This window comes from Odontesthes bonariensis, chromosome 6, assembly GCF_027942865.1.
Source record: "Odontesthes bonariensis isolate fOdoBon6 chromosome 6, fOdoBon6.hap1, whole genome shotgun sequence".
Classification (NCBI taxonomy): domain Eukaryota; kingdom Metazoa; phylum Chordata; class Actinopteri; order Atheriniformes; family Atherinopsidae; genus Odontesthes; species Odontesthes bonariensis.
Genome location: NC_134511.1, coordinates 17,316,178 through 17,386,253, shown reverse-complemented (window position 1 = coordinate 17,386,253; position 70,076 = coordinate 17,316,178). Strand labels below are relative to the sequence as shown.

General features: G+C 39.6%; 7 protein-coding genes across 12 annotated transcripts in view; 4 read left to right on the top strand and 3 right to left on the bottom strand.

Annotated features, from left to right (window-relative positions):
• lzts3b (leucine zipper, putative tumor suppressor family member 3b) overlaps positions 1–1,023 on the bottom strand; it is a 17,787-nt gene extending 16,764 nt beyond the window's left edge. For 3 of the 5 annotated variants that reach the window (XM_075467695.1, XM_075467700.1, XM_075467698.1), the window contains exon 1: positions 819–1,023. The gene's annotated coding sequence lies outside the window, so the exon portion shown is untranslated. The remainder of the gene's footprint in view (positions 1–818) is intronic. The other 2 variants (XM_075467697.1, XM_075467699.1) reach the window with 1 other exon arrangement.
• Positions 1,024–5,749: 4,726 nt separating this feature from the next.
• Positions 5,750–13,392, top strand: smyd1b (SET and MYND domain containing 1b). Of its 2 annotated transcripts, XM_075467693.1 has the most exons (10): positions 5,751–6,005; positions 6,742–6,918; positions 7,224–7,437; positions 7,803–7,933; positions 8,127–8,165; positions 10,349–10,544; positions 11,449–11,541; positions 11,643–11,806; positions 12,248–12,416; positions 13,098–13,392. In XM_075467693.1, the coding sequence occupies exons 1-10, from the start codon at positions 5,884–5,886 to the stop codon at positions 13,260–13,262; spliced, it is 1,470 nt and encodes a 489-aa protein (XP_075323808.1). In that variant the 5' UTR covers positions 5,751–5,883; the 3' UTR covers positions 13,263–13,392. The 2 variants fall into 2 exon arrangements, with proteins under 2 accessions (XP_075323809.1, XP_075323808.1); XM_075467694.1 differs by lacking the exon at positions 8,127–8,165 and having other exon boundaries at positions 5,750–6,005.
• A 760-nt stretch (positions 13,393–14,152) lies between these two features.
• LOC142382739 (fatty acid-binding protein, liver-type-like) lies at positions 14,153–14,789 on the bottom strand. Its single transcript, XM_075468859.1, has 3 exons — positions 14,723–14,789; positions 14,439–14,611; positions 14,153–14,293 (listed from the first exon to the last, which is right to left on the bottom strand). The coding sequence occupies exons 1-3, from the start codon at positions 14,787–14,789 to the stop codon at positions 14,153–14,155; spliced, it is 381 nt and encodes a 126-aa protein (XP_075324974.1).
• Positions 14,790–16,359: 1,570 nt separating this feature from the next.
• Positions 16,360–17,652, bottom strand: LOC142382875 (isotocin-neurophysin IT 1-like). Its single transcript, XM_075469003.1, has 3 exons — positions 17,533–17,652; positions 17,098–17,302; positions 16,360–16,502 (listed from the first exon to the last, which is right to left on the bottom strand). Exons 1-3 carry the CDS (start codon positions 17,650–17,652, stop codon positions 16,360–16,362), a joined length of 468 nt encoding a protein of 155 aa, XP_075325118.1.
• A 1,693-nt stretch (positions 17,653–19,345) lies between these two features.
• Positions 19,346–28,105, top strand: znf366 (zinc finger protein 366). The gene is made up of 7 exons (XM_075469002.1): positions 19,346–19,482; positions 21,632–22,660; positions 22,739–22,906; positions 23,307–23,457; positions 24,007–24,198; positions 26,414–26,588; positions 26,673–28,105. Exons 2-7 carry the CDS (start codon positions 21,639–21,641, stop codon positions 27,269–27,271), a joined length of 2,307 nt encoding a protein of 768 aa, XP_075325117.1. The 5' UTR covers positions 19,346–19,482; positions 21,632–21,638; the 3' UTR covers positions 27,272–28,105.
• Positions 28,106–31,786: 3,681 nt separating this feature from the next.
• On the top strand, positions 31,787–41,806 carry mrps27 (mitochondrial ribosomal protein S27). The gene is made up of 11 exons (XM_075467692.1): positions 31,787–31,866; positions 32,135–32,212; positions 33,886–33,956; positions 34,058–34,116; positions 34,702–34,816; positions 35,365–35,443; positions 36,694–36,809; positions 36,941–37,043; positions 37,164–37,306; positions 39,700–39,861; positions 41,392–41,806. Exons 1-11 carry the CDS (start codon positions 31,794–31,796, stop codon positions 41,638–41,640), a joined length of 1,248 nt encoding a protein of 415 aa, XP_075323807.1. The 5' UTR covers positions 31,787–31,793; the 3' UTR covers positions 41,641–41,806.
• Positions 41,807–54,433: 12,627 nt separating this feature from the next.
• ptger4a (prostaglandin E receptor 4 (subtype EP4) a) lies at positions 54,434–59,513 on the top strand. Its single transcript, XM_075467691.1, has 2 exons — positions 54,434–55,492; positions 55,919–59,513. Exons 1-2 carry the CDS (start codon positions 54,710–54,712, stop codon positions 56,486–56,488), a joined length of 1,353 nt encoding a protein of 450 aa, XP_075323806.1. The 5' UTR covers positions 54,434–54,709; the 3' UTR covers positions 56,489–59,513.
• Positions 59,514–70,076: the final 10,563 nt, after the last annotated feature.

Sequence of the window (70,076 nt, the reverse complement as noted above, 5' to 3'; positions counted from 1 at the left end):
GAAGCATCTCACGATGAGCACCCTGATGGTCTTAGCGGATGTGGACCATATTTCTTCCCCACCTGGGTACACCTTGGGACTTTTGCTGGATGTCATGTGCAGCTATTTTCCTTTATGTGTTGTGAGCCATTCAGTGTCTCCATTTAGCATTACCACAATCAGAAGGTGAGCACAAAAATGAATCCAGATCCAATACACAGCAGGGTTATACAACAATAAAAGTATAGGATTTATTGCCAGGCTGTTATTAGCCTTCATTTCAGCTTGTTGTGCATACACTTATGTGAGTGGATAAGAGGACTGAGATGTTAATGCAGTCACAAGGTAGGCTACACTGAAAGTATTTAGCCACATTCACATCTCGAAAAACACACAGACAGATAGATAGATAGATAGATAGATAGATAGATAGATAGATAGATAGATAGATAGATAGATAGATAGATAGAGAAGCACTCATGCCAGTGCACCAGTGCACCTCCCCTTCTTAGCCCATTTACTAGAGGTTTACTTCCACTTGGGTGAATAGTAGTAGTAGTAAAATACACTGGCTATCTATGCGCTGCTCTGCCTCAATCCCCTCCCCTCACGACTCCCTCACTCTCCCTTTTCTCTGCATCCCTGGGCGGCAAGGGCGGCTTTAGCAGCATCCGCATCAAGCCCTGAATCCACTGCGCTCCCAAACAATTACTTGCTAGGCCTGAGACAAAGAAGACAAACCTCGCAATCCTCATAAAATGACAAAAATAAAGGAATCTGGATCAAAATGCACAGCGTCATTGACATTGACGACGTATCATGCAGTAGCTTTGATTTACCGATTGTAGCATCCCGGCGGTCCATCATCAAAGGCTACTCACTATTTTGCAGCTTGGCGGTTTTTAAGATGGCAGCCCCAATAAACAGTATTGTCATCAGACGGCAGCGTCTTTCCTGGTCAGTGCTGTGGCTCGGTTATATTAAAGATGCTGTCTTCGACCGCTCTCAGCGTCGGATGCTGATGATGGAGTCGGTCGGTTGATACGCGCATCAGCTGAGAGACACACACCCACCTCTGGCCCCGCCCCCCTAACTGCATGATACAAACGCCCCCTTTTGGCATTCATCCAGGGTCCTCCCTTGGGAATAGCCTATAGAGTCATATATTGTACAATCCCCTGGATGAATGGATGGATGTGACAAATGATGTAAGACTATCACAGAAATGCTTGTTCTTAATGTCAAATAGAACATAAATTACCGAAACAGAAATATTCAGCTCTCACATTAACTCATTTTTGGTAACTCTTAGGCCAGAACAAACTATAGCCCAAACACAACCCTGACTTAGGCTGACATATCACCAAATAAAGCTGTTGTAGAGTTCATGTAATTAGTCTGTATGTCTTCTGTAAACAATGAGCACACAAAAAGCAACATTATTTAATCGTTGAGCAACTGGGAGCGTGGAATTTTCTGATATCCAACAAGTAAAAATCAAAGAAAACATCACACGAATAATGCTTTGTCTTTGGCAAGATATCTTAACTTTAAACTTCCACATTTCATGTCATATCCCCAAAAAGACTCACACACAAAATCATATTATTTTACATCATCACAGAACATGTATCTCCTTTTTGGTTATTCCTGTTCTTCAATTACTGTTGACAAGCATTAAAACCGAATTTGTTTGTATCTTTAAATGGTCTACTTCATGAATCCAACATACACACAATGCACATCAAACACAGTATTTCAGATTCCCTTTATTTGTTCTGTTTTGGTGTACATCAACTCGTGATATAATGTCTGGTTCTCTTGCTGCTACTTTGTCTCTAGATTTATGACGTAAGCCGCTGGGCAGGTATTGTACACATTTATTTTTTGTGGCAAGAATACTCAGCGAGCATTATGCTAAATGTCCTCAATCTGCTCAACTAAAAATAGTAGAGCTGAAGACTTTCAGACAAAACATCAAGTTTATAGACAATTAAGTAGCCTCTCAAGACCCGAACTTTAATTCTGAATGCTTGTTTAATTTTTCCCAGCTATTTGAGATAAGTAGAATCTATAAGTCTGAAACTGGAGGATTGCCTTTCAAGAAAAAAATGTCTCCATAGGGGGACCGTGATATATTTTTAATGAAGGCCCAGCAGCGGATGTACTTTCTTCGGCTCTTGAGGAAACATGGTCTGCCCCAGAAGCTGCTGCTGGAGTTCTACACTGCCCCCTGTGCACCTCCATCACTGTTTGGTTCGGAGCTGCAACCAAGGACAGAACCGGACTGCAGCGTACTGTAAGGACTGCAGAGTACATAATCAGAGCCCCTCTGCCTTCTGTCCAGGATCTGTACTGCTCCAGAACTCGAAAGAGGGCAGGGAACATCATGGAAGCCTCCTCTCACCCCGCACACAGTCTCTTTGAACTGTTTCTGTCTGGCAGGCGCCTCAGGATCCTCCAGACCAGGACTAACAGGTACTGGTGCAGCTTCTTCCCCACAGCACTCACCTTATTGAACAGTTAAAAAAACACTGGAACTGTTGATTTTACAACTGTCACTTAGACAGTTTTTTATGCATATAAAAAAAGGTTATTTCTTTTTTAATATTATTTATGACACGTGCATGTGAGAGACAACAACTGCCGGCAAGAATTCCTTGTATGTGTCTACGTACTTGGGGAAATAAAGCTGATTCTGATTCTGATGAAACTCTTCATCCTCATGTCAAGATGCAGGGACTTAGAGGGTTAAAGCTAAAGGTAATTGCATCTTTGAAATGGAAAAAAAAGTTTAAGAAAATTATTTTTGACTCATCAGTTTGAAAAACTGAAATCAAATGTCCAATAAAGAGCAATCCAACAAATTTGGGGAAATAGCAGATGCATTGAAATACAACAAAGTGTTACAATTCCAAGCTTGAAAACTATGTTTTTCTCCTAGAGAAACTACGTAAAAAAAAACTACTGAATTAACTCATCTAAGATATCTGCATATCATCACAGTCTCTGGCTGCATTAGCAATAGATGAACTTTGTATATGTTCCGAACACAAAAGAATTATGTAAATAAAATCAAACAATGACAAACATCAGTAATATTCCATACTCATGTGTAAAGGATGTACAGACAACACAACTCAAAGTCAGGTCAGACGGTGTGTTGGAAGAAGCAGCATGACACCAGAAAGGACTGCATCCAAAACAAAAGCTTGGGGTTTAGGGACACCGTGCTCATCTAATTTCAGAAATGTTAATGCTTCACTAACTGAGGGGTTAATAAATTCATAAATTCCATCATCAAACTTTCCTCTTGGTCGGGACAGACTTAAAGCATTCTGTAGCAGTTGTATCATCCCTCAGTTAGGTTGTGTTGTGCATCATGGCTGTTTTTTTTATCTTTGCTTTCCTCACTGCCTCTCGTTTGTTTTTTTATACCTGTGTGACCTCCATTCAGTGTCTTTTCCAATGGTTCTTTTTATATTTACATCTAGTTTTTTTTAACCACATTAGTGTTCTTATTATGTGTGTTTAGATCTCAGGTTTGGATATTAACAATAACATACAGTTTTGAGTGTGCAGGCTGGAGCTCATACTTTTATTTGAATCACATAACTTCAGCATTACAGAAAAGGTTCTTACTCCTATCTCTTGACCCACTCTTCCTTGCCAGAGATGTTGGGAAAATGTGCTCCAGTGGGCCCCCTGTAGGACAGGAGAGGAACGTTCTGAGTATATTTGCATACAGTGAAAAATATCTTTAAAGTATGAAAAAACAACATTCCTTTCTAATAACTAGCTGCATTGCAGGATTATGTTTCACTTTGGTTTTCACAGCATCCATGTAAAGATGGTAAAACATAGCATTAACTGCTGTGTTGAACCGAGAGCTGGGGCAATTTCAAAATGAATGTATGGCAGAATGTGACTATCATTCAACATGATCAGTGACACCATTCTTTTCCTTTAATATGCATAGACATTTCGCTGAGCAGGCCAACAAGGCAAAGGGGGGCGAGATATTCAAAAAGTCAGAGGGGCCTTGGTCTTAAATAGGAGACGGAGACATAAAACAACCAACACAATATTTATTCATTAAACATAAATAGTAAGAAATAAATTTAAAATGACACAAATAAAACAACATGCCCCGTGATGAACTTGCAACCTATCACGGGTAACTCTCACCCAGTGACAGCTGAGAGAGGCAAAACACCCTGCTGGAGACACAACACAGATCCATTTATCTCTATGTTGATTTTGGGCAAAACAAATTAGTTCAGTCTTGTCCCATAAAAATTCCAAATGTCTCGTTTCTTTTCTGTTAAAAGTAGCTTCACTGTTCATGAGTTGGTAGTGTCGTCTATAGTATGTGTTGGCTTTTGTTGAGTCTCACGTCTGCAATACTGATGCACGAGTGCTGGAGAAAGGCAGTGCCTTCATCTGTCAGGTCGTCTCAGTGAGTCAGTAGCTCCCTCTTGCCAGAAGGGGGCGCTATGTTTCCATGCATCACTGTCTGCCGATTCAAGGCAAGGCTCTACTTAGTCAGAAAATGTGAAAAGTGTACAACTTCTCTGTGATTTCAAAGTTTTCTGATATGTTTGTTTTATCAGTTAATTCGATCATTTTCCCCTGTGTGGGGTTGATGCCATAGAAACAAAATAGTGCGGCTCGATAATCTGTCATATGGATGTAAACCATGTGACTTACAAAAGATAAGTGCAAGGTTTTGGATGTTTCTTTTAAAACTTTTCTTAACTTTTCTTAAACTTCCACAAAACCCAGTTAGGTTTGTTCTAATAGCTGAACCAGCACAACTCTGGTATAATTTACTTTTGATGTTTTAAACAGCTGAATTTACCCAAATGCATATTTTTTAACTGCCTTCCTGCGTCCTTTGTGTACTTGTATTTGCTGTGATAATTAGAACAATTCCACTTAGAAAGAGAAAGACAAACATATGTATGGATATCATTTTGTGTCTATAAATTTTGTTTTGACAAAACTGAACATTCCACCTTTAACAGGGATTTTTCTGTGACCACAGATATGCCACCGTGAAAAATGCCATGGAATTATACATGTAATGCATCCATTGATGAACAGGGCTCTTCATTATAAAAAACATATCTGGAAACCATGTATGGCAGAATCTACAGCTGAAACCTGTCATTATTTGTAAAGACTGATTAATATTTGGTCTATGAAGCACTGCAACACAAAAGATGTAGTGGAACGATCTCCTTTTAGACCTTGACATTGTTTTTCGTCAAGTGTGTATGTAACAGTAAATTAGTGTTGATATTACATAACTCATGCAACAATTAGACAGAGAGAGCATGTTGGAGAAAGCACCAGAACAGAGGAGAGGCTGTGAGACAGAGCAGCTCTGTTTCTGTCAAACTTCCAGCAGCTGTTAAACGTCACCACCAACTCCTGATGGACAGGCCCAACTGAAGGATGAAAATAACCCTCGGGGAGGAGGGCACCTACCAAGTCATAGTCAGAGGGTGGGAGAATTTCTGCCAGCTGATGGGACAAAAGTCAAAAAGTGTGAAAAGACATCTGGAGAAAACTAACATACCTGAGGCAATGACAACAAGTTTAAGTGGTGCCGTTTCCACATAGGGTTGTTTATTTTATTGACAAGTCTATCCACTGAAGAAGTTTCATTTCTTAGTGGCTTAAGGAGACAAATCACCACCAACCCATTCTCTGTTTCACTTGGTACAGTTCAAGAGGTGTTTGGCTATTTTAGTACCTTGAGTCAGGAATGTGCAGTTGCTGTTGAAGAACGCAGAGAGAACAGATTAGACTCCGAGTCCCTCAACTATCCTGTCTTTCTACTGAAACCCCCTTCTTCATCATCCATCCACCAGAATCTCAGGAACCAGCGTATCGACAATGGAGAGCGTGGCAATATTTGACTCACCTGGGAAAGGGAGGGGTTTGAAGGCTGCCAAGGAGTTTTGGGCTGGAGATGTCATTTTTTCTGAGGGCAGTCTTGCAGCTGTTGTATTTGACAGGTACAGTGTGAATGCAAGTTGTGGATAGTGGTCAGTGGGCGTGTGTTCAAATGTGGTCATGAAAGGGATATTTGGGCTATTCAGTCATTTCCTCCCCTCTAGATTTACTGTCCAGTCACAATATCTTACACATTCTTGTTCTCAAAGAACAAGCTGACTTCCATCCATCCATTTTCTATACCTGCTTAATCCAACTGTGGGGTCGCGGGGGGGGCTGGAGCCTATCCCAGCGGTCCAAGCTGACTTATTTTACTGAATTAAGATAGTTTTAGTTATGTATTTTAATACAGTGCTCTTTATCAAATAATTTAGAAACAGAAGCTGTGGTAGACAGGTCAGAAAAAGTTAACTCAGTCGTATCTTTTAAGGTTTTAAGATATGTTTGACAGGCCAGACACCTCTGCCTGCTCTATCTCAGAACTCTTTTTTATGCTGTTCAAAAAAATTAATCACGGTAGCCAGGTTGACCTGTGGCACATGTTTCACACTAAATGTTTGCAGTCCCTATTTAATTAATCTCTAAATGTGTGCTTACGTCATGAGATCCACTCTCCAAAATTTGCTGCTGTGAATTTTTCCACAAACACTTATGGAGGAAGGAGGAGATGGTGGAATGTGCAAATCCACAAATGTTGGTTTGAAGGATGGCTAGATTGAGACTCATTTTCCTCACAGTTTACAATTTGCTTTTGAATGGTGTCATTTATTGATTATTTTCTTTTCTTTTTGTCTGCAGTCTCGCAGAACGTATTTGTCACAGCTGCTTCCGCAGACAAGAAAAGCTCCAGAGGTGCGGCCAATGCAAATTCGCTCACTACTGTGACCGAACTTGCCAGCGTGCCGGCTGGGCTGAACACAAGCAAGAATGCAGCGCCATCAAAGCTTATGGAAAAGCACCAAATGAGAACATCCGGTAAGATGAAATGAAAGAAAATAGGGTCTTATTGGCATTTTTCTCTTTTTTTCTTCCTTTTCATCCACTCCATCCTAATAAATCATGAAACAAAAGAGGCTTTGTTGCATTGTTGTGGCCATTTCAAGGTGATTCAGATGAAGTAATTGACAAAGAACAAAATATGCTACTTTTTCTTTCAACTTGTTTCAGATGTATTGTCATGCCTTTGCCCCAACCCCCGCGCTACAAACCAGTGATTATTGGTACCTGATTTTACTGTGACCACACATGTCCTCTTCTTGGCTGTTCTTTCATGTGGTCAGACTTTTGGCCCGCATTATGTGGCGCCTCGACAAGGAAGGGAGCGTGGTGTCTGACACACAGCTGGTCACTCTCGAGGAGTTGGAGGACCACATTAATGACATGCAAGAGGATGAGCTGAAGGAGTTGAAAGTGGACATCCACAACTTCCTGGACTACTGGCCCCGGACCAGCAAACAGCACACAATCGACGTCATCTCACACATATGTGGAGTGGTGCGTTTCAATATGTAAATCAATATATTGTCAACTCTTTATCGTGGGTGTTAAACTGCAATTGGTGTTCCTAAACAGGGGCTGCTTTCTGCAGGGACCAAACAAACCCCTGATCCTAACCCAAGTGGAGTGAGCCTCTTACCTAAATAAGACAATGTAGCTTAAAGAGTTTCTGTTTGATAGTACCGAGTTGACAGTCACTGAATTTGTACCCAGGTATACTAATTAAGTAACCTCTACATTATAGTTGGCCCTTTATGGCAGTAAGTTAAGCCTGAAACAAGAAATTAACAATGTATACAAAAATTCTATCCATGTCATCCATATAATGTCCTAAATTTTAAATGTTCCACTTCTTCTCCCAGATCAACTGTAATGGCTTCAGTGTGAGTGACCAGAGGGGTCTTCAGGCAGTAGGAGTTGGTCTTTTTCCAAATTTGTGCCTGGCGAATCATGATTGCTGGCCAAACTGCACTGTGGTCCTCAACCACGGCAAGTGAGTGAAAAAACAAGATTCTCCTCAGTGATATTTGGCGACTCAACTTTCAACAGTTTGCATTGAGCTTCAAATGATTCAGACTTTATGAAAAAAGCTACGGAATTAAGAGTTGTTGTGCGTGTGTGCTGTGTGTAGTTAATATATTTGTCAGGTGTCATTTGGTATAAAATGCTTCCTGTTTGTCTTTCAGTCAATCGGCTGTGAATACTATGTTTCATTCTCAACGGAGGTGCGTTACCTCAACCTAAACCTCTTTTAAGTGGTATTTATGAAGCACGAGTAGGACATTAAATTTCTAATAAACAGATTATATGCACATAACCTTCTTCATCCCTTGTAGAAAATGTAAGTCATTGTCACTCTTGTAGTGTGCACTCTTCTTTGGTCTTATTTAGTGTAACAGAAGGCTTCACTTTTTCAACTACACATATCTTTATCTAACTGCTTGTCATGTCCACGCGCAAAGTGTGCTGCTGGTTTTTCACTGTGTATGTCTATCCATCATGACAACACAGATGGTTGTAGGAGCTTTTATTTCAATTTGTTCATCTCTAATTCCACAAGATAACATCTCCGTGTAAATACAGTTTTGTTTGAAGGTGCTCTCAGAAAGGATATAATTTCGAAAATTCAGTTGTTGCTAACCAGAAAACTGGTGAATTTTTGGTTGTGCAGATGGCTTCCATCTTAACTGTTTTGCACAGCAGCTGACAGCAGTAGTCTTTGCTCTGCTCTCGTCTGTTGGAGGAGCAGCTGTTATGCTGCTCCAACCAGAACCTGCAGCATGTAGAGAACTGGCTCCACTGCTGTGGAGGTCAAGATAACTGCGAATGGCTGCGGAGCAGAGCAATCATCAGCAGCTGCAGTCCAAGACAGAGAAACTGGAGCCATGGCATGTGAAACTAAAAAGAGGCAGGTGAAAATCATAGCAAGGACCTGACCAGCAGTCAGAGTACCTGAATGGGCTACGTGCTCTAAAAAACGCTGTGTATGTGGTGGGGAGCTTTTAGATATTAATCAGCTCTTTTTGTCTACACAATTATATGATGTACCATTGGCCAGCCAAAGGCCAGAAGACACCAGCACCCAAAGTGTGCATTTAAACAGTTGCCCCTATTATTTTCCCACACACCAGCAGTGGCTGCTGCTCTATTAAATCCCTCCAACTACAATATTTTAAGATGGCCCTTCTGGCATTGCACACTTCTCTAAACTGTCCTAAACTGTCTCTAAACTGTCCTATTTTCACATGCTAAACAACCAACTATTTAGGTTGTTCTGCTTCTTTTAAGACATAATATATCTGATTAGAATATATATTTTATATGTTATTCATTAAAAATAGACAACTAGGATGGGAAATTATGGTTAAAGTAACCCAAACCCTGGATTTACACAGTCATTTGCATGCTGCAGTGCTTTCTGTTTGTGCTGGGGGCAAGATGTATGTTATAGCACATGCAGCACAAGAGTGGCTTGAGTGTGTTTTTTGGCTTAAGAATCTACATGACTACATGAAATATCTTTTAGACAGCAAAAGGCTAAATTTTAAAACTAGAAAAGAGAAGCACCCCAAGAACATTAAGTAGGTGCTGATCACTGGAAATGTATGAAAAATATAAAACTTCTAAAAGTGTTCTAAAATTACGAAAACACACCACCGGCCTCTGATCTTACACATTACAAACACTGACTAAAAGCAACACTTGCATTTTGAAATATGAAACAAACTAAACACAAAACATTGTAGGAAATGAGAACATTAATTTCCTCTTATGTTCATTTCACTACTATAATATTGGGACAAACAGTGCCCCATAACAGCTTCTGACAGATTGGGACACAGATGTTTCTCAATGCATGTGTTTAAGTTACAGTCATCAATGTTATATATACATGGAACTTTTTTTTTTTTCAAATTTGCTCTCGTGTGTGAAACACATTTCATTGATGACTGAATGTTTTTGTTTATACAGTCAGCTTATGCAAGGTCACTTGGAGAAGAAAAGTGACAGGTCTACATTCTGGTATATTATGGCATCAATTGAGTTGGCCTAACCAGACTGCAGAAAGGGAAACACACGGTAGATAGGGGCTAATGGGTAAGCAGGGACTGAACGTTCAAAATTAAATTCTTACAAAAAGCACCTTTAAATATTCTTATTTATCAATGTAGGAATTAAAAAAGAAAAAAAGTTAATTTACAATAAGTGTGTTCACTCACTTATTGTGAAATAAAGTGTGTCATCACATTTCAGACATTCACTAACATCTCTCCATCAATGCTTTAACTGGGCTGACTGAACTTAAAGGCACACCATGGTGCAGGGTTTCATCATCAGCGGAAAAGCTGTAAATGAAAGACCAAATGATATCACTCTGCAGATATTTGACTATGTTTCTGCTCCTCAGGATTGAGTTGCGTGCTCTGGGTAAGATCGCCGAAGGAGAGGAGCTTACAGTCGCTTATGTGGACTACCTGAATTTGTCAGAGGAGCGACAGCGGCTTCTGAAAACACAATACTTCTTCGACTGCACGTGTGAACACTGCAAGAACAAAATCAAAGATGATTTGAAGATGGGGGGAAGGGAAGTGGATGGAGTCAAGGTTTGTGTCTGTTGTTTTACTGCACAGAGCAAAAAGGACCAAACACTCCTGCGACATTTAGCACTGAGAGGGTTGATAAGGACAGGCGAGAAACATGAGAAGCAGCCAGCTACAGTGACTATTTAAAGCAAAGATAACGCACAAGTGGATTCAACCTTCTGGGCATTCATACATGCTTTCAAGAAACAGTTAGTAGGGGTCAGATTAGAGAAACTGTCTGTTTAACAAGACTTCTTTTCATTATCTTTGAGATTATACAAGTACTTTACTGCCTTACCATTAAAAATAAAGGGTCTTTTATGTTACTTAATTCCATTAACAAACATGTTTTAACATATGACACCACTGTAATGTAGTAATGGAGAAGCTGCTTGACATTATTTTAAGCCGTTCAACTAAACAGCTGTGCTTCTGTCTGATTACAAGTCTATTCTGTGAGTGAGTCTGTGTTCGAGTATATGTGTGTGTGTGTGTGTGTGTCATCTGTTATAAATAGAGAATGTCAGCAAAAAATGTTTGAGGACTTTGTCACAGGATCTTTAACAAAACAACAAAAATCTGCCAGACTGACAGAGGGACACAGTGATATGCCTGAATTGACTGTCTTATGATCACATAAATTACAAAGAGTTGTCTTGGAGTACATCTTGTTTGTTATCATCATTATCAAGGTCTTGGATGGGGTCCCTATGGCAGAGCAAAGGTCTTTTCTAGATAAAAAAAATAATCAGGCCTTTACTTTTATGGAACTATAAAAGGCCCACTTGTGTTGTCTTTAATAAGAAATAACACTTCCTCTTAAAGTAGATTTTTATTTTTTTTATTTAGTCACATATCAGTCATTCAGTTTTTTTTAATTCTAACATTACTATGGAGCTTTTGACCCGTCTTTCCAATCTTACAGCCTTCAGAGGAACAAGTGAAAGAGGCAACGGCTTACTGTTTTGAAATCCTGGAGAAGATGGACAAGGCCAGATTAAACGGTGACTACCACGAGGTATTGCATCAAATCACCCAAATGGCTTTATAAACATATATTTCTTTATAATTTTTTTTACGACCACAAGCTTTTCTTTGCATTGTTCTCCTTTTTGTAAGGTGGTGAAAATCTGTAAAGATTGCATCGAGAGGATGGAGCCAATTTTAGCTGACACTCACATCTACCTGCTGAGGATATGGAGCACAATGAGCGAAGTGAAAGCTTACCTGCAGTTCTTTGATGAGGCTGCAGAGTACGCCCGCAAAATGGTGGAGGGATACATGTGAGTGCAAAAACACTCATTATCTTCCTGTGGTGCTCATGAGCACTTATTCTACTGTGGTAAAGAGGTGCAAAATACAATGACGCAACAGTAAAACAGAAAACCGAACAGACTACACAACAAACAAAATCCTTCATTTCAAAGAGCACAATAACATTTTAGAACACAAGAGTCAAACAACATTTATCAAAATGCGATTTTCTGATTTGTGTTTCCTGTTCAGTTTTTGTCATCTGTTTTGTTGTGTTTACTGAAAGTTCATTTCTAAAATGTTGCTTTAAATTTTTTTTTGTTTTTTTGTTTATAGGAATGTTGTGTTCTTGGTATTATTTTTGTATTTTGAACCTCAGGGCCACAGTAATATTCTAATAATGATGACAAACACATCATATTTCCAGATAAACAAATCTGCCTTATTAAACATATCTCCCCCTCTTACAGGAAGTTGTACCGCGAGAACAGTGCTGCTCTTGGTATGGCTGCCATGCGAGCAGGGGTGACACACTGGCAGGCTGGGGAGATAGAGGTGGGACACGGTATGATCTGCAAGGCCTACGCCATCCTTATGGTCACACATGGCCCCACACATCCCATCACCAAGGACCTTGAGGTAAACACTTTACAATCACACAATTCTTATTCATTTAATCCAGCCTTCATTTAACCCAGCAAGTCATGAAGAACAAATTCTTATTTAAAACGATGGCCTGGAAAAAGGCAAAGCCTTCTGAGGAAATTAGATAAAAAATAAATTCCATCCATCTATTTTACATACCCGCTTAATCCGAATCATGGTCGCCGAGGGGTGGAGCCTATCCCAGCTATTACTGGGCAAGAGGCAGGGTACACCCCGGACAGGTCGCCAGTCCATCATGGAAGTTATGAAAAACAACAGTAAATATTAATATTTCCTTAAAAGACCCACTGCTTTCATCCAATCATAGCAACTGAAAGGATACGGCACAACAAAGTTCAAGATAAAAATCAGCTGATTTTTTTACTGAAAAAAAATTAATAATGGACTTATGCTCAAGGGGTGACCAAAGACCTAACTGTAAATGTTAAATGTTCATTAATATTTGTTTATTGTGTACATTAGCAGGTGCTTACTCATAAATCGACCATTTGAACTGTTATTTATGTAGATTGTTTCTAGTGACCCCGATTGCACTGAAAATTCAATTTGGTTAAAAACATTTGAATTTTTTCTGCAAATTTTAACCTATTTGATTAAAAGATTGGAATCATCTTAAATTTGACTTTTGAAGCTTTCATTCTAATTTCTCTACAGGCGATGCGTACTCAAACAGAAATGGAGCTGAGGATGTTCAAACAGAACGAGTATGTTTACTACAGTATGAGAGAAGCAGCTCTGAAAAACAAACCAATGACCATGATGCATGAACCAAAGTCTGTGGAGGAGGGAATCAAGAACCTTTTCCACCGGAGGAAGTAGCGCAATCATAGGATTGCCGTAGAGAGCCATTTACTATGCTGGTGTGAGAGTCTACACATTTTAGTCACGACCAATTTCTGTATTGCTCACATTTTGCAGTAACACTTTTCATTAAAAATGTTTTGTCCAACTTGTCATTTATAAATGCAAAATTCAGCAACAATTTCCTTCATGTGAATGAAAAAGCTATGCTGCTGGTGGTCACTGCAACTCAAATTTCAGTTGAATGCAGTACTGATACAGATGTCACCAGTTCATTATCTCACTGCCAGAACAGACACTAAGATTCAGATACCCACGCAGACGAGTATATATATTTTTAAACAAATCCTATTAAATAAAAGTACTTATAGGTTTAAGACCATGATTGCTTACTCTTCACACTGCATTAAGCAGAAACCTCAGTATGTGGCTAGGTTTGACCTTTCAAGGGAGTTTATATTTTAGCTTCATATCAGTTGAGGGTCATGCATACACATTTTATGAGCAGTCTGCCGCACCAGCAAAAGTGCAATGCAAGTGTTTCTTCACTACTTAAAGTATCCTGATCCCGTGGAATCCTTGCAGCACACAACTGGACTTTGCTACTATACCTGGTGCAGATTTGCGAGCGCCCCCTTAATGCACCCAATGCCCTTTTAAAACCTTCAGACTCACTAACCTAGTGAACTTTACCCACCAGCATGGAGTGAAAGATGCAAGCAGATTTGTTTTAAAAAAAAAAAAAAAAAAAAAAAAAAAAAAAAAAAAAAAACACACAATGACAGCAGTTGCCTTTGTTTTTATTATCCCAAGTGTACACATTTAAATGCGTTTGCTTGTCCTCTTGTATACAATGTTACCAAGAGTCATTGTCTGTTGGAAGAAGAAAACAAGTTAAGTTACAGTGTTCAAGACGTAGCACTGAGATTAAGTTCCCCAATCACCCCCATACTCACATTGACAATCGTGTTCCCATCCACCAGCTCTGTGACCGATTGGATTCCCTTCAGAGAGACTTTCAGCTTGTTGCCTTCACGCTGAACCACCCCCTTTGATACACAGGCCAATAATTAGAAACTTAGTGTTAAAGTTAAAACTGTCATTTTGAAATTAGGATTTGACAGGCAGTTTGATTTTTTTTTTTTCAAAAAAAATAAAATAAAATAAATACATTTTTCAAACTTATTGGTTTACCTTGACCTTGTCTCCAGTCATCGTCTCCAGCTCAGCCTCCTGTCCAATGGTAAAGGTGTTGGACATAACTTTTGTGCCGGTAGTGATTGTTACTTTGAAGTGATCACCGGTCTCCTCAATCTCAGAGATGCTCTTGATGTCTTTTCCTTTCTGGATGAGGTCATCAGGAAGACCTGTGACAAAAATGCTAGTTAGAAAACACTTGAAATAGTGTGCCAACACTTTGAAACAAAAAGATGATTATACCAAAAGTCATGAAACTTTACTCATAACACTAAACTCACCCATAGCCTTCATAAAAGGCTCAAAGTTCTCCTGAGACTCCAGTTGGTACTTTCCAGAAAAAGACATGGTGGCAGAGAGTAAAGGTAGAGCAAAAGGTGGTTATCTGCCTCTTTTATACTCACAGACCACAGAGGCTCAATGATTAACCGCAGGTGACACCAATTAAAGCAGCGGCAGGCCACTTCATGCAGCAGCGCTCACAGAGAGGATCGACCACAGCAGATAAGAGCCAGGAGGGAGATAAAAGAGGTACAGAGTCAATTGATCAAAGTTTGGTAATCCTCAGAGAAGAAGGAAAAACAAGAAAGTAGAGATAGCATTTCCATGTATATAAATGTGGGGAGGGATCTCAAAAGTCCAAAACAAAAGTATGATGACATTGCATGTATCCTGCCCCAACAACTGTCCACGGTCACTTTCCTAGTTGATGTTCTCTCTCGTACTTATTCCTTCCTTCCAACCACCCTGAAATCTGCTCTTTTCTTCTAAACAGCTTTCACCAGCCTGTTTCTTTAAGGTTTTCTTTCCATCTTTTGTCCAGGACTTCCTCTGTTTCTTCTTGTATCATTTGAAAACGTTTAAGATAAATCAGTTGTAGAGATTTTTTTTTCTGCCCATCTGCCCCTTATTTTAAATCCAGTTGCTACAGTTTAGCTGCGGTTGGGCTGCAAATACTGCTGAAAAACACAATAATGCCAATAGTATTTATGAGAGAAAGTTAAAAGAAAAAACGCTTGGAAAGATTCCACAGTGTTACTTGTAAGTTATGCTTGCAGTGATCTTGTCTTAAAATGCATGTTGAATTTATGTTTGCTGGGATATCATTACCCTGTAAATAATCTAAAGAATACTTTACTTTTAAGCAATTGGTTAAACCCTCTTGGTGCAACTTTACACAATATGAACTATGGTCAACATTTGACTCCAAAGGTACTTTAGTCATATGATGTCATTTTTGAAGATAAGATTTTCTTTGAAGAAGAAAAATAAACAGAGCACTCACTGTACAGACTAGGATTAGACTAAATATTTCAGTCCAGTACAACTTCAGCGGTGAGTTTCTAAAGTGTTGTGTTATGATAATTCTTCCTTCTGCTGTGTTTAACCTTTTTTTTTTGGTATTCACCTCAAGAATATGACATGGTTTCACCACAAAGTCAAAAAAATAGACCAAAGGTGATAAGATAATCAGCACAACTGTTGCAACATTGATATTGTGTCACTGGAGGTACTAGAAAAACACACAACGAGGAGGATCTTAGAGATAAAGACAGCTGTGGGCTTTGTACGCTAATGATAGCGGAAGACAATCGAACGCAGATCCTCACAATATCTATGCTGAATTGTTCTTTTATGTATAGCGGATTTTTTTATTTTTTTTTAACATCAAAAAACGTTTTCAATCAGGCACCTTTTGAAATAAAAAGCAACGTCTTATACTCTCTCCAAACTTTATTTCAGCATGCAGATATCTGGATGATCTCTCTGTATTCATCCCTATTTTCATACATAAAAATATATTGACAAAGGCACTCTACAGAAGCATTCCAAAGGAAAGAGCAAAAAGTGATGACAAACTTAGAGACACAACTATACAGTATGAACTCTTTGTTCCATTTATGGTCCAAGGAGCAGCTCATTGGTGGGTTCGGTGAGAAGCGTGGCCGGTCAGATGTAGGAGCCTGAGGATGATATCGCTGGGGTCGCTGCCTTCGAACTGGCTGGTTTGGTCATATCCCTCCTCGTCAATGAGGCAGGATTGATCTGTGGTGCAGCTTTCTGTGGCAGGATTTTCACAACAATAGATGCTATTGCTTCAGTCATTTTTTTTCAGCTTTACACTTTATGATGTGCCGTAAACTCTTTCAAAAATCAAGCGGGGGAAAAAATGTAGAAGTTTACCATAGCTGAAGCAATACATCTCATTCCAAATTTTAAAAAAAAAATCAATACAAAAATAAAAACTTTAAAATGTATTCAAAAGTAAGGAGCTGGAATGAAAACCAAATTGCGCAAACCACAGCTACAGTCAATAATCTTGAAGAAAGTCACATATATCAATCAAGTACTTTTTCTTCTTGAACTCTATCATATCTGTGAGAGAGATTTTTCCCCGTAAAGAGAATGTAAACTAAACATATGTCTGCCAGGTAACAAAATTAAAATGTTTAAATCTTAGTTAAAAATATGACACGAGGACTTGCTCTCTTGCAGACCGACTAACTCTCATGAGTTGAGCAAATTAAGTTTAGAGTACAATACCTGTGTAGGATTACATTAAAGGTAGATTGAATTACAGAACTTTAACTTCCCAGGAAGTATTTTGACAGTTTGGTATCATCGGTTTCTGCTCATGCTCATATACATTTCTGACCTGCATCACAGCAGAGTCCTGAAGCAGCACAGCGTCCTCCCTCAGACCCACAGGGTCTACCTCCTGCTTGGCAGGGAGTCAGCAGGTAGTTCTCCTCCACACAGTGAGCAGTCTCTGGGGAGCCCAGAAGACAGCCCAGACCCTCCCCACAGCAGATACTGGGGCCAAAGCAGTGACCCCTATCTCCAGGACCACAAGACATGCACTAAAGGAGGGGAAAAGCGGTTATTCTTGATTTTTTTACTGAATTTGAACCTCCACTATTTCAAGTTTGTCTGTGATGCAGGATGGTTCCAACATTCTTTGCTCCGCTAGAGATTTCCATCTTTTTTTCCATTGATGTTTTCCCTAAGTTTAATTTTTCCGGTTCATGAGCTCTTATGTTGGAATTTGCAGCCTCAAAATGAAATGTAAAGACGGATAAAAGCAGCTCACCTTGCGCAGTGGTGCGTCCATGATGGCCCTCTTACCACCAATGGGGCAGTTAGAGATGTAGCACGCTGAACATACGGACAGGAGGAAAAGCAGGCAAACGTACACGGCAGCTCTAGTCATTTCTGTTCAAAATATAGAAGATAAAAACAGGAAAGGTATTTAGACGTATGACAAAATCTAAGCCAATCAAATGTTCCAAGATGAAACCCTACTCACTAGTTTCTTCAAGTTCCTATTTAAGATGCTCCCAGGTGATTGCCGAGGTCTCTGTCTTGTCTGGTACTACTGACATGTCTTATATACTTCCAAAGCACCTTTTGAGAGTGACAGAGAAAGCCAAAAGCCACTTAGAAATCCGTAATGAGCCCTTTTTTGTTACAGTCACCTTATAAGATGAAGCTGACCACTGGGCAGAGGGCAGGTCAAAGGGCCAGGAAGTTTTGTGGCTCGTTTTGCTACTTTTTGTGAAGGTTGATTAAAGAAGGGCTCGTGGAGCGTGACCGTGCATGTTAGAATTGGTTGGAAATCAGGGAGGTCAAGAAGGGCATATGGAGATAAAAATTATTCATATTACCAGTGGGCATGAGGGCGGTACAACTTTGATCTGTTTCTTTTGAAAAAAAAAAGCTACATTTTAAGGATTCTACCCATTTTTTTAAGAACATTTCCCTGCCATGTCGAGTTGAAAACCAAAAAAGCTGGACTGAAAGGTCATGAGAAGAGGCCTGTTTCTGTGCCTCGGCCTGCGGAGTCAATGCCACGTTTTTTGCAGAGCAGATGTTTGTAAGCTAACGCACTGATGACGAAAACAGAGACACACCTTCGAATTTCCTTTTGTGTTAATTAAGTTCTTAATTCCTCACAGGAACTGACACACATGTTGCCCAGGTCTTAGGTTAATTGGTCTTATGAGCTAATTAACACAGCTAATGATTGCCCACAACCCATAAAAGGCCACTCCACCTCCACAATGATATGAGCTCAATTACTGCAATTTCCACCTCTTTAGAGTTAAGAATATATAACTTTTATGCTAAAAGTGAGCAGCAGGAAGACGGTTTATTTAGATTTCATACCCAGAGTCAGCTCGTACAACATGGCCGCAGTCACAAATAAGACATTGAAGTGGACTCTTGGCCACTCTTGCCTCCTAGTGGTTGTGCAAACACATTTAATGTATTTATGCCTACATTTCTCAGGGTTTGTCAGTGTTTTCCGCTGCCATGCATTTCCAAGGGATAGACAGTATAAAAGAAATATCTGTAGGGTAATAAATGACAAGAAAACCACAAACAAGGGAGGACAAATTAAAAATAGGCTAACAGAATGTGTGTTGCAATGCAATGCTGTCACAGCGCACAACCCCTCAACTATGAACACCTGACATCTGACTGTTGCCTTTTTCTCTTGCAACTAATCCATTCAGTTGAACAGAAATATTTTCGATTCAATCTAAAAAAACAAGATTTCACTCATGTAAACTTCTGAAAACAAAATATAAATAGCTGAATGGTTTTAACAGACAGATAATGACCCATCATGACCTGTCACCTTTCAGCTCTTAATCGTTCAAATTGCATTGTTTGTTTATGAAACATCAACTCTCGCCTCCTCACGTTCCTCCAAAAGTCGTGCAAATCCCTATTTCATAGAGAAATGGAGATGTCTATCTAGTGTTTCCTTATTTTTCTGCAGGAAGGCACAAGGCTTGTTGACTTCCTCTCCCCTCCCTTCCTTCCTTCTCTCCGAAGGTACTCATCTGAAAAATGAGAACAAAGTGATTGTTCCTGTTCTCTTTCTTAAGTCACTTCAAATGCTATCCGTGGACGGGCGGCTCATTGTCAGGAGAGCTGCAGTGCAAGCAAGAGGAAGAGAACGTTGGTTCAGGTACAGCAGCGGCAGCACCTCAGCCACAGCATCACAGAAAACACACTCTGCTATACTCAGCTGGTAAGTTACACATAAACAGGCTACCCTGCAGCCTCACAGGACACACACTTGCATGGCACGGACTGGTATGTAAGGAGGAGCTTCAATTTTAATGGATTGTTTGGAATGCACACTGTGGCAAACAGGCAGGAGTCTCTGCGCGGAGCAACTTAATCAGGAAAAGTGAAGAGCCCAGTGTCCAGGAGAGCAAGATAAAAACTTTGCTTATTTTTGAGGACGTTACAAAATACCGAAAAGAGGCTGTATAACATTCTTCTTGCACTCTGCATGTGGATTTTTTTCGCTGTACATCACCTCTCACAAATTTACATCCAATTCTTTGCATCTTTGTAATGCATTTTCATCATCCAGCTATATGAAGGGACATATCTTGTTCTTGCATGGGTTGCATTGCCTGTTTCATGTAGATAGATTTACAAAATCATCTCGAAACCTGATCTTTTCAATGTGCCATTTTACAGTGTCTGAAAGAATGCAAGTCAGGATGCATACGTTAAGAACAGAAAAAGTCGAGTAATTGAGGAAATCAAGATCAAATTTGCTGTTCTGGTCAAGTTGATACATTTAAAGCAACTGTACCAAAATAAATCAAAATGAAAGCCTCTAGATTATGAGCATTCATGACTTTTTATTTTATTTTATGTTTTATACCTATATGACTTTAAATTATCTTTGGGTTTTAGTTAAGAAAACTAAACACAACATCTTAAGATGCACACTTTCTTTGACTGTTCCACTGTGTTTTGAACTTTTTGTAACCAAAGCTAAAATGTAACCTGGTGATGAATACACCTTAAAATAATCTTCACTTTCCAATCTATATCTGTTAAAATATGAATTTATATCTAATATTGGAAGAGTGGTTTCAGCTTCTGCATAAGCAACCAGGATTCTTATCTCCAATAGACAAAAAAAGATGATGTTGGGGTCATGCTACAGTGCATCGAAATAGATCTCTTCAGTTTCTTAACGATAAGCAGTGAATTAGTTATGGGAATAGAATGATGATAATGATGTGAACAACAAAATGTTATTTTGAATGTCATGCAGAAGTAAGACGGTTCCCCTTTAACTGCTACCATCTTTTCATCCACAACAATCATCATCTACATCAACGTATGCACAAGCTGAAGTTGAGATGTCATTTATTTCACCATCTTGTTGTTCTGATTTCACAATTCATACGGCTTACAGAGATCCAGATTAAAACAGCACGTAGCACAAACGGTGAAGAAGAAATGGAGAAGTTCTTCAATTAGCGGGAAAAAAAGATGAGCAGGGTAGAGAAAAAAGAGATAGAGAAGCGAAAAGCGCATGCAAGAGGTAGAGGTGACGATTTCTTCCTAATTTCGGGAGATCTGTGAAAAAGAAAGAAGTGAAAGGTTTCAGGTTGAGCACTGAAAGGTGTGGGTGTTAACAACACACTGCACCCACAAGGATTCTTCCCCAGAGCTCTTCTGAGTAATAGCTTCACATCATCAACAGAAACCAGACACAAGGTCACTGCATGCCCTTTCTATTCTTTATCCAAATGATGTGTTTGATACTGAGACCAGAAGTAAAATTGTGAATTGGTGAATATTTTTGATTTATCAAAGGGTTTTTGATAGGCCTGTTTTTTTTCTTATTATTATTTTCCGCAAAACACAACAACATTGGACAAAATACAACAAAAGAACTAAAATCCCTGCCCAGTTTCACAAGAATATGAGGAATATGAACATATTAACACTTAACCATGTATTTTAAGCAAAATATATTTGGAACTGCACCTGAAACATAATGGAGCCTATCCCAGCTGTCATTGGGTGAGAGGGAGGGTACACCCTGGACAAGTTTAAAGAAAAACCTAAAAATCCAAATAGATGGATCAGAACTAGAGACAGGGTCCTTTTTATTGCACATATAACCATATTAGAAATGACAGGTCTGTCAGACATTTGCATTTGTGTTTTGAGTTTATGTGGCCCCAAACTGAGATGAAGTGAAGCTGCAGAGGTCTGGGAAGCTCACTGGTTTTCCCCCAAACCTGCAAATGACTACAGCATGCTCAGAATGTGTTAATTTAGTGGATTTTTGGTTAAATCAAAAGCATTCCTTATTCACCAATGTAAATAAAGACAATTAAACACTTTTCTTTTCTGTGCAGAAAAACTATGGAAAAAGACGCAGCAAACTTCTCACCAAGTGGAAGTCCTCCCCTCAGAGATGAGCTGAGACAAACATCTCAGCGCGGTTTCTACCTAAGCTCAGCCCCGCTTTATATTAAGCCTCCAAGATTCTCCCCGACCAGTTATCCTGTCATATCACCCACCAGAGACACCTACAGTCCTTTCAGCTCACCTGCATTCTTTTCTATGCTTGGCTCCGGGTACCCCCAAAAGGAAGGATCCCAAAAACGGAAAAGAATTCCTCTCAAAATGGACGCCCAGGAAGGTGAATCTCCTTATAGAGAAGCTGAGGAGGCAGAAGAGAGCAGCAGCAAGAAGACACTGGACCTCTCCCACAGCCCCTTCTCCCTCCTTCCTCGATCCATTTCCTCCTCATCTTCTAAACCAATCCCAGGGATGATTGAGCTCAACAGGCTGCAGCTTCATCACAGGTCACCAGGTGTGAATCTACCTGTCCAAGTAAAACAGGAGCCTCTTAGTCCTTCCCCTGTTTGGCCCCCCTCTCCTTTCCTTCTCCATCCTCCCTACTTCCCACCCCTTCCTCACAGCCTTCTCCCATACCCCTTCTTCATGCCCGGGCCTGTCATGCACCTCTCCCCTGGTGCTTTCTACCCCAGAGAAGACCTCCGCTCCAGTCAGACTGCCTGTGACGGACCTCCTCGAAGTGGCACAACAAGCACTGAGAAGCTCAGTCTCAACGTGCACGTGGACGACAGCTACTATGTGGATGTCGGTGGAGACCAGAAGCGATGGAAGTGCCGCATGTGCGAAAAGTCTTACACCTCCAAGTACAATCTGGTCACACACATCCTGGGCCACAGCGGCATTAAGCCACATGGCTGTCACCTCTGTGGGAAGCTGTTTAAACAGCTGAGCCACCTGCACACACACCTGCTCACCCACCAGGGCATGAGGCCTCACAAGTGCCAGGTGTGCCACAAAGCATTCACTCAGACCAGCCACCTGAAAAGACACATGATGCAACACAGTGATGTGAAGCCATACAGGTAGCTGAATTTTCCCAGGCAAATTTTACTTTTCATTGCAACCCTTCTTTTTAACCTCATATATGCTTTTTTCGGCAGCTGCAGCGTGTGTGGTAGAGGTTTTGCTTATCCCAGTGAGCTTCGTGCCCATGAGCTGAAGCATGAAAAGGGGCAGGAGAACGTGTGTGTGGAGTGTGGTCTGGATTTCCCTACACTGGCCCAACTGAAGAGGCACCTGACCGTCCATCGTGGTCCCACCCTGTATAGGTGATCATAAAATCCCTATTTTCTTGCTGAGTCCACAACTGAGTTTGAACATTTTAAGATGTTTTTAGCAGTTGCTCATAGTCTTAGAAATGTTTTTTTTTTTTTAGTTTAACTAGTAACCAGTAAGATTAACATCATTACTAGAAATAATAATGTTTTGTAAGATTTGGACAAGAACAAATTGTTTGTTTACACCTGCTTTTAACCTTCATATCATGTTCAGCTAACCTGCTATTGTCATTAGCCTCACACTAAGCAAACGCAGGAGAGTGGTATCAGTTTTCTCAAGCCAAAAATATACAAGACAGTGCATATACATTTCCCAAAGAGGTGTGTTTGTGTTTTAACATTTTGTTTTCTGTATTTGGCTAAGTATGAACATTGCCTATTGTTCCTGCAGGTGCACAGAGTGTCAGAAGACTTTCCAGTATCCAAGTCAGCTTCAGAACCACATGATGAAACACAAAGACATCAGACCGTACATCTGCAGTGAATGTGGGATGGAGTTCATTCAGTCACACCACCTGAAACAGCACACGCTCACTCACAAAGTAGGTTCAAAACAAACCACGGGGAGTATAAATGTCACTATTTTTGACTGGGGTTGGCAATAAAAACATGGATTTTAGGCCATAAATTGTTTTAACAGTCACTGTTGTCACTGGTATTTCATTTCTAATTTACATTTTTAACAGAAAAGATGATCTAAGGAATTTGGACACTAGCCAAACAGGTTGTTCGCAGCAGCTTCAAAGCAAAACCTCTTTAAATTCTGCCTCTTAAAATAACTTATAGCCTGTTGAATTTCAGTTTTCATGTTGCATTTCCTATTTCAGTAGTTTTTTTAGTAGCTTATTGTAAACTTATACATATTAGCTGCATTAACCAGGTCCAGCTCTTTAATGAAACAAAAATGTTGACACTGAATGATCTTTAAAGCCAAAAAGATGATGTGTTTTAGCTATACCAAAGTATCAAATGCAGACACATTTTTTTTTTTTTTTTTACAAAATTGTATATGTACATAAAAAAAACAAAAAGAGAGAGAAAAAGCAAAATATTGACTCATCTTTCTCATGCCACTCATTCTGTCACTTCAGGGGGTAAAGGAGCACAAGTGTCGTATTTGTGGCCGTGAGTTCACGCTGTTGGCCAACATGAAGCGCCATGTCCTCATCCACACCAACATACGAGCCTATCAGTGCCACATGTGCTTCAAGAGTTTTGTCCAAAAACAGACCCTCAAGGCTCACATGATTGTCCACTCAGACATCAAACCCTACAAATGCAAGGTTGGTCAAATGTGGCTCTTGGGTGACATTTTCAGGTTTTGTTTCTCTTTCGTTCGCCAATTAAAGGCGTTGTTCAACATTTTCTTAAATGCTCTGTCCTCACAAGGAAAAGGAGGTTATCGGTTCAGTAATTAGTGGTGATCATAATTACTCTTGTACATCCAGATGCAAAAAGGAGGGAGTCAGGGTGGCGTTGTCGTTCTGTAGAATCAGAAAATCTAAAACGTAATGATGTGTATATGACAAAGCATTGTAGTTTTACCATGTAGGGCTGCGTTTTCTAAAGCTTTAATGTTTCCTCGCCATCTTTCCTCGCCAACCCCTTTGTCCTCTCCTTACCTTAACCACCTGATTATCTATATTGCCAGAACAAACAAAAGTGTCACAGCAGAACTTTTAAGTTGGAGCATCAAGTCCTTTTATTGTAAGAATTAACCAATCGGTAATATTTTGTGGCAGCTGCATTAAAGAATTTCCACACTTTTGGAGTCTTTGTTTTGCACTAAGTGTGTTGTGTGAGGACTGAGACGATGACCAGATAGCAGGGAGGCTTATGGGAGTGGGAGCCTCCTTGTCCATAGGAAGGATATCGCCGAACAAACTGCCTCTCTAACAATGGCCCCCCCAGCCTCCCCTGAGAACAGGGGCCGCAAATAGATTTCATCTCGCTTTCTCTGCTGCTGGAGGGAGCTTCCTGTTTTCTCACGGTCCTCTTGGACAGTTTACAGTCCCTCTCTCCTCCTGAAGGAAAGGACCACCCTAATAAAAAAGAATGCAGAGGAAGGACAGCGCAGGAGTTGCCCTTCCCTGTTCTCCTCCTGGCCCTGTCTCAGTGTTGCTTCCTCTCTCTTTCTGTGTCTAAAGCTTTCTGTTTTTCTTGTGTGTGTGTGCGCCGTGGAATGAGAGAGAGGGGGGAAGACAGAGAGAAAGAGGGAAACAAGGATAGAGAGAGGAAGAAAGGGTGTGTGTGTGGATCTAAATGCCCACACATTCATTCATGATTACGTGTAGCTCTGCTGCTCTGCATTGTGAGAAAAAATTACTCATCTAACAAAGAAGATGTGTTGGAGAAAGAGCGATAATACACAGCTGACGTTGGCCCGTTGTCTTGTGATTCTTTCACAGTGTTTACTACAGCCACTGGTGGAAGTTATCTTTACCTAATTAATTAACTAAATTCTGATGGTTATGTGACTATGAGAAGCTTTGACTCCCACTGCATTTTTTGTTCCAATGAACTACATTAATCGGACTGATTACAATAACCTTGTAGTTCAAGATTCTGTCACACTCCAAATCCTTTGCAATTATTGTGGATAAATCCATCCATAGTTTTTAAACAATATATTTAACAAATAATAGTATGAGACTAATGGGGCTTAACATACTTAAAAAACAAGTTTGAGGATAAATAAAGCTGCACATAAAAACATCTGATGCACCTTTGTTTTAAGTTCACACCTACCAGCACCACTAAAGCTTATGTTTTAACACGTTAGCGTTAATTTGTTAAACCCCTTAGCTGCTGGGGTATTTATTTGAAACCTCCTGAAAAACATCAAACAGCTCTACAATTGTGAGAAGAAACTTCTGGACCCTGCTGAAAAGAGACTCTCGGAAGAATACTAAAATATGAAATGTTAGTTTATCCTCATTACCCAGCCCAAATGAAATCTGGAAAAATCTGACATTTTTGCTTTTGTCAAATCTAAACTTCAGAGAGGAAATAAAGGCCACACAACAATTAATCAGTGAGACTCGTTGTTATGAGCATCTTAAGTGATCTGAACTCCATTGGTTTGCTTTAAAGGCAGTCAGGCTGCAGTGAGATCTTGTCACTTCGACAACATTTAGACATGTGGAATACAAACGAGTCCTGGGCCAAAATAAGGGAGCACTGACTCACCTGCCGTGCCTCTCCACAGGCAACACTGACAGATTTTTGAAAACTGTTGCTCTGCTGAATTTGTTACAATAGCAAGGAATCCCAGCTAATGCAACATCCCTTTTTAGTAATTTAATCAGTAAATGTATGTTTTTTTACACAGAATGACAAATGCAGACGGACATATGTCAGACTTATCAAATGCAACAAACAGAGTACTAGCAAAGAACTGAGAATAGAGAAGCATTTACACAATTACTTTTTACATTGTGCAAAAAATGTTTGCTTTGTAAGGAAAACTTACATGGCAATGCACTTCTTGTCTTTCAGCTTTGCGGTAAGGAGTTTAACAGGATGCACAACCTAATGGGCCACATGCATCTCCACTCAGACAGCAAACCTTTCAAATGCCTCTACTGCCCGAGCAAGTTCACTTTGAAGGGAAACCTCACCAGACACATGAAGGTCAAACATGGAGTCATGGACAGAGGTCTGGATGAAAGACGTAAGCATATTACATGTTGTAAATGGCTTAAATGTTTTGTCGCCAAAAGTTGCCCGATATGATCAGTTATTTCTTTATTTTCAGTGTTTCGGCAAAGAGGGCGGTTCTGCCTGTCCACCTCAATGGGCCTCCTCTCCCACTTCGGCCAAGAGCAGCCATTTGACCTCTCCCAGAAGCCCACGGGTCTGCCCAACCTCCGTCTCTCCCAGTCTGATGGCGAGAGCGTCCCAGGAAGCTCTTGTCAGGAAGAGGATGAGGAGAGCTTGTACAGAAGGAGCCAGTACAGCCCTGAGGTAGACCAACAAGAGCCTGCAGCTGAGGAACAGTACATCCCAGAGCTGAAAGAAAGAGGGCAGGAATGTCCTGATGAGCTGAGGCCAAACAAGAGACAGAAACAACAAAAGTACCAACGAGATTTAGAGGATGAGACATTTGAAGGGGAGACAGCAGAAGATGGAAAATCTATAGGTCCCAGAGGTGACCAGGTGGACCTCTTACAGTCAGAGACATCATATGAATCCGATACTGAGCTAGATGAACGGGGGTACCGCCATGAAACAGTCCTCAGACAGTCGTATGTCTATGACTCAAGTTCAGAAGATCAGCAACAGGAGCCTGATGAGCCAGAGCAAAGCAAGTTGGATGGCACTCATGAGGCCACTGATGTCTCAGAGAGAAACTAGAACACGGTGGAGATAGAGTGGTGATACAGTGCAACCAATGCACACAAGTAAATTTACGGGTCCCAGGATGAAAAATGAGAAAATGAATTGAAGACTAGTGAGAATATGTAGGTTTGAAAGAACATTGATTTCAGTCTTGACAGGAAAATGAAGAGGACGTTCAAGAGACACTCCCCTGCAGAGAAAGGAGGTCTCTAAGCACAAGTGATTAAAGAGGATGTGGTATCGTAGCTTATAGTGCAAAAAAGAGCAGAGCAGATTAACAGATCAGAACTGAAAGATGAAGTAACTGAAAGCTGTGAAGCATGTCGCATGTACAGAATATATCATACAATGTTAAAAATGGTGACTGGCAGAGAGTTTGTGTGAGTTAATGAGAGGGAATGTATGATTAGTATGTTTTGTAAATAAAAACCAATAAATATAATTGTTTTAGTTTTTTAAAAACCTTTTTGCAATGTTGACTAAAAATATGCAACTTTTCTGTAACTGTGACTCTCTTATCAATGATGCTAAAATCAAAAATGTGTTATCACTCAGATGATTGTGCATGCTTTGAGGTTATTATTGTTTGTTTCTGCATGGAACATTGTGTTAAAAGTGAACATATAATTTACTTGGAGTAATAATTAATGTTATACAGACACTGCAATAGCTTGACTGTATTCGTTAAATAAACTGTGATTTTGTTCTGTTATGTCTAATGTTTGAATCAATTTTGATTTTCTTGGATCATTGTGGATGGGCTGATGTCTGAATTTTCACTGTATGGAAGTGTAATAGTAGTGATCTGAATATGATTCTGCTGAATAAATCTACAAATAAAAGCTTGAACCTGTGCCATTTGTGCCTTCTAAAAATCTCTGTGAGCACTTTTAATGAACACAAGCTTAGACATTAGGTTTTAATCCTTCCATGACCGACACATGCCTTTCCGAGCAAGAGATGATTGCTGTATGTTTGTCACAGCATGCCTGTCTCCCTTTGCTTCTCTTTCAAAGCAGAGGAAGAGGAAGAGAAAACACCTCTCCCCTTCTGTCTTTTAGGATGCGATCAAACAGCAGTGACGGACACAGTAGGTGTCCCAGACAAAAGCTTCGTATGTCTGTATGACTCAGAGTAAAGCATTGTTTCTGCTCATTGCAGAAGCCCCACTTAAAACAGAAATACTACTGGATTCAAGGAATGTTTACATTTTATTTTTATTACTATAAAGTAGAGGATGATACTGTGTGGGACAGCTCAGAAATATCCCTTAAGAAACAAGGAAATAAGGAAAATGCAGTTGTTAAATGTATTGTTTACTTTGTTTTATCCCACAGGCTGCCTATCTAACTTTATCATGCCAGTTCAGGTAAACACAGTCACTTCTTGTCAGATGAAATGCAGAACAGCAGCTTCTCTTTTTCAACCAGCCACGACCACCGTGTCCCAAAGGGTGAAACTGCAAACAGTATGAGGAAGTTCTCACATCCTCCTCTTCTTTCCTTTCCTCACCTACACGTTTCAATCTTGGCCGCTACTGTCGAGAAAAACCACAGAGAGTGAATGCGTGCTGTCAAGAACCAGCTCCTCTCTGCAGCATCACATTCTCTCACATTTAACCGATTCCAGCCCAGACATTTGATGAAAGGTGGAGTTTTGTGGGGTGATTCTGTCTCTCTGTGTATTTTTCATGAACTGAAACCTAGAAGAGCATGAGAATTCATAGGTGTGGGTGACACACAGGAGAACACGTACTAACATAACTGACGGGAAAAAGAAGCTTTTGGTACCAAACCACAGAGGCTCTGCTTTGTGGGGAAAACTAAAACATTAATCATAACCAAGCCAGCATGATCATGTCTCATTAGGATGAGAACAAATTGTTAATCAGTTCATTTTAGAAGCCAGGGAAACAATTAAAACCACACATGCTCTGGGAATTATTATGAAGAGAAGATTTTAAGGACAGAATCTGTAACAAATGTTGGCCATTTTAGAATCAGTGTTCATTTTAGGCTTCAGAAATGTCAAAAATGTTTATGATAAGCCAGCAGGCTAATACTCTTTAGCCTGCTGGCTGGGTGATTTTGCCACCCATTGATTTAGTACAAAAAGCATTATTTTGTCAATTGATTTGTCGCCAACAGCAAATGATAGTGAAGTATTCAAACAGTCGATTAATCTTACTTATTTGTCAAGGATGATAGTTCACCTTCAGGCTGCAGCTTTTGCTGATGTTCACAGTTTCATTCACTTTACCTCAATTCAAATTTCAGAATTTCAGATTATCATCTGTTGACTGATGTGACACATTAACCAAAACTGAAAACAACATTGCTCCCCATGGACAATAACCCAACAAAACTCATGCGTTTTCAGTTTAAAATCCTTTAAGGGTTAATCCCAGAGCTAAAGGACAAATTTGTTTAAAGGTAGATAAAGGAATATGTGGCTGCATGTTACAGGATGACTCCCATCTTGTTGCATCCTCTTCAAAACGTTCAGAGCTGTAAGATAAGCCTGTTAGTTAGTTTGTTAGAAGACAGAATTTTCCATTTTTTACACAATATTTCTAGTTTCTGTCTGACATTTACTCCACACCGATTGATACGATCACATATGTTTTAAAAGTCAGGATCCAGGTGAGCTTTGAATGACAGATTCATACCACAACTGTAACCCATAGCAGTCCTCAGTCAGATGAAGTTTTCGCACATCACTTATAGCAGAATAAACCCAAGATAACAACAGCTAAAACCTGAGACTACAATGATGTGGCTCAGTCCATCTTTTATATACAAATCATTGGAATGTTTCACACCATCGAAGCAGCACCAACACAGTAGAACTTTCTTTCAGACATGTACTAGTTTAATTAATTGGTTTAATCATTATATTCCGTAGAGATTCGTTAGCATTCAAGTCCTCTAAAATGCCTTGTCATTCTGTATTGACATATTTTAAACAATGCTGCTTTTGTGTCACATGGTTTTACCCTCAACTACGTGTACCACAGACGTACAATGCCATGGATGTGAGAAAAAAAAGGAAGCAGAGAGGGGTACTGAAAACAAATACTTCTTAAATCTTTGTATCACTACCACAATTACAAAATGGTGCCATTTTTTGACAAGGGCAGGACTATAGAAACAAAGTTTGTAGCATTCTGCATTGCTCATCTGCAAAATGATGCAGTTGGGTTGTAAAAATCTTGAGAATAGAACTGAAATTTAGACATGTTTCATTAAAAAGAGGGGTGTGCCTGTAAAAATGTTTACTTCCTCTGACTTCTCTCTCTTGTGCATCTCAGGTACGACATTTCCTGTTTTGTTGGTCAGTGAGAAAACGAGATGGTGCTACAATTCTTCCATGTTTTGTTTAACAAATCTGTCCCACCCCAGTCTCAACCTGTCACCTCCTTTGACCCATAGCCAGACGGCGTACCGTAATAATAGCTGAGGGCTGTCCTCCAGCAGTACTTGTGGAGAAGAAAAACACTGGCTCACTGACAGAGAGGTGATGAAGGACAGCAGGTCAGCAGCCCTGCTATTCACAGGAGAAATGAATACAAGAATAAAACAGCACAGCTGTGTATTTTTCTAGCTGCACAGTGGCTTTCTGCTCTATTTTAAGGTTTGTTACTATTTTGGGGTCTGTTTGCAGACTTTGACTGGACAAATTAATTAGAAGCTTCAGGAATCAGTCAGCTATGCTGTTAAGTTACTAATACTGGCACTGTTCATGGCTTTAAAATCAGTGCCTCGGGGCAAAGAGAAGCCTTGCGCCTACATAGTTTTACAGATGTGTCTCTTCCTAATATAAAGAGTGCCCTCTACTGATATGTATTTTTTTTTAAAGTGCTGCTTTTATATGTATATATAAAAATTAGATACTTTTGTTTGGATTAATTAGATAATCAAATAATCAGAAAATCCAATTTTAAACTGTGCTGCATTCACCAAAGCCAAACAAATTATGAACATTTTAGTGATAAACATCATCATAGATTTAAATGTTACTGTAAACTGTAAAATATAAGCGTATATTATTTTTTTAAAAAGCTTAATATTCAACCTGTCAACATGATGATTCGCTGAATTTATCCCACGGAGGATGTTTAGCAAACGAATAAGCAAAATGATTAATCTTATGTAAAATTGTACATTTTGTTATTTGTTAGTTTCACTCTGTTTAAACTAATTTAGGGGTAAAAAGGGAGAGTCTGTGAAATTGATATAAAAATAGAACTACTGTACATGGTGTTGTTCATTGTGAATTTATCCTTCATATACGATCACTATAAAATGTCCTCATTGCTGAAGAAGAAGAAGAAGAAAAAGAAGAAGAAGAAATTACTTTAAAAAGATTTATAGAAAAAATGTGTGTATCTTACATCACTTACACTTATTTAATTAATGGTTAATATACCAGATCTAATTTCTAGTTTAATCTACTACGGGGTTTAAACCACTGGGTCAAAACATAACGAATTTCAAAATGCCCCCTCTGCTTCGGCTCTGAAATGGTATCATCCAAGATGGCAGCCTCCGTGTTGAAACGATGTCTTACAGCAGCTGTCAAAGTTAAATGTTTATCTCCTTCACTTACAGGTAGATACATTCTATTTCTGTCTATGAAAACATACATATTTTACTCTGACTTCATATTTGTCTTCAGCCTGTTTTTGTTTTGTCTTTTTTAACCATAAGGACAGTTGAAGTAGGAGAAGCTAAATGTCCCCGGCTCGTTAGCTAACCATATGTTGTTTAATTAACCTGCTGGGTTGATTGATGTTCTTTGCGGTTTTAAAGGAAGACCCTTTGACTCCACCTATGGCATTCAAATCTTCATTACTCGATTGACTGTTTGTATTCACAGCCAGACGATGGCTGCTTTCGGCAGCTTACACAGAAACCAAAACGTGGGAGGCAAGACAGAGAGACCCTCACAACCTGGGTAAGACGTACAACTTTGTACTTCAGCCATCATTTTCAGTGAACAGCCCAGAAAGCAATGACTGAGGGCAGGCCAGTGAGATGTAGGACCTACGTTGGTCACTTGTGCATATAAATGGTATTGTTGTTCGTCTGTACGTGTTATAAGCAGCTGAACTGTCGGCAGCTTTTTTTAACCATAATGTGTTCAGATGGAGTACCTTTGATCTTAATCCTTTCAGAGATTGGCCCTGTGGCTGTTATACAGTAGTATATGTTGCATTATTGTTATCCATGCATAAGCAGACTTTTGATTTAGTTATTCTTTCTCATTTTGAACAATTATATAATGACCTGCAACAAACGCATATTTTCATCATAAGTACATCGGTAGATTATTATTTTTCTTTATTTTATCGATCATTTGTTTAGTAAAAGTTCTGGACCAGGTGAGAAATGCTCTTTACCACAACATCCTCACATTGCTGATTTTGTTCAACCCGAAATTCAGACCTCTAATTTATTATGGAAATACTATTGGGTATCAAAAAGGAAAGGCAGAAAATCTTCACTACCTCATGAAAAATAACTTAAACGATTATCAGAATAGCTGCTAAGTGACTTTTTTTGTTTTAGGACAGTACTTGAGTAAAATGAATAATTAGTTTTGGAATCTAACTATGAAATGGATGGGCTAATCGATTGGATTCTGAGGGACAGCGTTGCTTTTATGTATGCCTGGGAATGGTCATACTTCTTTGTCACAGACTTGTACCTGTCAGATACTGAAAGCTGGCATTTAAAGTAAGGCTATATTGTGATCTTTTTCTGCCCCTCTACAATCAAATGTTCATTTTGAGGTAACAGTCTAAAAGGGCTTCATTAGACTTTTTTTTAATGACGTTAGAAAAATAATCTGTTGTTCATGACGTTGAACAACAAACTGAATATGAGTAGAACAGTTGCACTGACACCAGTATTGAGCATTTATGCATCATAGCACTGTTTTAATACGCAAGCACTTTAATGGCATGCAACACATACATGGATGACAAATGTTTTGTGAGAATGACGAACAAGAAGTTTGACTTTTTTATGACCGATGGTTGCATGCAGCGTTCTTTCAGATAGTGTTATTGTGAGTGCACTCCATCAACACATGGTGGCACTGCAGCCTCATGATGCAATGATAACTGGCATCTGTTCAAGACTTTGTGCATTATTTGTTTACATATCGTCACCCTCTTAAAATAATGGCCTAAGTAATTTTTTTAAAAGTTTTTCAGGAAACACAAAAAACTAAAACATTCCACTCTTGACATAAACCATTATACCACAGGGGTAGAAACACAATATCTGTTCAACTGAGGATGTAGGCAATTTTACCAGAGGTGTCCAGCGTCATGAGGAGATGATTTGAGCAAAAAAAAATCAGTTTTGTCAAAAAATGACTTCGGCCATTATTTTAAGAGGTTGACGATATGTAACTTTGACTTAAGAATTGAGATCAGTAACATTGAAGTTTAAACATTTCTAATGGATCACAGATGATTAAACATTGGATTACATGATCAAATACATTTGTGGACGTTGGCAGTTGCATCACAGTTATACGGTGCTGCTGAATATTTAGTGAATTGGTCATGACATTGTAAAGTTTGTAACAGTATTGCTGTGTTTTGCTTTAACCTACAGCTGTGCTGGCCAACACCATGGACAGAACATATGACAAGAACCTCCCTGTCAGCTCTCTGACTATCTCACGGGTAAGCTGTAACTACAGTTGAATTGACTGCATCTGGTTTGTTTCTTTGTGTATTTCATGGCAATATGTAAACATTTTTAGTGACTACGTTCTCTTTTTCAGTTTGTTGACAGCATTTCGTCTAGAGAAGAAGTTGATCAGGCAGAGTACTACCTTTTCAAGTACGATGAGTCATTTTTCTTCTTCTGCATCATCGTTTCTGTGCTGAATATCTGCTGCTTTCTTGTTTTTCTTGTTTTTTTTGTGGTACCAGCTTATGTGTTTTTCTTGGAATGAATTGTCTGTTTGGCTTGTCTGTTTTGGTTTATATTCAGTCACATGGCTGTCTTTGTTCGGGGCAACTCCAGACCTTTCCTGTTTACTCCTTCCTCTGGAATCTGAACCCATTCTTGTGATTACTAGATTTAGTATGTTTCCCAATCGCACCTTTGTTCAGGAAACATTTATTTTCTGGATCAACTTTTGGACGTTTGTTTTTAGTTTTTGGGAGATTGAACTGCTTTTGCTGTGTTTGGACTCTTACATTTCTTTTATTACGCTGGTTGTCAAGATAAGTTTGTCATATTTGAAGTTTGCTCTTTGCTGAGCCTTAGCAGATGATATTGTATACCGCTGATTGATCAAATGTCATCTCATCTTTTCCTCACATCTTTCTTGCATTTTGTCTCTTGCCTTAGTTGACCCGACTGTGATGGATAGGTCATAATACATAAAATGTCTTTTTGTTTTTTTTTTTATTTTGCAAGGTTTCGTCACAGTCCCAACTGTTGGTACCTGCGAGACTGGACTATTCATGACTGGATCCGACAGTGCCTAAAATACGGGGCCCGAGATAAGGCCCTGCACACACTTAAAAACAAGGTACACAGCATCTTATGTTTGGTGTATTCCTTGGAAAGAAAAATAGACGTTGGTTACTTAATGAGCTCATGCTTGTAATCAGAGAGGAAACCTGATCATAGTCAGCTGATCACCTCTGACAGCTGCAGCTACTTGTCAGTGTGAGATGTTACAGATCCAATCTGTTCAGACTGATTTGAGCAGCACAGTTAATGTCAAGCATGTTTGACATTTTCAGCCCAGCGTTCATTCTGTGCATTAATGAGCTGAAGGACTGAAACGTCTCTGAATTGTTCCAAAAGCAGACATCAGCTCACATGTGGCGTGTTTACAGCAAAGTAAAACAAAGTGCACTTAACCAATACGACTGCCTTCGTTGTTTTGATTGGCGAGACGTCTCTGAGAGATAATGGGTCTTGATGCATAAAAAAAAATCAGCTGTTGTATGTCTGTTGTATGTTGTTGTATGAAACGGTGTATTGTAAACATTTGTGAAGCTATTGCACAAATACTATAGCAGTATTAGATGTGATACAAATGTTTTCAAATCTGCACATGTTTGTGTTTAGGTCCAGTATGGAATATTCCCAGACGACTTCACCTTCAACTTGTTGTTAGATTCTTTCATCAAGGATGGAGACTATAAAAGTAAGGCTTTTTAAAACGTTTTTTGGGTCCAACAGTGGGTAAACATGAGGCCTACAGAGACCAAAATACAAATCAAACCCTTGCAGGTTTCCAAACATATGTGTTGACTTTGAATACAGCCTGAAATGGGTACAGACTAAAATCAGATTTCAGGCCTTTCATTGCTTGTTTGGGAGAAACACGGCTAGAGGGGAAGCCTGACTATTTTTCCTCCGTGATAACAGCAGACGGTAAACAATACATCATTGTGGAGACTTGGTTTTGCAGCTGTAGGTCGAGCTTTTGATTGAATTTGTCAAAGTTTGTATTTCTTATAACTTTGCAACTGCAACTCAAATTTAATGTTGTTTAAATACCTCTGATATTCCACACGAGTCATTATCAAACATTTTGTCATTCCCAATAGCTAAAGGCCAGCTAGATAAACTCAGTAATCCTGTCTTGACACCATATGTCAGCAGTGGCCTTAGAAAAAGACCAAAATTAGAAATTCGACCAAAAAAACAACTAAAAACCTATTAAAGGTGCAAAATGTTCATCTTGTGCTTTAGATATGACAGTTCAAAAGGGCTCAATACCACATAGACTGTCCTGTAAATACCTTAAGTGTATTACTGTATCAGTAGTTTAACAAATGTACTATTTACTGGAACATTTACAAAAAACTTCAGCATCCAGATGTTTTCGTGAATATATGACCCCCTTTTTAGAAATGAAAATGGGAAGCCGGACCAGAAGCCAACTTATCTGGTAAATTTTCTTCTACATCTATGTGTTTTTTCAGTTTGTAACCAATGTGATGGCTATGATGGTGAAGACAGGGTTGAAATATTGTGATTTTATCATTTAAAAGCAGAAGAGCTGTTCTGTCACTAAAAAATAAATGATGTGTGCAACGGACCATTAGCTCACGATAAGGTTACATTCCTCTGCAGTGATTAGATGCCACCCGGCAGCTTCACACCTCGATGCACAAACTCATAATACTTGCTGACAACATTTTCTCTGGATTTTTTTTCGGAAGTAGTTTATGTGTTGTATTTGGAATGGAAACGTTGCAAATGCCGGTTTGGGTCTGTTTATAGAATTTGTTCATATAGAATGACACAATTTCACCTTTTCCTTCCACTCTGCCATCAATGTCATGATCTCTCCACAGATGAATCTAAGAAAAACAAACAACAACAACAAAAAAAGAAATCAGCTTTAACATAAATGATTTGTATGTGCCATGTCTTGTGTTGTCATAGGTGCGTGTTCTGTGGTTGAAGAGGTGATGCTTCAGGAGGCCTTCGACCTTCCCTCCACGCAGATATTGTCTCTGTACGCTTTGGGCAATTTCTTAGGAACTAGGCCACAGCTCACTGTGAGTAACAACAGATGATCCTAGAATATTGTTATGTTTTGAAATACTACACATTATCCTTGACGATAACTATGATGAATAATTTTTTTTGATGCCTGGGATTAACGGACATTGTTTGTCCCTGTGTTCAGGTGTCCGAGGAGCGAGCTTTGGGAGCGTCTCTGCTCATCTGTGGGCTGAACCAAGACAACACCGTTGGCCACAGCGCTCAGCTGCTGGGAAATGCCCTCCTTGGTGTGTATTTGAGTTTCTTCCCAACAGTGTTGGGTGTATTATTGACACTGTGATTGATTTATCCTGCATTCTTTCATTAGTTCCTTGTCTCATTTATTTTCCTCTTTACACCTAATCCAGGCAAAGTGGAGATTTTAAAGGGCATACATGCCGTGTTTAAAGGGATGCCTGTCTCCTGGGCTCGAGGATATCTGGACCGAGCGCTGGCTGTCATGGAGAAAGTTGCTGCTACGTCTGGTGATATCAAGCTGTCCAAAGACACAGTAAGATTCACAGGATTATTTCACTTTGTGTGTGTGAAGCTGAAGTTGGTCTTCACAAGGAAGAAACTTTCCTGCAGAGGCATGGATATAATCTTTGTTTATAAGAATGCCCACAGGCTGAGAATGTCTCAGATGCAGACAGTCGCAAAAAGCGTAACGGAAAAACAACTTTTTGTCAAAATATCATAAACCAATAATCGAAACGACTTCAAACTCTCAATTCCTCCGTGTTTCAACAACACGCCTGCCAAGTCTGAAGAAGATCAGATAAACTGTTGTTCAGAAAAAGCAAAATATACACACACAAAGACATGCAGAGAGTCACGGATTTATTAGTCTGAAGATACCCCGATCATGAGAATCGGCAAGGGGAGAGAACAAGATTTACGTAACCAATTATCCCCAGTTTATAAGCGGTTGCTCATTTTCTGGTTTAACAGCTCCTTTAAGATGAATGCATTGATTTTGATTAACTTAACACGGTCTACAAAGGGCAATGGCATATTATTGATTACCGAAACCGCGATTGTTCTATGTTGCTCTGTAACATACAACGCAAGCGTATGTGTTCATGTAATAGAGCACAAAAGAAATGACGACAATATCAAACACACAAACATCACAGCATTACTCCTTGCACTCAGTTGGACTGTGATTTCGAGGTCAAAACAGACAGATTTTCCAAAGACACACTGTTCGTATTGATATTTTTTACGTATTTTTACGTTCATATAAATCCAGCAGCAGCGGCTCTAATCCGGCCTCCGCTGTCCGGTTCAATAGTTCAGCTTTGTCCACATCTAATGAGATTTTGAAGAGCCCAGAGCTCTGAGGGTGTCTGTGCTAATCACTGAAACAGGAACCAAAAGAGCCAGTGTCAGGCAAGCGGCATGGCAATAATGTAGACAGAGAAGATAACACAGTAGGACAGAGAGGATGTATTACATCTCAGGTGCTGGTGACTGCTGCCTCAGGTCACAGTAAATCATCCTCTTCCCAGATTAAGAGGTGAGTTGCCAAGTAAGGCGTTCTGGCTCTTGCGTCATCTCCTGTCTGTTCTTTAGTCAAACATGTTAGGAACTGCGTCTTTGTAAAAAAAAAAAAAAAAAGCTGATTGCATTACACAAAAAAGAAAATTTTCAGGCAGAAACAACTGTTTTAGAACTTTATGAACTACACTTAAAAAGGACTTTAAAGGCCTACAGAAAGGTGATTTTTTTGCACAAAACTGAAATAGCAGATCGATTCCTTATATACCATGGAGTTGTTTTATGATTTTAAAATAATTTTAGGCCCCTGGATAGTCCTGATTAGGCCCAATAAACTATCACCACATTTGACTCGAATTTGGCAAACTGGAACGACAGGTGCGTGACGTTGCGAGTGCCAGCTGCTGGAACAACCCCCAGTAGTTCTAGCAGCGAAGCCAGCAGTTTGCCAGACCTGGACAGCTTCTTCACGGCAAATTTCGATGTGTGCCGCGGGACGTCGCTTGGAAATATAAAACGTTGGGTTCAGTGCAATTTTTATTGCGAGTAGATGTACGAAGTGCATGTGTTGCCCTCAGCAGCAGCAGCTCACACCACCGGGGACAGAGGAAGCAGAGAGACCCGCGGTCTTGTGTCTGTGTCTCCCTGTTCGTCTGCCTCCTCTCTGGTGAAATCAGCCGGAGCCATCCCGCCGTGTTCAGCTCCCTGCGGTGCGGACACTCAGTGGGAATCCAAATGGCGGAGAGAGGACACACTCTCCGCCAGGTGGAGAGTGGAAATCTCGGCAGAGCGATCATCAAGAGCCCCGATGTGGACACACGTCGTCGCTCTGCCGGCTGATTTCAGGGCAACCATCCCGCGGTGTGTCCGCTCTCCGCCAGGTGGATTCCCCCTGAGCGTCCGCACCGCAGGGAGCTGAACACGGCGGGATGGCTCCGGCTGATTTCACCAGAGAGGAGGCAGGCGGACAGGGAGACACAGACACAAGACCGCGGGTCTCTCTGCTTCCTCTGTCCCCGGTGGTGTGAGCTGCTGAGGGCAACACACACACCCACAGCACTTCGTACATCTACTCGCAATAAAAACTGCACTGAACCCAACGTTTTATTGCCTTCACCACTCAACAAGCATACTAATAGCGGCAGCCAGGAAAACCCATGGCACCTGTGACGTCACACGGAAGCCCCGCCCCCAGTCTGGAATTCCAGGAAGGATTTCCAAGCGGCAAATTCAAAATCGCAAATTTCATGTGTTTATGAAATGTTTTGGTGTAGAGTCCAATGATCATTATTGTTCCTCTGTGTATGTATTATCATTATGTATTGGGTGTAGTGTCAGCTTTCTGTAGGCCTTTAAAGCTATAATCTGCATACTCAGCATTGATTTTGATGTTTTTTTTCCCAGCTGGACTACGTGAATGTCTTGCTGCAGGAACTGTCCTCGACCTCAGGCACAGACTCCTCAGGAGAGGAGTCGGGGGCCGAGGAAGACAAGAAAGAGGACGATGTAGATGAAGAAGATGAGGCTGAGCAGGCTAAGCTCCCTCTGTATGTCAGCAGATTCAAGGTGGGTGTTTGATGTGTGTGTGCTTTTGTTTGTCATCTCAGTTAAATTTACATCAGTGTTCCTTGTCGGGGCAAACCACCAAACAGTATTTCCTGTTATGTCTAGGTTTGTAACTCTGAGATTTCGAGTCAAATTGGAGCGAGCGGCTGACTGTGGGCTTATTATTAAAAATATAATGGAAAAGTATTTACTTCTACGCAAATCCTGAACATAAACTTAAAGATTTAAAGCATGTCTTGTGCTCCTCTGTCCAAATTGTACGTCATGATTTTCTTTTTAACTTGTACTTCTCAACCCTTCAGTACAGCAGAGCTCATGCCCGTTAGCTCTTTATGCTAACTGGATCATCTCCATGATAAAAATCAAAACAAAACCTTGATTAATCTGCCAGGATACACTGTACATTGAATGCCATTCCTTTTCAGCCACATATTTCAGTTTGCATTCTGATTTTTTTTTTCCTGCTTTTGTTGGCGCATCAGAGCTTTTGACATGTTGCCACCACCTGCGGATCAGCCAAATGGTGTGAAACAGTCAGCTGGAATGTGGATTTCATTGATTGTGTGCAAGATTGTTGGTATGCTTCCTGGTGCTCACACATAGGGAGCAAAGAATTCATAGGCCCACTTGGAATAAAAATTTTCATAGCTATATTAAAAGTTAAAAACTTGCAGGACCCAGCACCATCGCATATTTTAAATGTTAGTTTTTATGTTCTGTGTCTGATATAGAGGTGACAAATGGGTGTAAAATATGCAGATTTAAGTAATGTCGACAATGACATGTTTTTCACTTTTCACTATCCAAACATTTGAACCCATTTTTATCCATTTTCTCCACACAAAGCTCCTGAAAATGTGTCAACTATAAGGTGCAGTCATTGTCAGGTGTTGCTCATTCACATGTGTAGAAGATTGAGAGAGATTCTCTGTACGAGACACATTCCTATTGCCATGAATACTTCAGTGTTGTGCCTATGGAAAGCACACAGGAGGCAGAACATGATGCACAAAGTTATGCTTGTCCCTCCCGACTTTACAGCTAATGGTTGACGTTTTGTTGCATATTTATAATAAATATGTTCAGGGACTCCTGCACAGTTTTAGCTGCAGTACTTTGATTTGGCCCCATACCCGTCTTTGTCTCTCACACATACACACCAGTTCCTCCCCCCTAATTTCATATGCACCGATCAATACACAATCTTGCACAGAAGGTTTGCTTGATGATCCCACTGTCGCCAACTGGATTTGGGAAAATGTAGCCTTTTCTTTTCCCAGATCATTTCAGTATCTTCTTTTTCCCAAAAATTTAGCAGCATTGTTTTAATCAAGGCATTCTTTTATATGTGAAAATACGAGCATAGGCAAAAAATACATGGTAGAGTACCAATCCCTCCCCAACAAATGAACAGAACAAAGGCAATTTAGCCCACCATGATTTTTTCTATCATAGTTTTAAGCTCAGTTGTCTAATAGGAGATCTCTGTTTGGTTCCCTGAACATCTTCTTGTTTCCCTGCCTCTACCAGGAGCTGAGCAGCAAGCTGGACTCTCAGAATAAAGTAGAGCCCACCTCCTTCCAGGCTTTAGTGACGGCTCTGGCCCAGCAGAACCTAGTTGCTGCAGAGAAACTGGACCTGGAGCAGTATGAGAGCCGGATGCGGGCCTGGGAGGCTGAGAAGAGGCAGCTTATCCAGAGAGAGAAGGAGATGAGGGAGAAGGCCGAACAGCAGAGACAGGAGCAGTTAGCTGCCAGGGCTGCAGCTCAGCAGGCGTAGAGATCTGGTCGAACATCACTGAACTGTCCGCTGAGTGTGTGCGTTAGATTTGCGTAAACCTCAACATTATATCTACACATGTCACCAGTTACTTTTGTAAATATATCAATTATTGTGTTATTGGGGCTTCTCATGGTGTGAAATAAAATTTTATTTGTATCAGAAATTCTGTGTCCCACTCTTGTTGTGGCCTATGAGACGATAACATCATTGGAGCGAATGCTGATATAAATTGTTAAGCCCGATTGTTTGGTGATCTCATGAAAGCAAAAAAGGGAAACTGGAGAAAAGACCATACTGTCAACCCCCAACCAACCCCCCCCATTTCCCTCTCCGCCTGCAGCTGTCTTTGTCATGCGTTTGTGTGTTTTCAGTGTATGTGTCTTGTCAAAAGCAGATTTTTCTCACGGGAGAATAAAAGGGGTGTTTGCACAAAAGAATTTGTTGATAGAATCTGCAGAAAACCACATTCTTTGCCTGGAAAGGAATGCATTTATCACCAGAAACCGTTCCGTTCACAAAGGAAGACACAAGTCATGCAGTATAGATCCTGATTACCAGCGGAATAAATCGAAAGTGCCCCTCAGTGTTTTTTGATGAGTCAATATATCAACAAATCAACACAAAATCAGCTAATACACAAACGGCACATGCTAACTAGCAAGCTGGTTGAGGGTTGTTTGGAAGTGCAGTGAGATAAGATTTGAAGATCTTTGGAGAAGAAAATGCCGTTGTGGTGGTGCATATAGTGCATTCATTCCACATTATGCTGCCTCTATTCAGTATTCAGAGCATGATGTTGGGAAACAGCCTGGTATGCAGTCCAAGATGAATGAGCAGCACAAAACTCTGAAACGAGGTATTGTCATTCAGTGGTTCCACACTGTGTACCAGAGAACAACTTTGCGTGTTTTTGTAATACCTCTGAATGTTTTTTTTGTGTTTTTTTTCTATTTTGACTGAGTCTGGATATGAGAGCATAAAGGTGTTGCATCTGCTTTTAGCCTGACTGAGACAGTGGTCAACATATCGGCTTCAACTCCGGATCTACCTATTCGGTCACTGCCTGGTGACTTGAAATACAAGGAACATTTATTTCTGGCTTCATTAATATAATCTATGCCAAGTGTTTGTTTGTTCAGGGAGACTGTCATTCCTGCCCACTGACAGCCATGGTTGCTGGACAGCTATGACTCAGCTGAACTGTGTCACCTCAGTTAGTCATAAAATATCTGCCCAGAATGTCCTTTACTGTATGCATCTTTGTCCAAACACAAATAGGTGTAACTACTTCCTTCCTTTAATATAAGGATTCTGAGAAATTTCTACGAAAGTGCAAACTATAATTGAGATTCTGATCTTTCATGCAGGTGCTGAGGTGGGGGGTACACTGCATGTTCAACGCGGCCAGGCCTTCTATGCATTAGCTTGCATGAAAACACTTGAAAGTTCAGTCAGAAATAGTGATGGTGGTTATCGGCTTACTTTGTTTAGGCAGGCTTGTTCAGGTTTTGGTTGCTCCCAAGTAAAAGAGAGTGTTTGACACAGAGGCGGAGGATTAGGCCGTTATAATCTACGATGAATGTAGAATAAAGATTGTAACAAAAATATTACTGTTGGTAAGGCAACAGAGGAAATGTTTAAATGCTGATGTCATGTGTTTATGTTATCTCACAATGCACTCTAAATGGTGTCAATATATGTCACAGTTTGTTCAAACATAAGTTAGGTCAGACACTTTCCTATCATGATGGATATATGGAAATGAGCTCTTGGCTAAATTTAAAAAGAACATTATTATTACTTCCTGTGAAATACCAATTGAACATTATTATTACTTATTTTATCAGCAAACAAATCCATTTTCTAATCTATGTTCTGGTAAGTGTAGATTACTCACATAAAAAACATTTTTGCACTTGCTCTAAAACAAACTGTGGTTTCCAATGGCAACGGGACTCATGCAGAATGTGAAACAAACTTTTGGCCTTAGTTGGGCTGCATTACTTAAGATAACATATTATAAGTATTCCTTAGTTAAAAAGTCATGAATCGCTGCTCAAAATTCCAATAAAAACAAAAACCTGAAATGGTGACGCTTTTTTTTTTTTTAGAGTTGATTTACATCCAAAAGTCTGGAGCAGGTTACCATGGCGATCCAGGCAGTTTGAACGAGAACAAAACTGACTTTAGGCTCAACGCGCCTCATAAACATATTAATCTCAGTTCGTAGAACAGCATGTTACAGTTTTTCCAGGGATTTATCTAGAAAATGATAGAATATCGGCAGCAATATTTTCATCGACCACTTAGTGAAATTTAGTGAAACTTTTCTGTACTTCTATTCAGTATTCACAATCTATTTTATATCAGCTTGTAAGTGTACCCTGGAAAAGGCAACATGTGCTATTTAAGTGTAATAACCACTAATAATAACCACAAAGTGCATCTTTTTTCTTTGTTTCCTAGCAATAAAATCTTTCACCTTGCACTTAATGGCTTGAGTAAAAAGTTTTGGTGTAATTGTTATTTCCCGGTGATACTGTAAACCTTTGACTGTTTGAAAGCCACAGACATTAAAGACATTGAAAAGCTAATCTGCAATGTAAAATGGGTCATTCATCATTCCCAGTTAGCTTCTCATGAGAGTTGTTAGTTCCAGAAGTGGTGTTAATATTTGAATTTGCTGCTGGTGTCTCTGAGGTGTCTGTTAATATCCCTGATGAAGGCAGTCAAGTGAGACATCAGGAAGTTTGACCTTCACATCACTGATGCCTAGAGCCTTTTAAGAGATTTAAACGATGGATGTTGGTTGAGATGTGTCTATATAACAGAGCCTCAAAGAGAAAATGGGGTGCATTAGACATGCTGGATTTGGACACAAAACAGCTGCTACTGTACAAACCTTTTAACGCTGCACCAGGGAAGCTTGTTTCAGGAATCAGCACTTCAGCTGGTAGGAAAGGTTACGAAGAAGTCAGCAAATCCTCATTTAATCTTTTATCTTTAGTTCATGCTGTCTCTGAACAGTATGTTCATCTGAGACTTCAGGTCACTGTTTCTCGCTGGTTTTTAATCACATGGCAGTTTTTATCTTTCCATTCCTGCAGTTTTCCCATGTAAATATAAACTTTGTGGCCTTTTTTTCTTTGATCTTTTAATTTGAGTCAACAGGATTCGGGTCCCACTTTTGATTCAGAAAAGTGATTTATATCTGAAATGTGCAGAGTAGAGTTTGTCCTGCTCTGCGAAGCAGATGACGTGATAAGATGCTGCTGCTTTTGTTGGACTTGACTGGTCTGCCCACAGAGTCTCCATGGAAACGTGTTTATTAATCTTTCATTATTCATCAAGGTCAGTTGCTTCATATTTAACATTTCAAAGAGATAAGTGAAAACAAATATTGTTTAATTTATCCATCTGTTTGTTTAGAGGCTATGCATGGCTTTTATGTATTCTGACACTGGTTCATATATTAATCTGATAAATTAGGGAGATGCAAAATGTGAATTAGAACTTGGATTTATGTGCTGTCTGATCCATTAGCTGGTCATTCTGTCATCATCAGCTAATATGTACAACCTTTAAAAGCAGTTGAGATGTGTCTTTTCTCATCAAAAGTTAAACTTTAGGCACTTTATTTATAATTTTTTTTTAATGGGTTTTGAGATTTTGATGCATTCTGCTTTTTATATAGTTTGAATTTTGAATATCTCTCAGTCTTCAATTCAAGGTCACCAACTACACATCAGCTCCAAAACATATATTCTTTTCTTTAATTTTTATTAATTACAAACTGTAAAGTAATTAGATATATTTTGAAATGTTATGTAATGGCCTTACACAAAATGGTCCAAATTGACAAAGCAAAATTCGCAAGAATAAACAAAAAGTAGTGCACACATATGTATCCATCCCCAGGCTATACATATAAAATTTGGAGAACTTGGGTTACTTGAATTTCACACAGTGGTGTTTCAAAAATTGAAAATACATGGCAACACAGCAAATGTGCCAAGAAAGGGCCGAGCTCTCCAGCAGAAACTGGAGAGTCTGTCCACAGGAACACTTGAAACTGCAGACTCCACAGAAAATGGCCCTCATGAAAAACAATTCAATCAATTCAATTTAGCACAAGCCTGTTACCCCAAGAACTCCATCCCTACAGTGAAGCATGGCAGTGGTAGCATCACGCTGTGGAGATTTTCATTTATTCATTTTTCTTTTCAGCAGCAGATTCTGCAAAACTGGTCAGAATTTGAGGGAATAATAATAATGGATAGTAAAAAATAAAGGTAAATGCTTGTGGAAAACCTGGTTCAATCTTTCTGAGAATTGAGATTGGATATGAGTTTCAGCATTCAGAATGACAATGACCCTAAGAACTTTGGAAAAGCAATATTAAAGCGGTTTAGAGGAAACATTTGAATGGAATACTCTAGTTGAAGCCAAGAACCCAATCTCAGTGAGAGGTATAACTCTAAAATTGCCAAACTTTAGCACAACCCACTGAAAGGGGCAGGAGCTGTTGTAATTGTTGTTTGATGAAGCATTGACTTTAGGGGATTAATCCTTATCCAAGTTTAGGTTTTGTTGTGTTGATCAAATGAAATAAACTCACAAGAAATCCAATTGAATTCCAGATTGCAAGGCAACCAATTTGGAATATGCTGAAGTGGGTGAATACTTTCATAGTTCTTTGTTTTCTGGCACATAATCTGGCTGCAGCATGAATCCTTCTCCATTAAGATGCAAACTGGAGGGTTTAGCATGGCACAGAAGAATGACTAGAGTCAGACTGGAACAGATATGCATGTGTCCAATTCCACAATGGCAAAACTACAGCAGTGTTGCTCTCCCCAGCTATACCTATAGCTAAGTCGTGATCCTTATGCTGATCTGCGCATCACAGCAAGAAGAGCACCTCCGCAGAAATTCACCCATTGTGACGAGGTAAATGCATAATGGTTTTTTATGTCAAGGTTACACAGCATGTTGTTTTTGCAATTAATCCAGTTTTCAGCCTGTTTATCTGCACTCTGCACTGATTTGATTCATTAGCATAAATCAAGCTTCAGCCCACCCTAAATGTTCAGCCTTATTTCTACTTCTGTGACAAAGTTTATAGACCACTTCTCACCCTCTTAGGCTACAAATGGACACCCTGATTTTGGGAGGCATTGTGCAGATTGCTGACTGTTTTTTTTAATCTGTGATAAAGTTGCTGCTCTATGCCTTATCGAGCAAAGTTTGATCCACTATTCTCCTGATTGCTTTTGGAGTGTCTGGTCGTGATCTGGACACAACACATTCAATTTCCACAAAGCGTTATCGAGTGCCATGCACTGAGTTCCTATAACCTTCAGTCTAGTCTTAATTTGTTACTAAGAAAGTCACTCTTCTTGGAATAACAATTTGACTTCTATCAGTTTAATTCTTTACTGATGTTTCCAACTAATGCAGTGCCATTAAGGAAGCAAGGGTTTTCGTAGAAACTTGAGTCACAGCCCTATTTATAAAAGGTAAATAGTGACTGCCGGTCCATTTGCTGAAACAAACTCCCATAAATAGATCAAATCAATCTGAGTGTCTTATCACAACTTCAGCTGAAGTATACAAGTTAAGGAAATCTGGCATTCCTTGCTAAGGAGATATTATGTATGTTGCTGCAAATTTACTTAAATTTGATGGCTGAAATTCAGAAATGATAAAGAATCTTGAATATTTCTTCTTTGTTTTACATTTAAGGACTTGTGTTTTCAAGTGTTCTTTAAATTCCCAAACCTTCATATCATTTTTAAGTTCATTTTCAAGAATGACAGATACTTATATAGTCTAGAGACTGCATAATTAGAATTGGACCTTAACATATTTGTGAACAAAACTCTGGGAACCTGCTGTGTTTAAGGAAAATACACTTGGCTTCTTTGGATCTATGTAGGGAGGTCTTTATTGAGGGAAAGAAAAATGGTTATTGTCTCGTCTGTTTTAATGTGTTACTAAATATCATCTATTGTCTTGCTTTTTTTCTATGAAGGATTTCTGCTACAGGAGTTGTTAATTGCAGGGTAAACATTTCACACAGTTCTTGGCAAAATAAGCCGAGGTTCTTACAGCTTCTTACATGGCAGGAAAATTTAACTTGAATCCAGGGAGGACAGCCTTCCAGACTTGATGACTGACATCAACAGAATGAAGAACTTGGACAACCTCCAAACACTTGTCAAATTGCAGCATCATGTGGGCCTGAAAATCAGTTTATCAGTTTCACAAAGTTATTTACATCAAAAACACCAGAAAATGTAGAGACTTGAACCAAATAATACATAATACCCCCCCATCACAAACAGAAGTCTTCCAAAGTGAAAATGCAATTGCATCAACATCTCTATGAATGTGTCAAAAAACTTCCAGCCAAGTTGCTTGTTTCTCTCACAAAATCTGGCAACACTGATCAGTAATCTGAATAAAACTGTAGGCTCACATTCAGTGACTTGCATGCCAATGACAAGGCAAGTGTCCACAAACACCGTCCAGGCTGTCTAAAATGTGATGTTGCTCATTTGTTTTGGTTCTGCCCTTTAACTTGAGGTTCAACACCATTTTAAACACCATTTTCCCCTACTTTTGCATTAACAGCAATATAAAACCCTCCGTGCTGTTTTCCGTTGTGTTAATGGTTGATGTGGTCATTTGGTTATTTAATGATTGCCAGTATGTAGGTTGGAGTTTCTTTCCCAGTTAATGATTACCACCATAATGCTGACGACCAACAGGACACTGATGCAGCAACCTGCAGCGAAGTAAGACACTCAGTGTTTCCAAGGAATCTGGGTTGTTTGAGTTGATTTTTCCCTTTCAGGGCAACTTCTTTCAGTATTGCTGTTTTACTGATCCTATGATATGAGTCGCATCTCATTAGAAATGCATTCTGGAAGGAAAATATTGGTGTAAGGTGCATTAGTGTGTTGTTTTTGTTTTGTTTATTTCAAATTTAATAAGACAAAGTCCGCTTTTGTATTTTGCCAGGATTACAGCTTCAAGTGTAAACTGTCCTCTGTGGATTTGATGTGTGCCAGCTGAAGACTGTCAATAATTCTATAAAAAAGATGTTGGCATTTGATAAATATTTAGTTGACATTATTATATATAACAAAAAAAGGACATATTCACAATTATTTAAATTGATATTTTTCAGATGGATGCAATTAAATTTGATAACTTCATTTAGAGCATAAACAAATTTATGAATAGCAGACTGTCTGTTTTCATGTTGGCAAAGCAGTGCCAGTTCAAACAGTTTACATCTGATTCTCTGCACTGTGGCTTTGTTATTCTGAGTAGGATCGCACACGGATGTTATCTATAAATCTTCCAGAGCCCAGAATAAACACGTCCCAAGTCTTTGTAAACTTTACATTAAAAATCAAGGTGCAGGCAGTGTCAAGGACAACAACCCGTCCACCTGGGCTTATTCTCAGAGATGCTGGGAATCATTAGTCTGGCTTCAAGTTACTGTAAACTGCTTGGATTCAGAGTGCCAGTATGACATATTTGTTGATGTTTTGACTTTGAAAAAAAAGAAAAAAAAACTCCCCTAAATTCAGTCAGTAAGAGCTGCACAACTGAACGGCCAAACACAGCAGCCGGGAGCTCCGCGACTGAAAGTCAAAGTGTGTCACCGGGCCGGGGAAATAATTGAAAACTCCAGCAAACACTAGAATTCTTAGTTCCTTGTTTCATCAAATCTTCAATGATTAAATATAAAAATAAAGAAAAAAAAGTTGAGTAACATTAATGACCCTTACTTAAAAGATGTAACTGCTGGTCTTCCACAGCTGATGAATAAGAAATGAAGAACAACAATGCTAAGCCCATTAATCAGCATCAGGTGGCCTGAATAACGGAGTCTTTTTATGATATAGGGACAGATAAGGTGAAAGGGTTTGATTAAAATTACTGTGCAATCAAAAACGATCTTAATAACTGCTCTGGGAAGATATTTGTGGTGAGATTACACACAGTTTTTGAATTATCAGACCAATGTTTTGGCATTTTTAAACCAGTCAGTGTAATTTTGTATAGGTAACTGTGGAACATTTCTTATTCAGATTTTGAATATATCTGTTTTTACACCCCACCATGTGGCATTACAGAACACTCAACTTCTAAATGGCTGGCTTGAAAATGAGGGAAATGTGTTTATTCCATTCATACTCATTTAAATTGATGTGTGATACCAAATGTAAGTTATTTTGTGCATGCACTATTTTTTGTCATTTACAGATGGGGTGGGACTTGTCACCCAGATATGTCATGACAATCAAAATCAAATTTATTTGTATAGCACATTTCATGTACAAACAGTTCAAAGTGCTTTACATAAAATAAAAGCATTGCAGCAGGGAGTGCAAGAAGCATTAAAAATACATAAAATAATATAAAGAGAAACAAATAAAATAATTTAAATGAATTTAAAATCAGGCAACAGTCTAGATAAGTTAAAAGATATTTCATGCATAGACACATGAGAAAAGAAATGTTTTTAACCTGGATTTAAAAATGTCTACATTTGGTGTAGCTCCACTGGCAGTTTAATGGCAGGTGTTAATCTGTGCTATATTTGCCAGATATGACCCAGATGTGGAAAGATGGCTTTGAAATTAGTCATAGAAGGTTTTTGGGATACCAGACTTATTGAGTGTGTGTGTGTGTGTGTGTGTGTGTGCGCGTGTGTGTGTGCGCGTGTGTGTGTGTGTGTGTGTGTGTGTGTGTATGTGTGTGTGTGTGTGTGTGTGCGTGCGTGCGTGCGTGCGTGCGTGTGCGTGCACTTAGGAGGACACACTCAATTCCCTCTGCTTGGGCCATATAGCTTAAAGATAAAAACAAACAAACACAGATCTGTTAGGCTTGACTTGGAGTTCTCTTACATGTTGTAAATCTAGTTATATAAGGCTCTTTTTTTCACTAAGCACTGTTCTTCCCGACCATAAGGAGAGAGAATTTGTTTGGTGAGTTTCACTAGTACCCCGGCTTCCTCCCACTGTCACGGCAAGCTGCCTCAAAATAACTCGGACCCAAGGGCAGACACTGGAAACAGGGAGGATAAAAGTTAACAGAGTTTATTGAACGGAGGAGGTGGTTGTAGAATTCAGGTAAGGCGGTTCTCTGAGAGAGAAGAGAGATGATTAGGAAGGTTCCAAATAATGATAATTCCAAAGATAATGGCTGGTTTATTCTTATAAAGTCCAGGAGGGAATCCAGGAAGGAGGGGAGGGTGCTGGCTGTGATGCTGTGGCTCTGAGTTGGCAGCGGAATCCAACTGCTAGTGTCAATCCAGGCATGAGACACCAGAGCACGGAGAGTGGACGACGGGAGCAATACTGCAGGAGACAAAATGGCAAGGTAAGCGCTAGGACTAACGCGCTACGGAACATAGGAGGCTGTATTACCACTTGGGAAGTGAGACATTCTGACGAAGGCTGGTTGCTCCTGCAACTCCTAAAACGGCGTCTTGATGAGGGAAGATGAGGAGCAGGTGTGACAGCAGGAGCAACCAAGAGTCCGCCCCGGGCTCCTAGGAAACCTGCCCAACCCCCACCTAAGACTCAGAAACCAAAGCAACAACAACACAGCCAAGCATGATCGCGACACCCACCCTCCAAAAACATGCATGTTAGGTTCATTGCTGATCCTAAAGCAGCCCTAGGACTGAGTGTGAATGTATATAGTTGTTTGTCTTGTTTGTCTCTGTGTGGCACTGTGAAGGACTGGCGACCTGTCCAGGGTGTACCCCACCTCTCAGCCAATGGCAGCAGGTATAGAAAATGGATGGATGGATAGAGTTTCACAAGACTTGCTGTTTGGAGTGTATCCCGTATCTTGCCCTATGGCAACCAGAGAGGCTCCAGCCCCAGCCACTACCCTGAATTGGATTAAGTAGATACAGAAAATGGTGGGATTGATAGATTACAGATACAGTTGTGCATCCTAGAGTCTGGACCTTCTCAAAGTCTCTGATGGTTGCCTGGTAATAGCTCCTGGTAAAGACCTTGTTTTCTTTTTATACAGGTTAAACGAAGACATATAACAAATGCAATGTCAAGCTTTGTAAATGACACTTGATGGATTTTCACAAAAAAGATGGAAACGTGTGCATATGAAATTACTTTGTGCTCTGGCACAGCCGCTTAATGGAGCTAACTCTTGTTTCTTTGAAAAAATGATTTGAATGCTTATACAGCCAGTTGTGAAATGTGTGGGTGTATAAACAGATCGTTCCTGCACCCATTCTGCAGAATTAATCCTGGAATGAAGATCGTTCTCTTTAACCCATCCCACAGGTTACTGAATGTGTTGGTACCTGTCCACAGAGATTATTACTCAGGTACAGGTAACTGTTATTGTTTCTTTTTTTTTAACAAAGAGGCCTGTGGCAAACCAGAATGCCAGATACGAGCATTAGAATGAAACAATGAGGGATCGCTGCAAGGGAAATCATGCAGAGCTACACTTATACTGTGTCAAATAAAGTGCACCACACACCTGTAAGTGCATTTCTCAGTTTTTATGTCTGGAGTATTTAAAACCAACTGGCTGTATTTCGAGGGCATTTAATATCCAGAGCTAACAAATCATTTCCACAACACAATATAGTCATTGTTTGGCAGAGGAATTAAGTAGATAAAAGAAATTGTTTGTTTGGAAGGTAGTTTTTTTCTTTGCTTTCTTCACCAAACAAAACAAATATAACAGCAGAAAGTGCAATTGTATGTTCACAATAAGTGTGCTGGAGCTGGATTTGCAACAAAATATAGATTTGTACAGCTGTGCTGGTTATTATTCTGAGTTGCTGTGCAACTATGCTGCAGGTTATCTGACTTCAGAAAACAAATCCAGGAAAACAGCATTCATATGAAGCTTAATCTCTCAAATCTACTTACAGCACGTTCTGTTAGGTCTGAGACTTGACATATAAGTACAGAAACAAACACAAGGCAGAAAGGGTTGACATGTTAAGGCCAGTTCTATTATATGTAATCAACGCTGAATGGTATGCTTTGAGAATAATTCTTTTTCAAGGCCCTTCTCTGTGTTAATGCCTGAAAGTGGCAACAAAGAAAACAAGAAGTGAGCAGGGTCAGTCTAGTGGGATAATATCAAGCAGCAAGGCTCAAGGTCTTAATTCATTGAAGTTCAACATATCCTGTCACAGTCTAATAAAGACAGGAAACAAACTATAGTGTTGGAATGAATTATGTTCTTTTGATATTCTTGCAGATTTGTAGTCATCTGTATGCATTCAAGCTATTTAAATATTGAAAATCAAAGAACAGGCACATTCTGCTTTTTCACAAGTGATGCCACTGAGAGTTTAGGGTTAACTACAGCCCTCAGTCAGCCCAGCCCGCTGCTAATTAACACCACTCACCTGAGCATGATGATGTTGACAGCAGAGCCGATTTGTTTGTCGAGGCAAGTCCTAATCATGATATGTTACACTGTGCACTGGTCAAAGAGATCATCATGAATGCAGACGCTTAGTCATTGGGGAACCTTTCAAATTTGCTGAATTGAAAATTCACATATTAAAAAAAAAAAAAAACTTTTCGGGATAAAAGTAACAAAGAACTGATTTCTTGGTTGCAACACGTCTCTCATTGTGACTGTTGTAAAATAGCCACAACACAAGGGATAGTGTAAGAGTAAAAAAAAAAAATTCTTAAATTCTTAAAAAAGAACCAAAAAATATTTTGGTGGAATAGATTTGTAAGGAAAAGATGATTGCAACAAGAACCCCACCACACTCACACTAAGCTCTGATGTTGACCTGCAGTAGAGAAAACTGCAGTTGTTTGAATAATAATCCACAGAACAAACACATTAAATGTTTGGTCGTTATAGCTTTGCTTCACTTTTATCATCACTGTTGGCCATCCAAAAAAGAGGCAAAGAAAAAATACAAATATTAAAATGTCAGAAGCGGCTTACTCTCACTTGCCTCACCTCGTTTTTATTTCCACAAATCCCGCTTAAAACATCTAGATGTAAATAAATCCCGTCAGTGATGGTGCAGTGTTTCCCATGAGATCCCATGGCTGCCACATGACTGCTGCGTCGTCTCTTTTCACTCAGTCGGGAACCTTATCAATCAGTTTGACCACACCCAGGAGGCTAGCATCTTCACCACAAAAAGGAAAAACAAGAAACAGAAACAGGAAAAATAAAACTTTAATCAACTGACCAGGATTTAGGTTCATTCTAAATTGAGTTTTTCAAACATTATTTTCTGTGACTTTAATGTTTTGTTTTGTTTTGTTTTTTCTCCTGTAGGCTACATATGTGCCACACAAATGATATTCTTAGGAACATTTAGTTCGCCGAGTGTTATAAAATACCCATGGGCCTATAATTACTTTTATGACTGCTAATTGCTCTGATATAAACCACAATTATATAACCAAAATATAAGCCGAATACTAATCTGATTTATGTTTCATTTACCAGCTACAGTCACATTGAAAACAAAGATCCACAGTTTGTAACTTAGATTTTTTTTCCTGACCTTTCCTCGCTCTTGCTCTTAGATGTCAAACTTTTTTTTTTTTTTAAGATTTTTTTAGATGAGTTTTGGTTTAACTGTGCATCATATGTCCAAGGTTTCCCGTGTACCACAGTGAACAGTTTATGAGCGCTGTGTGGTGAAATGAAGGGGAGGGACTGAACCTTGCAAGGAGCTTGAAGGCAAAGCTCATTTCAATGAACTCACTGGTGTCTGTAGCCTGCCCATATTTCTATGTCCTGGTGAGTGAAATCTCTCTCTGTTTTTCAGTTAGCTGAAGATCAGATAAGAACAACACTACACCACACTACAACCACAGCAGCTGTGACAGGATGCTGGACGGGGCTGAAAGTCAATTTTCAGACTAGGTGCAAACTGTCTCTACCTTGTTATTAACCATGATGTTCAGGCTTCTTTCAAGTAAAAATAAGTTTCCTGCTCTGGACTGGAAATACCGGCTTTAAGAGGAGCTGTATCACTCATCCTGCGCTACGTTTGGACACAGCAATGAATAATCAATCGATGACAGGGAGGACCATGGTCCCAACCATTCCATCTATTATGTTTATTTTTGGGGTGGTGGGAAATGTCATCGCCATTGTGGTTCTTTGTAAATCTCGCAGAGAACAGAAAGAGACCACGTTTTACACGCTTGTGTGTGGACTGGCAGTCACGGACCTGTTGGGCACACTGCTAGCCAGTCCGGTCACCATCGCCACTTACGTGAAGGGGTCGTGGCCCGGAGAAGACCCACTGTGCCAGTACTTTGGATTCACCATGCTGTTCTTCTCTCTAGCGGGGCTCAGTATCATCTGTGCCATGTCAGTGGAGAGATACATTGCTATAAATCATCCCTACTTTTACAATGACTATGTGGATCAAAAACTGGCCGGATTGACTCTACTCGCGATCTACGTTTCCAACGCGCTTTTCTGCGCTCTGCCGATTGTTGGTTTTGGACAAGTGAAGAAACAATACCCGCAGACCTGGTGCTTTTTAGAATGGAGAAGCAACAAGACCAGCGATGCCGCTTACTCCTACATATATGCGGGGTTCAGCTCTCTTCTTACTCTCGCCACTGTGATCTGTAACGTGCTTGTGTGTGTGGCTCTGATCAGGATGCACCGGCGCTTCGTGCGGAGAATGTCGCTGGGAACCGATGTGGGTCGCAACGTGGACCCGCGGAGGAGAGGACGCAGCTTTGGGCGTCTGGCCGGTGCAGAGATTCAGATGGTCATTTTGCTCATAGGCACATCGGCAGTGGTGCTCATCTGTTCTATCCCTCTTGTTGTAAGTTCTTTATTTCCAGTTGCCTGTATTACGCACGTTTTACGCACGTGTTTTTTCTTTATTCTGGTATAGCTACCTATAATAGTCTAGTAAAGTTATTAAAATTAGTTATTAGTTAGTTATTAAAATGGATTGTCTGAAAGCAAAAGTATTGCCCAATGTGCTCCGTGACGTTTTTCTGCTTTTTAAATCATGTTTGTCCTAGTATACGCCCCTTTATCCATTACCCGCGTTCTAAACACAAGCATGCAGATTGATACAGATGCAGTGGATGATTAGAGGCCGTGGTTCAAGCATGTCTATATAAGTATGCATACATAAATATAAATGCATTACGGTATTTATATTAGTGTAAAGTATACACAAAGCACTCCAAAGCTGCAGTGCATTGGTGGACTCAACAGCTTCTGTGTTTTGCCCTTGCAGGCTCAGGTGTTTTTGAACCAGCTTTATAAAACTCCAGTGGAGCCTCGGCTGGACAAAAACCCTGATCTTCGAGCGATACGATTTGCCTCCTTTAACCCTATTCTTGACCCCTGGATCTACATCCTTCTCCGCAAGGCTGTTCTTCTCAAGCTCATTGAGAAAATCAAGTGCCTCTTTTGCAAAATAGGGACAAGGACACAACAGAGACAGGGTAACTTCCACTGTATGGATGCTCATCAGCTGTCGTCAGTCATCTCTAACCGGGACTCTCACTCCTTGGTTTCCCATGATCTACGAGATGCCAGGAGCACTTCCCAGACCGTCCTTTATCTGCCAGAGGGAAGTGAGCTGTATACGGGCAGGTGTCATAAGGCAGACAGACTCTCCGGTTCACAACCCTCTTCAGTTAGAAACTCACAAGCCTCTTATTCCTCTGAGAAGTGCAGCACAGATGCTCAGACCAAAGAAGGAGCAACCATCATCACAAATTTTTCAGCTCTGCCATGCTCAAAAGATCCAGCGCTTCAGGTCACTCTGAACACAGAGACAGTGGAGGAAAAATGCATCTAACTCCTCTCTAAATCACAGAAAAGTTTTCATATAGCTTTGAGGCAGAATGTCTACTCATTCTTCCTTAACAGAACATTTTAACCCCCCCAAAAGGGGGAGGCACGCAAAAGTTAAAAGTGCTCTTCTAGGGAAGTGAGCCAGATGCAATGAGAAAGCGCTGTTATCGTAAGCACTCTGCTACCTCAGAGATGACTGTCTCGGACTGCTTGAGCAGATTCTGTCATTTTCTTGAAGACAGCTGTTCTACAGCGATCGCTGATGGTAAAACTCCCATTTCCTAGTTTCATCTACTGTGTCCAATCAATGTGGAAACTTTTGCTTTAAAGTTGAAGTGGCCATTAATTTAGAACAGGATTGTGGTCAATACAGGGCCCACCTAAAATATTGTATTGACCACTAGATTGTAGTTCCATGACTAACGTACAGTACAGTTTTATGGTGTGGTCAACAGAGATGTTTTTTGTTCCTCTGCCAAGCAAATGTGTCATCTCAAATAAATAAAAAAAAGGCTACTTTAGTTTGGAGTGAAGGTACAAAGGTTCCTGTGACATATTAGACTTGGAGTCCTCTAAGTTATTTCAAACACTGCCAGAAAAGTGTTGTGAGTTGGCAGGTGTTAACTAATGTGGAGTATTGAGCTGTCAACTAGTCCAAAATGGAGCGCTTAATGAACAATGTTTCGTAGCAAGTTTTTATAATGAACTGATTATTCTCTGGGAGAAGGTTATTGTCAATAAAACACAACTTTAGAGGGGTTGCCAATCCAAATTAAATATTTGTTCATTGTTATAAAGTGATTAATTTAATTAAGTAGTTTGAGCAGTATTCATGTTTAGACAGTGTTTTATCCAAGATTTCATCTCAAAGAATCCCGAATTAAAGTAATGGTAAGAGCAAAACTTATGAAAACAATACTCGATGTAATTATTTCTAAGTATGGTACTTCCATTCATCTTTTTATCAAATTGTGAACCTAAGATTACATCCTCAAATATATTCACTTTATCCCATTCCCAAAGATATTCAGTTTAAAATGATTAAAAACAGAGAAAGTCAAATATTTTTCATATATAAGGAGTTGCTTTCAAGGAATGTTAGGAAATTGAAAATCAATATCTTCAGATGTAGCATCATTTAGACAAAACAATTCACTGTTTCCTGGTTTTACAATTCAATTTAAACAATCAAGCTCTCCATCTCAGTAACTCCGGAGCAGTTTAAGTGATCCCGCTCCCTGCTGTTTAGTTTTCCCCAAAGGCAGAATTCCCCCTTTAATGTCCTCTTATGTAATGCGACACCTTCTGCTGCTGTGCTACCATTACAGCATGTAACAAAACTTTTAAACTCCCGTTTCCCCTCAGTGAGCTTTACGTCTTAGTTTCAGCAGCTTTCAGACACAGGGTCTGCCTCCTTCTCCCAGTTCTTAGATTGGCTCAGATTGTTGTTTAATGTCACGATTGCATTCTTGCTTTTCTTATTTCTCGCGTTGCTGTTAACTTTAGCTTGTCTGTGTGCAAATATGCTGAGAATAACGGCCCTCGAGATATGGTTGAAACAGGAGTTGGACATACAAGTGCTCTGTCATAAAAAGGTCTTTTTATTTATTTGTAATTGTTAAATTATGCACTTTAATTTATATTTTGTTTATATTGTAGTCTTGGGTGAGTCGTGCAAGTTTTTGATTTGTTATTGTTTCACTTCCAGTGATTTGTAGAAATGACTCGGTGAGTGCCAAGACTGAGTGTTGATAACCGAAACCTTGTGTGTCATCAGGAATAAAAATATGTACATTTAATGATGTAGCTGTAAATGAACACCCATGCTATTGTTTCATAAAAAAAACTGGCCTTAGACATTTTCCTTGGTAGATTTTGGTGAAATCATTTCATGACTGTCATTAACTCAGACAGAGAGCGTGCTACTATTATTCTAATGTTTACAGACAAATAAAAATGTAACACACCAGGTTTAAGTTATAATTCTAAAATCCTCTCTCTAAGTAATGTGTTGTATAGCAAAGGCTAGACACACAAAGACAGAAAGGAATAATAAAGAGTGTCTTGGCTCTAATGGAAAAAAACAAAGAAAAAAACTTGGTCTCAGGAAGTAGATCTGACCGAGAGAGAGAGCCTATCTCTTCAAACAATAAACACAATCCAAGCCTTCAATTCACTGCAGTTGAGCTTAAACAAGCAATGGTTTTGGCAACGATAGTGTCAGAGTATCTTCCAGACTCTGGGAACAACACGCATTAATTAAATTAGACCTTGAAAAAGGGGATCTTCCAGTAGTGGGACCCAGCGGTGTATGGAACAGTTCATGAAGTCTCTCACTGGAATCTACAATAATTAATTACATGCATAAATGGACCACCATTTAAGCAGATGTTTATAATCTGTGTGAACACCCTGTACAAATGGCAGAGGATCATCTCTTTAACCTCTGATAGATTTACACCAAGTCTACTCTAAATAATAGTGGTAAGAAAAGATCATGTTCTTTAGTTTGACGTTGTGATGCTTTGGTAAGAGGGCACTAAGTGATAAACAACTTGACATGTGTGTTGTTTTGAACCTTATAAGGTGCTTATTAGCAATACATTGCTGACTGTCAGCTCATTGATAAACAGCAGAAAGCACCTTCTACTTCATCAGGTCTGCTGTCACCCTCGGTTGAAAAGGACACAAAACAATCCCAGTCTGGAAATACGCCTGAGCCAAACAGAGCTGATGCAGGACCTAATAAATGTCGTAGAACCTCTGCATCATCCCTCTAAGGGTGGAAGAAACAGGAATGAAATGTAATCTGGAGAGAAAACATGTGCCCGTGAGGTGTGTTTGGCACTTTGTCTTTCACATCCTTTTTTAATGAGACATCCATGAAGCAAAACAAGCATAGTGCAAATCGCAGCGGTGAGGCCTTTTCTGGTGATGAAAATGAGCTCTTCAGGTACAAAAATCTGTTTATGGTTTGATTTCATTTTGCCAGGTGCTGAGTTGCCTATACTGTCGCCTCTTACCATTTTAATTTGGGCTACTTTCTGTCAAAGGCACCGTATCAAATTCAAATCCCCTCTGAATGTTTTGAATAGTAACACGTCTTTTTCTCAGCAGGGCGCTTTTGGTGAAAGGTGTGAATCCGTGCTGTATGCAGCAGTTTATCTGAAGTGGTTTAAAATTGAGGAATCAAATGACAACCATGCCAACAAATGCTTAATTCAGTGCAACATGTTTAAAGCAGCATGGTTATCTAATTGAATTTATCATGCAAGACTGGTATTCACTGAATTTTTTTTATAGCCGGTATGACTGCTGTAGTGACAGGTATGCTTTTTATTTGTTTGTTTTTTCTCTCCTCCTTCCCTGCTTGCATGCACCTGCCACTATTAAAGGCTGGTCTGTTTGGATAAACACACAGCCATTAAAAAAATGCCTGACACTTAATGGAATTGACAGTTTTTACTTAAGGACATATGGTATTTCATAGGAAGGTTTCTGTTGTGCCTGCTTCCAATTTTCAGTCTTTTACAGACTCCAACAAGCTAGAAAATGTTTTCATATGTGTAGTTGTAAAACATGCAGGGAGGAAGAAGTGGCCCAAAGCGTGACTACGTTTCACAAAGGCAGGGGATAACAGCACTAATAATAAGGTCTACAAAGTAAATATTTTACCAACAGCATCCTGAGACATCCTTTTCCACAATATGGGATTCTCTTCAAGCTGTGCCACACAGTATGTATGTGTCCCTGAAGTGCTGCTGCTACTGTGTACCGACCTCGCAGATGCTCTGTAACTGATGGTAGATATCCTGGGTTAATAACGTCAGCACCATGCCATCATCTCCGTTTAAAAAGGTAATTGATTTGCTACAGTTAATATTAACTCTGAAGCTACTGACAGCTCAGTTAAACCCATTCACACTTTCTGCACAGGCAAGGAAAGTGATGAGTGAGGAAAGGGTTGAAAAATGTCCCTGTGCAGTTGCGAAAGGCAGCACCTTTTCTCAACAGTAGAAGGCCCACATTTCCTGTAGTTTAGGTTAATTAGTCTTCTGTAGTCAGGAATGGAAGTAAGGTGTTCAAAAACTGCTTTTCTGAGATGAATAATTTAGAATTGTCAAGTTGCTTGTCGATATTCATTTCTAATCAGTTTTGTATCTTGTTCATATTATCTGTATGAGATCGACAAAGATGCTGAAACCAAAGTTTTTTTCTGTTTGGGATTTAAGGCTCTGATGCACTGATGCTAAAAACTCAACAGTGTTCAGCTCAACTCGTTTTCTCATGGAAAATCGGGTCGAGAATTTAGAACGAAATTGGCAAAGAACTGGATCAGTAAGTAGCATCCATATTTATATTTGTATTAACAAAATCTAATCAATTCCGATCCCTTGTCCACACTGGAGGACTCTGGTCTCCAGAATACCAAACCTGTGTGCTGAACCTTTGCCATCCTCTCAATCCTCCAAATGTGGATTTTTATCCAAATGAAACTCACAGTTCTGCATCACATGTATCTAATTTAAATGAAAGAAATAGAAGAAGTCATGTCAGAAACCACAAAGCACTTGATCATGATTATGAATCCTGGTAGTTCGTTTGGAGGAAAATGTTTACAGCTGTTTTGGAAAATGTCTGTTTTGTAACTGTGGCTGATAATTATTGAAATGACACATGCATCTCTGTTTTCTACAAAACATCAAAAGTAAAAGGCATTACCATAACAACAACACACATCATTTTGAATTTTCATTCAGTTAACTTCTTTCTTCATTGGACCACCAGCCAAAGCTCACGTGTATTATGTGCTGACCTGACTGTCTTGCCAAAATGATAGAATGGCAACTCACAAACTGCTGTTTATTGACAGTGAAACTGATTACAGGAACTCAAAGTGAATAAGCCTAAACAATATAATTACATCATGTTTAACTATTTCTACTCTCTCAACAGTAACAAAACTCAATTTCAATTGTGAGAGAATGTGTCCACACTTTTTAGTCTTTCAGTTTGACCCTTGTTATCGAATAAAACATTTGATATATGACAGAAAATGAAACCACTCAAAATATGCCTTTAAAAATCAGAAGAAAAAAATAAGCTGTCAATGCGGCCTTAAGCCTGTTATTCTCCACCGGAGAATCATGCATCTCAGAGGGAGCTTGTGGCTAAAGCTAACACTTGTAAAGAAAAAATGCTCATCTAACCAATCCCAGTTATTTCCAACAACAAGTTTATTCAACGAGTTAATCAAACACCTAAAGATGTCGATGCAGAAGTTGATGCTTCACTCAAAGTTTAATCATCAACGAAAGGGACAACAACCTCAGCATTTACTACAGACGTGCCACTAATATCGGCTTTAGCCACAGTGCACGACCTTGGTTTTGGGCCATCACATCCAGTACGTTCAATGTTTAGAAATATATTCTGTACGAAGATGTTTCCACTTTCGACTCATCATTTCCCTGACTGTGTTATACTAATGCAATCTCCATGGGTTGCACATGCAGGATCCACTCTTTCAATGCCTCACCCTTTCAATGGATGAAAACCCAGGCTATATTACAGTCACTGCTGTGGCAATTTAAAAAAAAAAAAGTCTCTCATAAAATAGAGGTGGAAAAGTGTTAATTTGCTTCTTTGCAGCTTAAAAGTGGCTGCAGAAATCTGAGAACAGCTATTTCACCAACTGGACACATTTCCTCACTTGTACTGATGAGTTAATGAACACATAAACAATTAAGAGGTGCACACATTATATTTTTTCCTTCTTTTGATGAAGTTAGGCCTATTTTCTTATTAGTATGAAAATGAGGACATTTTCAGAGCACTATACGCCTCAGCTAAAAGTTCAGTCCTGTAGGATACAGAAGTGTGAGCAGATCCCCGGAAGGAACTATTCCCCCTCCTTACTGTGTTAATTCCTACAAAAATATGCAGTATATAGAATGACTTATTTCAAAGGTTTTCAAGTAGAATTATGTATATCAGCAAGTTCCCATGGCAGAGGAATCTAACTGGTAACTTTGATCTTCCCTGTAATATAATATCCAAGCAAATAGGAAAAAGTTAACCACATGGGGTGACCTGTTGGACACACGGATTTCCAAATAATTCAAAATCCATTTTGTTTTTTGAGTAGAAAGTACAGCAACATCACAGCACATTACAGTGACTCATCTGATAAAAAGTTTTTGCCGGGAAGAGTATTGTCAGAAAGAATGTCCAATTACAATGAAGTATTATCACATCTGGTATCCGTGCTGATGTGTTCACATGTGTCATTACTTGTCCGTGTGTGGGTGTGCGTATTCAACAAGGTCATATAAGAGAATTTTCCACCATAAGTTTTTTCTGCAGATTTAGAGATCATTATTTCAACCATATCCATAAATTTACAATTCATATCAATCACAGACCATCCAGGGAATATTTTCTATTGCTTTACATGTCACAGAGGAAGTTGGCTTCAGAGGATCATATGAAACACTATTGTTGAAATATGTAACATCAGGTTCAATTCCCGGCTGGGGCCCTTCTGTGTGCAGTTTGCATGTTTTCCCCGTGCATGCGTGGGTTCTCTCCGGGTACTCTGGCTTCCTCCCACTATCCAAAAGCATGCATGTTAGGTTAATTGGTGACTCTAAATTGTCGCTAAGTGTAAGTGTGAGCGCCCAGCTACTGGGGAGCATGAGCCAGTGTATTTCTAGTCCCAAGCCCAGATAAATGGTGAGGGTTGCGTCAGGAAGGGCATCTGGCGCCAACTCAATGATGCAAGATCGGCTTGCTGTGGCAACCCCTGATAAAGGGAGAGGCCGAAAGAAGAAGAAGAAGAAGAAGAAGAAGCAGTGTTATTTCTGAGTTTAAAGAAGACATATCATTCCCTTTCACTCATGCTGTCACAATTTTCTGAGGTTTTAATGAAATGTCTGAGAGACAGTGCAGCAGCCCGTTTTCCCATCATGAATTAATATCCTTTTCAGAGCGTCCAGTTTTAACCCTTTAAGATCCTCCTCTACTGTTTGGTAAAGCACACTTTAGACACTTTACTGTATCGTATTGAAGGTTTATAGAAGTAGACCTGAGCCATCTCTACCAACTAGTTATGTAGGTAATGCTAAAAGAAAGTATATGTTATGTCATTACTTAACTTTTGATAATATTACCATAAAGAATCAACCAACCACTTGAGGAAAAAGCATTGTTTTTCATATTTTTTGCCCCAAGGAAATTGAAAAAAAAAAGAAAGAGGTCAGTTATTGAACGGCCCACTCGACCCAGCTCCACCCCTCTCTTCTGCAGGGTTTTCTTCCTCAATTCTTGTTCTTAAAAACTCTTAAAGCACATAATTACAGTGTAAGAGAGCAGACAGTACATAGCATTAAAAAAGTAATAATTTTAATATGATAATAGTGATATAATCTAAATTATCACTCTTATCAACGGCAGATATACAAAGTTCCAGCACAGTGAGAAATCTGAAACCTGGCAGATCTGCAGCGTTTCTACGCTATGATTGTTGTTCAAAGGAAGGATCTGGCAAGAGCTTAATCAATTCAGCAAAAGCAATTAAATGATTCAGTTTGAGTTACATCGGCATTTTATTCCATATAAGTGAAGCAATTCATTTAAAGGCCTTTCAAAAGGTGCAACTCTATAGCACCTGTTAAAACAAGGCTCCCTTATGAAGAGGGTGAAGTACGTGTTGTAGTGAAGAATTTGAGTCTGACATGTGGACATTTGTTGCACATCCCTACACACCTTCCTGTCCACATTCAACTATATCTATCAGATAAAGGTGAAAGACATAAATAAATGGATAATACAAAAAAAACAGTCTTTTGAAGAAATGAAGCTGGCATCTTTTTACAAGAAGATGTTTATTTAATTGTATTTCATTAAGTCCACTGAAAAAAAGCTACACAAAGGACACAGCGGTGTTTTCAGATTTTTTTCAAAAAATCCAAGGACCTTAGCAAGCCTCATACATATAATATACATTATAATACAAGTTCTTTTTAAATTGATTTATGAGGAAACCACTCAGTTAACCAGACCTAGAAAAACTGTCAATTCAAGTTTTTCTGAAATCCTGACTTTGGACATCCAAACATTTTAAAATCTTACAAAATATCACAAAAACCTTGAGAGATTCAGTTTCTCAGTCATTTACAGACACCCCATTAATAATTATGAAAATAGAGTTGTTAGTTTCTCGTTTCAGCACAGAAAGTCATGGTAAGCAGTTTCAGCACTAATTTCAGGTCCAGATGTTCACATACTGGAAGCCAGCTGTGTTTTCCAGGTTCTGCTACTGACGCTGCCAAAGCCATCATCACCAACTGTGGTGTCTTACTCTATGATTCTTGGCAATCTTAGCTTATATTTTTTGTTTTGTTTTTTCTAGCCACCAAATTTAAGGATGTTTGTCCTTCATTTTTCAAATAGTCATTATTAATCAGCTATTACACTGTGAGTACTGTTCCACTTGTTCAAGCTCTGCATCATTAATCATTTATTTCAGAACTCATTATGGTGACTGGAGAGCTTTACCAGAGAACTCGCTGTTGAACTGATTCACTGTCCAGGAATCACATTACAGGTTCTGTCTTTGACATTTTTTATAAGTTTTGCTCTGAAACAGAATTGTTGGCTTAAACAGTTTGTCCTGATTTGTTTAAGAACCCATGACTCAAACCCACAAATGGGTTTGAGTCATGTGACCTATTCCAAGTAGTCAAATGCAAAGTACTAGAAAGCAAATGTGAGTATGAATCACTAACTTAAACTGACTCACTGCATGCATATGTATTCCCCCTTTGCTATGAATCCCCAAAATAAGATTTGGTGCTACCTTCAGAAGTGTCAAATCATCTTTGCATACAAACACCTGTTCTAAAGGCCACAGAGTTTTCAACACCACTTATCAAGAGGCACTACCAAGCAAGCTGTCATGATTATGCCTGGCTGTGGTGTTGTTTTGGGATCTGAGACTTAAGTTGGGGCTGAGCAGAGTTTTTCCTTGGCAGGGTCTGGCCGGCTCCTCCCTGCACACCCATGCCTCATTCTACCTCATCAGGAGTCCTCCTTTTGAGATAGCAAAAATGTCTTTCTGCCCCTTTATTTCTATGTTGGAAAAGAGTAAAATTCAGCTGGATAAAAACGTTTTTGCTCAGCAGAAAAAAATCAGGTCTGAAGGGGTCAGCGTCCTTCACGTTGTAATCACTGAATTAAAAAGAGGAAATGATGGACGAAACCAGTTCAGTCTTCCAGAGATTTGAGATTCTGACAGATTTTCCAGCAGGTCAATGGCCCCAAGGATATTGAAATAACAACACTTGAGTTGTTTGAGGGGAAATGTTTAAATGTGTTGGGATAGTCCGGGAGTATGGAGTGCCGGACTCCTTGATATGGGCTGTTCGGTCTCTGTATGACCGGTGTCAGAGTTTGATCTGTATTGCCGGCAGTAAGTCAAACATGTTTCCTATGAGGGTTGGACTCCGTCAGGGCTGCCCTTTGTCACCGATTCTGTTCATAATTTTTATGGACAGAATTTCTAGGCGCAACCAGGGCGTTGAGGGAGTCCGTTTTGGCAACCTCAGAATCGGGTCTCTGCTCTTTGCGGATGATGTGGTTCTGTTGGCATCGTCGGGCCGTGACCTTCAGCTCTCACTGGAGTGGTTCGCAGCCGAGTGTGAAGCGGCTGGGATGAGAATCAGCACCTCCAAATCTGAGACCATGGCCCTCGGCCGGAAAAGGGTGGAATGCCCTCTCCGGGTTGGGAATGAGATCCTTCCCCAAGTGGAGGAGTTCAAGTATCTCGGGGTCTTGTTCACGAGTGAGGGACGAATGGAGCAAGAGATTGACAGACGGATCGGTGCGGCGTCTGCAGTGATGCGGGCTCTGCACCGGCCCGTCGTGGTGAAGAAGGAGTTGAGCCAAAAGGCGAAGCTCTCGATTTACCGGTCAGTCTATGTTCCTACCCTCACCTATGGTCACGAGCTGTGGGTATTGACCGAAAGAACGAGATCGCGAATACAAGCGGCCGAAATGAGTTTCCTCCGCAGGGTGTCTGGGCTCTCCCTTAGAGATAGGGTGAGAAGCTCGGTCATCCGGGAGGGGCTCGGAGTAGAACCGCTGCTCCTCCGCATCGAGAGGAGTCAGATGAGGTGGCTCGGGCATCTGGTGAGAATGCCTCCTGGACGCCTCCCCGGTGAGGTGTTCCGGGCCCGTCCCACTGGGAGGAGGCCCCGGGGAAGACCCAGGACACGTTGGAGAGACTATGTTTCTCGGCTGGCCTGGGAACGCCTCGGGGTCCCCCCAGAAGAGCTGGAGGAAGTGGCCGGGGACAGGGACGTCTGGGTCTCTCTGCTCAAGCTGCTGCCCCCGCGACCTGATCCCCGGACCAGCGGAAGATGATGGATGGATGGATGGTTTTGGGATGGGTTTGTCAAAGCCCAGACCTCCACCCAATCGAGAATCTGTGACATGACCTAAAGATTGCTTTATACCGGTGGAACCTGTTTAAATTCACAGAGCTTGAGCTTTGAAAATTGTTCAAAAATCCCTGTGGCTAGATGTGCCTAGCTCATGGAAAAATACCCCAGAAGACTTGCAGCTGTGCAAAAGGTGACTCTACAACTGACTTGGATGGGGGGGTTAATGCATATGTGTGCAGTATTGTTCCGTATTCAAGTGTTCAATATTTTTTTTAATACGTTTTTTTTTTTACCTTTTTTCATTTTACTTTACCAATTTGGACAATTTTTTGTAGACTTCTCTTTTTTTAAATCATTTTCCCCATAAACCATTAAGATTACAGGTTTTGAAAAAAAAAGGGTAAACAGTCAAGTATCGCTGTTCCACAACTGGTGGTGGATGCTTTCCTTATTTGTGATTCTGCGTAAAGAGAATGAGGTGGTTTTGCCTTGTTTCTTGAGTATTTTTGGGGGGGGGGTCTGTGATTCATGCACAGAATATGCAACAGCTTTAGTCATGAAGTGCTGCAAGCTCATTTTACATGATTATTGCAGCTGTTGCTGCAAAATAATTTTTTTTTTTTGACTATTTGAAAACTGCCTGTGTGTTGTCAATTATGCTTCTGGCCTTGAATGCATGGGAACCTCCGCTGAAGAGGTTATCAAGGCTACCAAGTAAAACCAACAGAAATGGTCATAAATCAGCTCTTTAACGTCACCCTGCAATGATTTATGATATTATTGACTTCAAAAGGGCAAGAAATCAGTGAGAACAGTGAACTTCTCTATATCTTAAGAGCAAATTTCTTTGAAAACAGGGACAGTTATGCTTGTGATTAATCATCATAAATGAGTATTGCATGTGTTTGCTTGTTTCTGTGAGTGTGTGTTTAAAGAGGTATTACCCGTAAAGCTCAGGTTCCACCCTCTTGTGATTCTTGAGTTCAGCTCTTTGCGAGTGGAAGGCATCCTCATTTCCACTGCCCGGACCAGGGCCACTAATTGTCGATGGCATGGATCAACATGAGTGTAAGTGCTTTACCAGCATTTGGGAACAGAGAATAAGTGGGCTAACATACACACTCTGTATCAGATGTCGCCTCTAAGTGCACTTTTCAACGAGCACCAAAGACATTACAAAGTGAAGAATTGCAGATGCTGAGCTGAAGCACCTATTGTGGATTTGTTTATGCTGAGCTCTCAAATTTTTGTATCATACCACTTTTCCATAAAAGCCCAGTCTTATTAGTAATAGGTTCATGAAACTGGCATGAAAAGTTCATCTGTTGATATGTGTCCAAGGAATGAATTTCTCAAATCTCAACTCCCAAAATTCACTTTGAAAGTGCATTTCTTGTTTACGGTTGCTGTTTACTATCACTTTCAGTAGCAGTCTTGGTGTAGAGACATTAAAAACTACAAAGGTAGGCTTAGGCTTTAAAAAGCACAAATCTAAAAGTTAGGAAAACATCACGATTTATGTTAGAAGAGATCTTTTTTTCCCTGACTTACTGCATTATAACTCTACAAAAGACAGAAATTGTGTTGGAAATATGGACCAAACCTACCACTGAAATACAATATTTCAAAAGTTGGAAAAAACAAAGAACCTCACTTTATGTCCATTAACTTGACTACAATGATTCTGTCAGGTGACCGATCTGGTTTTGATAATGACTTAACAATCATGTGTGTAACTTTTTTTTGTATCCATTTTCATCAACAAAAGTTGTGCATCAAATCAATTTCTCAAATGAAAAAATAAACCTAACCCCAAACTTTCAAACAATCACATGCTCATTTTTATTTATTTATTGTGCACACACTGAATAATTTTTTTTTCATGTCATCACTTCTCTAATCATCACTGTAGGCTTCGTCATCAAACTTTAAAAATGGTAAATACAGGCATAAGAAATTCTACTGATCAGTATTGTTAACTGACTCTGAAACACTATTAGAATCTTTTGCTTTATAGTGGATATAACTCCCTCAAAATAAACTAAATACAAGGAATCTTGCTTTGTGTAAGTAATCCTCTTGAAGTGCCCCCATCTGTCATAGTTTAATTAAAGGCTGAAAAATTACAGGAAGCCCACAGTGAAGGTTGAAAGATGTTGATTAAATAGAAATGTGAAACAGATACCTAAGCTTATGTAAGTGCTCCGCTTTAAAGCCAGAGATGTCATTCTAACTTCAGACGAACATTGATGCTGACTAGCTCGCGCCCTCTTTACACTGACTGGTCAAGCCCTAACTTTGCACCACGTTCTGAGCAAGAATTACTCATTGAAGTCTGGATACAGAGCTGTCATGGTGGCGATGGATAGATTATGCTTTTTGATGCCTGCAAATTTTTTTATGTTTGATATAACATTAGTATGGCAGTGCTATGTTTTCAATGATTTGTTGCGTAACGTACAAATCCTTCAAAGACACTATACAACTACAAAGCTACGTTCAGTTATTCTTGTTGATACTTATCAGGCTGAAGCTGAGTGGAGTTACTTTAAAATGTGAAATGATAATGTTTTACTCTGGAGATAAAGCTGCGGGTTAAATGAGCTTGTTAATAAATCACAAAGAAACATTAGAGCTTAAACCATTCAATGTGAACCATAGCAAAAATTTATTAAATATAAAATGCAAATAATCTTAATTTGCATCTAAGACAGCTTGTAGTTTAGTTGTTTGTAGCTTGTAGCTTATAGTTTACCTTTGGGTCTTCAATTCTATATATATATATATATATATATATATATATATATATATATATATATATATATATATGTGTGTACATATATTACATTCTAATCAGTTGCCCAAATCAGCAAAAAAAAAAGGAGAAGGAAAGAAAAAGATAAACACTGAAGTTTCTCTCTAATATGAATCTTGTTCTGACAATTGAAGGTTCCTACATTGTCATTCCACTTCCACTATAAAATGTAGCTACTTTCTGTGTTGGTCTGTGCATACTGCACAAGTATATGTGTGTGTGCTGGAGCTTAAATCATATGAACTAAGTTAAATACATTGACAGGCATGACATGAAATAAATTACTCAAATTAATTTAGTGAACCAACTCATAGTTGATTAGATCAGGAAGC

Coding starts and splice junctions, on each gene's coding strand:
- smyd1b (XM_075467693.1), top strand. CDS start 5,884: ATGGAGAGCGTGGCAATATTTGACTCACCTGGGAAAGGGAGGGGTTTG. Junction 6,919..7,223: donor GCACCAAATGAGAACATCCG/GTAAGATGAAAT, acceptor TCATGTGGTCAG/ACTTTTGGCCCGCATTATGT. Junction 10,545..11,448: donor GGGAAGTGGATGGAGTCAAG/GTTTGTGTCTGT, acceptor CCAATCTTACAG/CCTTCAGAGGAACAAGTGAA.
- LOC142382739 (XM_075468859.1), bottom strand. CDS start 14,789: ATGTCTTTTTCTGGAAAGTACCAACTGGAGTCTCAGGAGAACTTTGAG. Junction 14,612..14,722: donor GCCTTTTATGAAGGCTATGG/GTGAGTTTAGTG, acceptor TTTTTGTCACAG/GTCTTCCTGATGACCTCATC. Junction 14,294..14,438: donor TGACTGGAGACAAGGTCAAG/GTAAACCAATAA, acceptor TGTGTATCAAAG/GGGGTGGTTCAGCGTGAAGG.
- LOC142382875 (XM_075469003.1), bottom strand. CDS start 17,652: ATGACTAGAGCTGCCGTGTACGTTTGCCTGCTTTTCCTCCTGTCCGTA. Junction 17,303..17,532: donor TGGACGCACCACTGCGCAAG/GTGAGCTGCTTT, acceptor CCCCTCCTTTAG/TGCATGTCTTGTGGTCCTGG. Junction 16,503..17,097: donor AGGACTCTGCTGTGATGCAG/GTCAGAAATGTA, acceptor ATCCTGCCACAG/AAAGCTGCACCACAGATCAA.
- znf366 (XM_075469002.1), top strand. CDS start 21,639: ATGGAAAAAGACGCAGCAAACTTCTCACCAAGTGGAAGTCCTCCCCTC. Junction 22,661..22,738: donor AGTGATGTGAAGCCATACAG/GTAGCTGAATTT, acceptor TTTTTTCGGCAG/CTGCAGCGTGTGTGGTAGAG. Junction 23,458..24,006: donor AGCACACGCTCACTCACAAA/GTAGGTTCAAAA, acceptor CTGTCACTTCAG/GGGGTAAAGGAGCACAAGTG.
- mrps27 (XM_075467692.1), top strand. CDS start 31,794: ATGGCAGCCTCCGTGTTGAAACGATGTCTTACAGCAGCTGTCAAAGTT. Junction 35,444..36,693: donor CAAGGATGGAGACTATAAAA/GTAAGGCTTTTT, acceptor GTGTTGTCATAG/GTGCGTGTTCTGTGGTTGAA. Junction 36,810..36,940: donor GAACTAGGCCACAGCTCACT/GTGAGTAACAAC, acceptor CCCTGTGTTCAG/GTGTCCGAGGAGCGAGCTTT.
- ptger4a (XM_075467691.1), top strand. CDS start 54,710: ATGAATAATCAATCGATGACAGGGAGGACCATGGTCCCAACCATTCCA. Junction 55,493..55,918: donor TCTGTTCTATCCCTCTTGTT/GTAAGTTCTTTA, acceptor TTGCCCTTGCAG/GCTCAGGTGTTTTTGAACCA.